The sequence below is a fragment of the Aquila chrysaetos genome, chromosome Z, assembly GCF_900496995.4.
Source record: "Aquila chrysaetos chrysaetos chromosome Z, bAquChr1.4, whole genome shotgun sequence".
Lineage (NCBI taxonomy): Eukaryota > Metazoa > Chordata > Aves > Accipitriformes > Accipitridae > Aquila > Aquila chrysaetos.
Window position 1 is genome coordinate 64,947,928 of NC_044030.1, and position 72,089 is coordinate 65,020,016.

Sequence of the window (72,089 nt, forward strand, 5' to 3'; positions counted from 1 at the left end):
AACATTTAGAAGTGGAAAAAAATATTGGACTGCTACTACTCAAGTCACAGTGTAAGGGAAATGCATATAACCTGCTGTAGGCAAATAGAAGCTTACGGGACATGCATCAAGCTGCTGGAAACCTGTTGGAGTCTGGCTTGTTTGGTGCTGATGTAACCTTTTTCCAAGAAGTAGTGCCTATTAGCCTGGTCTCTGCACCACATCAACAATGTCTTCATGCTTCCAGTCATTTGGTGTCACAAGTAGAGATGTCTTGTGTCTGTCTGCAGTAGAGGTAAATGTACTTTCAGTATATGCACATCCATTAGATCTTATATGGGACGGCATATGAATATCTATTTAGAGCCAGTTAAAAATTAGCTGACTTCCTATGGCAGTAAAGGACTTGCTTGAAAGGCCTACTTCTTGCAAGCCAAACAAAACCCTGTCTCTCAGCATATTAAATGCAAGTACCTATTCAGCTCAGGAAAAGGCAGAGACCTCAGAATGAAAGGTTTGTGCTGGCTGATCAATAGTTCAGACAGACCCCCTTCATGTTTCAGAAGCTGGGTAGAGAAGTTGCTTGGTACAACACTCAGCAGGAAGCCATTTCAGTGAGCAGGAGTGCTGGAACAGTTTCCTGCTTCTGTCTCTTCAAGTCCACAGGAGGACTTGCTGCATCACATTCTGAGTCTCTTGTTTCTATTCATGCAAACGCCTTTTCAAATTAATTTAGTGACTCCAAATCAAATTTATTTAATCTAAAGCAGCTGGTGCCAAATGAAATTTTGATTTAGTGTCAACAGAGGCTGTATAAAGTCCCCTTCTTGAACACAGCATTTGAACAGGCACAGAGAAGGGCAAATTTACTTTTTAGAAAGAATTCTACTGTAAATCCACAGCAGCACAGTGCAGTTCCTATCCTACCATAGCAGGATGTGTGCTTCCTTGAGGGTTTTCACCAAAGATGAAAAAGGGTGTCTGCATATTGCACTATGAACTATAGAACACAAACACTGACTGTTCCATTTTGGAACTGTTTATAATCTTTGACAACCTGATTTCGGCACCTCTTTTACAGACACAGGGCATCTTTAATTTAGTAGTTCTGTCTAGCAGGATTTGATGAAGCCCTACTGTGAATGCAAAGTTCTGCACCTCATGTTTGCAGGTGTCGCCTGCAGGCTACTGAGGCAGCTTTTGGAGCAAAGCTGGTAGGTTCATCTGTGCAGCTCTGCAGGATCAGAACACAGTAGGGATTAACTACTTGTAGCTCTTCTGTGTTAGAAAGAGTTTTCCTCTGCCTCAGAGAAGATAACCTGTTCTCTGACACCCACCCATACCAAGATCAATAGTGGTCCAAACAAAGAAAAGGCATTTGAGCTCAGAATGAGCTATACAAGTAATGATCTAGTACACAAAGTGAAAAATTTGGGGCAATATGTTAATTCAGCCAGCCAGAGTAGTCATTATTGTCTTTAGGGTGTGCACCAAACATGCTGGGGAACAGAGAACACTCTGGCTGTGAATTCAGATTTCACAGGTAAAAACACTAAAATTTCAGGGTGCAGAAATATGTGAGAGTAAGAACCTAGTTGAAGTGCAGATTGGAGAGATAATTCTGTAATCAGCTAATGTGTTTAACAAGCAAGTCTTTTCCTATATTCGTCTTCCCAGGTTGTCTAACTGATTATGAGTAATTTCTTCTAACTTACGGAATTAAAAAAATTAAATGGAAGTAGTTGTTGGAGGTTTTGTATTTTCCTGTAGCAAAGGAGAATGCAGGCACCATTTTTTAATATATCTAAGAAAACAGGCATGCAGTCAATAGCAAGAGGGGTGCCTCAGGACATCTTTTTTATATTGAAAATAATCCTTTATTGTGAAAACTCTCTTGCACCATTTGAATGCTGCTTACCAATGACATGTACCTAGGCATTGCTATTCAGCAGGCAGTGAAGCTGTTACCACTGGTTCCTCAGATGGTGCTTTTGCACCAGCACTTTTCTCTGCAGTAGAAACAATAGCAGAATCTGTGTCATAACATTAGCAATATTGGGAAATTTATGAAACACCTTTGCATATACAACACACAATAGGAAAACCACATGACACTGAGTTTATGGAATATATTCCTAGTGTCCTAGTTTCTTCTCTAATCATGTACATAAGATATTAATAGTCTGGTGATTTTTTTTAAGAATTATTATTTACTGACTGCCGTAAAAATATAATTTTTTTCAAGTGATAATTCATGAAGTAAAAGTCCCTGTCCTAGAAGAGTTTCAACTAGCTGGCAGAGAAAGAGTTATTGGCTCAGGCACAAGAATGATGCAAGACTATGTGATAAGGAAGTAAATGTTACACAAATTTGCAAAAGTAAAGGTTTTAAAAGAATGAGGTGACGAGAGGAAGGACATTTGCTGCACAGACAGTGAAGAACTAACCTCTTTGGCTGGATCAGTAAAGCACAATTTAGACTGATCAAAAGAGATATTTTGCCCCCTCACAACGATGCATTGAAAAAATTGACTTTAACACTGAAGTTAAATACTGAGGAATTTTGAGATAAAGTATATTATTCATGCCAAAACCACTGTGCCCAACTTTTTCAGGTGACAAGGGGATCTCTTTATATTGTTAGTTGATTAAAGTAAGCTCCTCTGAAGGAGATGGAAGGAAAAGACAGAGAAGTTAAGGAAGACCTGAACAGCTGCAGGCTTGGTCTCATGGTACCCTGGCTTCCCTTCAGGTCTATACCGAGGCAGAAGACAGCCTCCTCTTGCTCACACTTACTTCCAGCAGAAGCCTGGTGAAGGTTTCGTAGCACACCAATGTGGCCTGAGGAAGCCTGCAACTGCTGGCTTTTAAGTCAAGCTGCTGGTGTGCTGGAGATCTGCCAGTTTGAGGCTGGTGCTAGTAACCAACCTGAGGCCCAGGAAATGAGCCAGAGGGTGTCACAACCCAGACTGGACAGACCAGGGAGTCGTGTTTAATTCGAAATTTCCTCGGGCTAAATTTAGGTGAAACGACAACAAACGATTGATTAAAGATTTTATTTATGACAGAAGCAAACGGAACTGGGGAGGCGTGGTAGTAGGTGGCAGAGTTTCTCACAACAGGAATTGGCATAAGACTCCTTCTGTAAACCGTGTAACCATGCACATCAATTCAGGGAAGAAGGACATCCCTCCCGTTGAGTCACGAGGTTCAGAGCAGACCCCCTTGCTTTCCAGACTCCTCCTCAGAGAAGGACCCAGGGGCAGCTGGATCCACTCTTAGTCTCAGACTTGGTCAAGGGTTTATGTCTTGAAACAGATGAGGTGTAGGGATTGTGGAAAAGGAAAGAGAGAAGAAGACAGAGAGAGAAAAAGGAAGAGAGAAAGATTTCACCAGTCCTGGGCCCAGCGTTGGTTCAGTCAGCCAAGGGGTCCAGTCCTGGTGGGGTTGCGCACCCGGGGCTTCAGTTTGTGTCCTTTTATCATCCTTGCCCCTCCTTCACGCGGGCACCCAAACTTGTCAGGTTAATGAGCAGTTTGTGAGCCTTTGGGCTTGGGGGTCGTTTGTGGAGTAACTTCTCCTTCCCTGCAGACATGGCCATTGTTTGATCTTTGTATCAGAACAGCTTATCAGAACAGGGAGCTGCGCACCCTCCAGCACACCCTCCCCCTCCTGTTGCTGATGTCTGAGCTGATGGGCTTTTCACCTGGCTTCCTTGCTGTGCAGGGTTTGTCTTTAAGCAGAACTTGCCCCACCACAATGTTTGAGGCATTAACTCTTTCAGTCTCTCACAGAGGGTTGGTCTTGATAACATGTCATGGCAGTGTTCACAGCCCCTGCTTGTCTCACCTGCCTCACTCTCTGCAAACTTGAGAGTGGCAGATGTCTAAACATGATCGCAGAGCGGGAACAGTATGCGTACTGGAAGGTGCAGGCAGACGAGGACTCTACCTTAGGTGGAAGCAAGGCACAGATGAGTTAAACCTAGCAAAAACACTTCAGAAACCTTGACATGTGTGCAGCCCAGGCTAATGGAATGCACACATGGTGGCATTCCAAGTTGCATCTCGGGTAGGTTTTTGGAAACCTCTGAGAAAACATGAATTCACAACAGGCTCTCAAATTAACTTAGGCTTTTTGTGTAGAAAGAAGCATACACAGAGAATTGCAGTTATGGACAACCTGAGAAATGGGATTACAATAGGGTACTTTTAGAGATCAGAAAGGTAAGACAAGTTACAGCTTGTGCCAGAGTCAGCAATGGGAGGGTATGCTTACTACTGAGCTCCTAACTTTGCAGATAAAGAGAAGAGCACACTTTCCAATTCAGCTGTTTCAAAATGTGCATATTTGTTTTAACTTTGGACATCTATTCTAATAGGGTGACATGCCTCCCTTTGCAGAGAGTCAGCATCAAGATTATCCATCAACCAAGTTCCACTGAGCCCTGCCTGCAATCCTTCAGTGTTGTGTAAACCTGACTGGGATGCTCTGTCAGGGTGATCACTACTGTTACACTGTTGATGCAGTGCCACAGTGGACATGCAGGGACACAGACTGGAGAATACGGCAATGAAATTTATCCAGCTGCAGGCAGCAATCAGTAGAGTTGATGGTTTGTCTTAAATGAAAATAAAAGAAGTTTGGAATAAAAGCATGATTCCCTCTCAATTGTTTCTATGGGAACCAGCTTCAAATAAGTTCTGTAACCAGACATTTATTTAGACAAAAATATTTCATAACTGAGGCATGGAATTACACACTATAAATGGTAAGCAGTTCTGAAGTAAAAAGGGAAATTATACTTCAGAGTCACAACCTGAGGTGTGAACTAAATAAAGCTATACTCCTTAGCTGGCTTAAAATGAGAGAGAAAATGTGATCATTTCTATGGAAGTGTGGCCATTTACTCTTGCAGTGCATCAGAATTCAAAAACTTGGTGTTAGATGAATCATTAGATAACTCAGTATTAATAAATTTGTATGAGAATAGTGAGTAGTAATTACTAAATTAAAATCAGGCAGAAGCCACTCAGTATTACAGAGAACAGTGGGGATCACAAGGTATAGTGCACAATTACTTCCTTTTCTATTGTTCTGTAAAAAGAAAAAACCCTAAACAACAAAACCCCCATATTTTTTCAACTGCAAATTCTTTATTAGTAAGACAATTATAGTGTATCTCCCTAACAATTAAACTGCACCCCATAGCCTAGAGAAACTGCAATAATATCTTGGAATTGTTCAGCATCCTGATAGAAATTCTGAAAATAAAAAAATATATTTTTATGTCATTGTATAACAAAATGAATAATCCAGTTTGTATAACATCCTGTGCTCTTTATAGTGTTATTAATTCAATTTATTTCTTGCTGTGCCCAGTTTTAGTTTTCAGTGAACTGCAGTTTTATGACCTATCAACTTACTGGTAAAACATAATTAAGTAAGGCCGGACAGTGACATCTCGCTTCCAGAATACAGATTTAAGTGTAACTCAAGATTTGAAAAGCAAGAAAGGAACAGCTAAGAACATATCTGTTCCCTTAACCTTGACCCTGCCGGAGCTGGGAGTTGCATGCAGGAATGCCTAAATCTGTAAGCAATTCGGCTGTGTTTACTGTGCTAGGTTTACCTTCACAGAACTGACCTTGTCATCTGAGGTGGGTTGGGAAGTCTAAAGCTCTGAGTTTTCTGATTCTTAGAGTTTTGCTGAACCTGATGTTCTGCAAGACCACAAGAAGCACCCAGATAATTAACTCTAATTTAGCAAGGTGGATTAGTTCATGTATTTCCTACTAACTTTTTAAGAAAAAGGAAACATTATTTATAGGCATTTGGATCATTTTAACACCCAGATTACTTACAAACCTGTGTGAGGAGACAAGCACAAACCTAAAGGAAGCTACTCTGCTTTGGGTTTGTTTTTTAAAAACAAAACCAAAAATCTGGTTTAGTTTAACAACACAATTGTAAATCCCCTGCAAATTGTGGAAGTACAGACTTAGGCAGTACAGTAGTCCTGGAGAATAAGGTCATGGGGAAGAATTATAAAAAAGAGAGTCATAGGCACTTGAAATACATCCTACTTCAGCAGGATTTCACCTCTGTACATTGGGAAGAGACCAGTCTTACTTCAACCTCTGAGATGTTCAAACCATTTGCAAAGTTAGGGTTTCCAGGAAACTAAAGTTAAGTCTAGTATTTGTACCTTGGCACATTTTGCCAAGTTCACATCTTCTACAATCTGTTTACTTTTCTTGCAAATTTGTTCTGTGGTCAAAGATTTTTAAAGGACATGGTAAGTGAAGAGCTGATAATCTTAAGCAGTTGTACAGCCTCAGGTAGTAACAGTGCTTGTAAACAAGTGTGCGCACAGGCAAGAATGCGCAGATACTGAATGAGCAAGAGCGAGTCATGCTTTCTCCCTCATCCACTGCATGAATTTCTGACCATCCATTATATATTATGCACATAATTGGGGTTGATGTCTCACCAGTACTAGTTGATATAAACTAATAAATTCTGGTTATGATTGAGCTGTTGAAATGCTTTGCAAGCTCTTACAAACTTTGGGAGATCTTCGGCATACTCAGGGTAAAACAGTCACAGTCATCAGGAAATATCTACAATTTTCATCTGACTGTTCAAGACATTCTACTTAAAAACAAATGCAATTTTGCTGTAGGTCAGGGAAATAGGACAGATAGCAATTGGAAAGAAATGAGGAGGATTGAAATTGGAAGGGTGAAGTCACTAGTCTGAAATATAGTCAAGTTTTATTTAAGGAACTTAAATAGGAAATTTGTGGCTCCAGAGCATGAATTGAATTAGCATTTACTTCCATGTATTCCATGTATTAAGTATTAATTCTTTTCTGTGGCTTAGCCCTAGAGGACAGTCTCACAACGGTATGTTAAAATATCTGACACCAAGCATAAAATCATAATTTTAAAGATGTTTCAACATCCAGTGTTGTGCAACTAGCATTATATGTGTACAAAAATTAATCGTTCTGACCTCTCCCTACACATTTTACAGATGCAGATAAGCAATTCAGTGTTTAATGCTGTCTTTTTGCATTAGTAAAGCTATTTAACTCTGCTCTAAATCTAATAAGCTTTAAAGCAGTGCATCTTGCTTTCAAGTTGCCTCATAGTGCACCTGAAATAAACTCTCAGGTCTAAAGTAATAAACATTGTAACTACTTATGCTGCTTTTACTAAGTAGACATTAATAACAGGTTATGCAGATATTAATAACAAGTTATTCAATCCTCACCAACTCAGGTTCAAAAAATTTGCTACTATTAAACTAAAATATTAGAAATTACTCTGATTAGTAGAATTGTTTCCACTCTATTTAACTGCAACATTGCTGTTCTGTGGCCGATAAAGAAGATACCTTGCTGGGGGGTGTGGAAGGAGTTAAGGAATGGCAGAAGAAGGAGGAATTCCCAACGAGAAAGGATGCTAACCCAGCAGGTAAGCAGGCTTTATTAGCTCTGCTTTTGACTGTACCTGCCATTTGCAAAACTGACCAAGTGTTTCCTCTGCAGCCCAGGCTACAGGAAGGAGTCAGTGCCACCTGCAACAGGCCGGAGTATTTACAGTTCTGAGCTGCTCACTTCTGGGTCAGCATGGGTCAGAGCAGCGAAGCACAGCTGGGAAGCATGCAAAGAGAGGGAGCATACAGGGCAAGGAGAGGGGTCCAGAAGGAAGCAAAATTAGCTGAAGTCCAAGTTCCCTGTTTGCTATCTGCCACTTTCGTGTACCTCAATGTGCTGAATGGGCAGTACTTGAACTTTCACAAATATGAGTTTCCTACCCACTTGTTGCCCCACAGAAGGAAGTGAAAGTAGCGTCACCATCTAAAATGAAAAGAAAAGAACCTGACCCCTTAAATTAACTGAATTGCTCCTGATATAAAGTCCATGGAAGTCAGCAGAGAGAAGTCTACTTGCTGGCTGTGTAAATTTTTCATAGTTTCAAATATTGAAAAAAAGTCAAAATAGCTCAACATGGTTTAAGAAAATGTTTGGTTATAGGCTTGCTAACACCTGTGTTAGAAGTATCTATGTTTCCAAGCATTGGTGGGAAATTTAAACAAATGTTTTCCCATTAATACAAACTGGAGTTCAAGCCTAGCAACATCTGAGTATTTCACCCCCAAAAAGGTCCCAGCTTCCACATACCTTGGCCAGGGCCTAAGGGGATGGCCCCCTGCTGTGGATTTGGCTACCAGGTCCCAGGGCACCTCAGAGCCGGAGCCGCTCAGGGCAGCTCCCATCCCACTGCAGACATTGTCCAGTACCCATCCCAAGGGGACGGCAATGCAGCATGGTGGGCTCTCTCCCACTCCTTTCTGCCAGAATGTTGATGCATTAAGTGCAAGGACAGAAGAGATATTTAATCTTTTAATACTTTATGATTTATATAATAAATATAATATATAATCCTTCTAGTTCTGTGCTAAAAGCTAAAGCAACAGTCAGGATAAACTTATTTATTTGCTTAGAATATCTACAATTTACATGTGATAGTTGATTCTCCAAGATTTTTCTAAACAAAATACTTTTTTTGAAGGGGAATATGGAGCTGACTAAACTTTTTTCAAAATGAAAAAAATAAACCTGTATATATACCCATACAAATGTATATATGCAGAGTAAAAGATGCATTATTTTTAGTTATTTGCTCAATTATTTAGCTGAAAGTCCTCAGCACTTGTATTGTTTAAAAAAGTACGACCCTTTTGTTATTTGCACTTTGTGGTTGACCAGCTGAGTTATGTGAACTCATTATTTTTAAGTGAACATTGAGAAGAGTAATGGTGGCAGCTAACAGATAAAACATTAATGATCAGTAAGCATTTACACAAATGCCTTGTAATCACTCTCTTTTCATCAGGCAGCAAAGAAATGACCTGGTAATGACAACAAGCACTGCCCTGCTTTATGCAAAATTTTAATTTGTTTTAGTTATTGAACCTGTATTTTTGTCCCCTCGGCATCAGGGCTGCTATTATTGTGAGTTGGTATGTGCAGCTGTTGCATGGAGAAGAGAGACCAGAAATTTATGGGGGAAGAAAAAAAAAAGACAAAATTCAGTTTAGGACATAAGTATATCAGTGGAGTTATGATGATGAATTTAATGCTTTTTTATTTCATTCTGAATGCATTTCTGTTAATTAAAGATTAAAAGTACTATAGAAAACACCATTAGTACATGTGCTCTAACGATTCATACTCTTGATAAGTACAAGTATTTCCATAGTTTAAAATTTATCTAATAGACAAATATACAAACACAAACACACACACACACTTACACTGAGTAACTCTTATTATTCCAAAGGCTTCTGAGGGAAGCCACCTGTCATGGTTTAACCCCAGCCGGCAACTAAGCCCCACACAGCCGCTCGGTCAAGCCTCGGCCCCCACTGGGATGGGGAAGAGAATCAGAAGAGTAAAAGTGAGAAAACTCATATGCTGAGATAGACAGTTTAACAGGTAAAGCAAAAGCCATACGTGCAAGCAAAGCAAAACAAGGAATTAATTCACCACTTCCCACCAGCAGGCAGGTGTTCAGCCATCTTCAGGAAAGCAGGCCTCCATCATGTGTAACGGTTACTTGGGAAGACAAAATGCTGTAAATCTGAATGTCCCCAGCCTCCTCGCTGGTGGGGTGGTGTGAGAAGCAGAAAAGGGCTCGGCTCTGTGCAAGCACTGCTCAGCAGCAACTAAAACCTCCCTGAATTATCAACCCTGTTTCCAGCACAAATCCAAAACATAGCCCCATGCTAGCTACTATGAAGAAAATTAACTCTAACCCAGCCAAAACCAACACACCACCACTCACTCTTGAGTGTCAGCTGGGTTTCCTACCTGTCCCCACCACGGCTTGTTTTAGAAACAGCACTAAACAAACAATCCTGGCAGTAAAGAGCAGACTTAGTTTCTCTTTTAAGCCTATAGGAGCAGCCCCACTGAGACCAGGTCTTATTTACAATGGCAAACTTGATATGGTCCAGCCACTGAGATATACTCATTTGCCTGAGATATGCAGTGTAATTTTGTTATGTCCAGTAAAATTTGGTCGGTAAAGTCTGGCAGCTTATGTTACAGTAGGTTATGTTTGTTATGGTATCTTATGTCCGGTAAAGTCTGGCAGCTTGAACGTTTTCACCGAGATGTTCCTTTGCATAGTTTGCTTTCTGTTTCATTATTGAAGCTGCACATGAGACCATGGGAAAGCAACTGCTCTTATAAAGCATCCGTAACCAGTCAAAACATCCTGAACTTACTCATAGGTCAGTTATCATTACACAGACCTTACCTTAACAGATACATAATAATATATATCTGTATCTAGATGAATGTACAGCCAAGATCCATCAGTACTCTGCAGCTTTACATTGCTGCATGGATATAAAAGGCACCACACACCTCACTTAAACAGATCCAAATCTGTAGTTGCTTGGTACCACTGGAGCAACACAAAGTGTCCAGATAACCCACAATATAGGTCATCCAGGTACCATGTTTCCTTAGCAAGTCTGTCCAAGATACCTTGTTAGAAGACTTCTTTAAACTCTATATAATCTGGAAAAAAATAACACAACTTGTGCTGAAATATGATTATCTGCTGTGGGACAATTTTTTTATTCAGGGAAAGCTACACCACAAAGCACTGCTAAAGAGAAGCTGGGATCCCTTTTCTGTTGAAATACCAGTGCCTGGCCAAGGAGAGAGCACTGGCACTGCAACCTGGAGGTGGGGTCCTGGAGATTGCCCATGCTGGGAGCAGACATAGGAAGAATCATAGAATCATAGAACAGAACCATAGAATCGTATAGGTTGGAGAACACCCTTAAGATCATTGAGTCCAACTGTAAATGTAACACTGTCAAGTCCACCACTAAACCATGTCCCTAAACACCAAGCTAAGAGAAGCAGGATGGCTTGCCCCACAGCTATCCCCAAGGGCAGGAAGCGTAGCAGAAGACTGGAAAAGAGGAACAGGGTAAGCAATGCAAGGAGGAGTGAGGCATTGGAAATACCAAAATAAAGCAAAAAGAAACAGGCTGGGGACAAGAGTAGGGAAGGGATAGGACTGAGCAGAGACAGAATTGAAGAGGATGTACAGAAGTAGACAAATGCAGTGGTAAGAGAAACAGAAAGAAAACCAGGCAAGAGTCTGACTGTTACAGATATTTTTTTTTTTTTTTTCAACCAATTGGATACGAAAGGGGACACAAGGCTCAGCAAAGCAATTAGAACAACATGCTGGAGCAGGAAGAAAATGACAGCAGGATGTGGGGAGCAAACTCAGACATTGAAGAGTCCAGGGCCCTCCCATGAAATCTGTGAGGAAAGTGCTCACTTCTCAGCGCTAGAGGATAACCTACCACTGATTTCAGTTATGGTAGCAGCTCAGCTGGCAGGCATCTACAGACAGCAGATGGCTCTCAATATGATCATAAAATTTTCATAAAATTTCTAGCATTTTTTTCAGTTTTCTTTTTAAAAAAGAAACAGGAAGTGACACACAAAACACTGTTAAAGAGAACACAGCATTGCAAAGTCAAATACTTAGAAGCTGGAAAATGGCAGAATTGAGGTTTATGGTGTAACTTCAGTTTGCCTCCTCTATGTAAATGTACTATTTCACCATCCTCATGCACCTGATAACATGACTCTTCGAGATTTATCCCACTAGCATTCAAGATGGAGCAGCTTACAGACAGCTGTTTTGTTCCCTTGATAAAGGTAATTTATGAGCCTTATCTTCCTTGTTAAGGAATCTGAAAGGTCTAGAAATGCAAAGGAAACCTGCAGTTAAAGCAGATGAATACAGAGAACAGAAATATACATCTTTGTAAAAGGTGGTGAGGGAGTATTGACATTGTCTCCTGTCTGGAGTGCCTGTAAGTCTTCAGCCTTCTACTATAAAGAGCAAATGAACAACAAGGGTTTCTCTTTGCCAAGTATAAATGAATTTATATTCCAGATTAAATGCATTATCTGGCTTTAATAAATGCCAAACCTTGTGAGAAATTCTTTGAAGTTTTAATCTTCAAAATAAGGGGAGATACATCCTTTTTTTTTGGTTTCAACATAAATTTGTAGCTTGTCCATATATATTCATGTTAAATTCAGCTCCACATGGGTTTAGTGCAAAGTGTTCATACAAGTTAGGCACAGTAATCCATGGTTTCAGAGACATTAATAATTTCATGATGTTTGTAAACAAATGAGTCACAGAGGATTTGCCTCAAAAAAGTAAAATGAAGTTGAACTAAAACATTTGTCATGTGAGCTCTAGGGGAATACAGGAATTTTCATGTCCTCTGAAACTGCATGTAAAATAGAGCTGCTTTCAGTTAATTGAAAAAAGCAGTATGCGTGCTACACTTAAACTACATTTTTTTCCCAGTATCAGTGGAGGAGCAAATAACTTGGAGTAAAGGTTCACAAAGAGACAGTCAGCTGCAAACCAAATGTTTGATGTTACCAGATTTAGAGGAACAAGAACGCTGACAAAAATAAAAAACAGCAGGCAAATCCACAGTGTGTAGGGATGGTAAGAATCTGAGTTCCCAGGAAATACGTTCCTGAGAAGAAGAGCTGCTAATGTGCTGAACAAACTGCCACTCCATCACAACACCTTACCCATCCTCTAAGCTTTTTTACTTCATCAGCCAGTATCCACCCCCTTACATGCAGAGGTATGAAGAAAGAGAGGGAGTGGAGCACAATCAGACATTTCTGCTGATTCAGTTCTTCTCTTTTTTATTCTACCTTCAAAATATGCTCAAAATTGGTCTACAGATTAGTCTAGTGCCTGTTATCACTGATAGGAAGAACAAACTTGAAAGCAGATCATATTAGAGCAAGCAACTGGAAGTTAATCATATTAGTATGAATTTTAAATTGTGAGAATAATTCGGAGCTAGAAATTAATCTGTACTAGTGTTCATATTGTCTTTTAATACTTTGGTCAAGTTTGCACTATAGCAAAGGTATAAGTTTTTAAAAGCATCACCACTTCTGGATGCTTTCCCACACAGCAGTTCATTACTTCTCACTCTCATAACAGTAAATGAAATTAGTGAATGCTTTTGGAAATGTAAGGAAAAAAAAATTTTTGGTGGTGCTTGATATAGAAAAAGAACTACATAGATAAATATTAATCTCTCAGCAATTAGATCCATAATTAGTTTTTTTATCAAACATCTGTGAATGTGACATTAAATCAACTATTTAGTTAGGTTATACAAATAAGGTCAGAGGTTTGTTACAATTTCTTATTTCAACTTCTGGATAATCACATACACATGTAAAAAAATGAATTTCTGCCAACGTGAGCAGCAGTCATATCTCACCGTAAATAAAGCCAATGCTAAAATATCACTGTAAATAAAACCAGTGCTAAAATATTCCTGTGGTTTCATTGCAGTCTCTCAGCAGAGAGCAATAGGTTAACCAGGTTATAGAAAACTTATGAAACCATATCAACAATGTTAAGTGCGTTGGACATCTTGCTAAATATGTAATACTTAGTAGTGTTGAAAATAAATATTTAGATTTATTACCGTGGCAAAATATATCAGGAAATGCAATACATCTGTATGTGTATATTATATCCACCATTCATTAGTCTTAAATCAGAAAAGCCTAAAGTACATTGTTCTGTTATTAGTCAAATCCACCTAACCATTTCTGAGCTGAACAGTGAATTCTATATTTCTGATGTCCTGATATAAAATTAGGTGACTCATGCCAGGATCCCTTAAACAGCTATAAGATCTCTTTTCATGGAAAGAATCACTCAAAAGGTGGAACCTGTCAGTGGGCTTACCTGATACTGAGATGGACCAAACACAGAAACCCTGTTCTTCCAGGAAAAAGGCAGATCCTATTGAATAAGAACAAATGGTTTTGATTTTCCAAATGGGCTTATTTAATAGCTGTAATATTATATCATGAGATTGTTGTAATTTTCAACTACTAAAAGCTGCAATAAGGCCTTGGTACCATAAAGTCTGTACTGTTATCATCAGAGCCAATTTTCCGGATTTAGACAGTATTGTGATGAGATTTAGCAGTTTGATTTGACTTCTTTCAAGATCTGTGAAAAGTTAAATATCTGTACTAGTCAGGTTTCCATTGAGAGTAAGTTGTATTTGGAAATTCATAGTCTTCTAAAACAGCTGACGTTCAGCATAAAGCTATGCCAAGAGCTACTCATAAAATTAGGAATAAGGATCAATATACAAATATTTTACTCACCCAGTATTGATAATTAGAGGAAAGTTCAGAGTTTTGCATAAGTTACACAGTCTAGTGATTGCATTAAGTATACATCAGTTGACAAACTGGCAACAGGTATGTCATATGAAGGTATTAAAATAAGGTCAACTAAAATGTTATTACTACTGTTATGGTTCAGAGATTTGAGTATCCATATAGAGTTACAATTACTTTTTTTTTTTTTAGTTTGGAATGAGAATTAGAAGTACTATTACTAAAAATTCCACATGAAAATTAATTGATGAGGAAATGATTTTTTGCTATCTCCAAACACAAGGAACCTCACTGAATTTGGAAGTTCTAGCAGACAGGGTAAGTAGCAGCCCATGCTTCAGACAACAAAGAAAAATACAATTAATATGTTGATGGTTTCCACATGCTTCAGTTTGACCTGAAATACCTGCAGTCAATAGTCTGTTGCCAAATAAGAAGTGGCTGCTGCATTCTGTGATTATGTTACTTCCCGCTGGCAGGAGCAGAAGCTCTACACAGATTAGTAGATCTGTACAAAACAAGATAGGTGTTGTTTCAAGAGGTGTTTAGTAAAGTTTGCTATATTTGGTACCCTAGCTTTAAGAGTAAATATTAAAATTTAATTTCATCTCATTTGAGGCTAAAAGTGCTAGCCAGTACAGAATGTCCCACATAAGGAGTCTGATACGTACCATTGGTCCATGAAACAACCACTGATAATAACTATTATATTCCAGTTCTCGCTTCTGTAGAAGAATTAAGTCATTCAACTACCAAACAGACTTTCCAAGAACTTAGAGACACAGCTCTTCTGCAGAGCTCTGATCCAGTAGGCAGTCCTGTGCAAACAGATGATTTGTCTCCAGAGTGGAAGAATCCTAATAGAAAACAGACCTGGACGCTCATAAAGATCTACAAGGAAAAGCTTTTTCCAAAGGAGGATGACTATGTTGACTGTAACTTCTGCAAAGAGACTTTTTTGCATATTTTACTCACCTAAGTGGAGTTACAAGGCAGGATATTGAACTAGACACTTTAATTCAGTGTCACAATTTGTTATTAACAGTAATTTGCAGAGGAGGGAGAAAGGAAGAGCTACAGTATTTATAACAAAGAAGGTGACATCCTATTCTCCACATTTATGAGCAGGCAGGAATACCCTGCTCCAGGAATTGCATCTTAATTTTTCTTAGTCTTGGCTAAGAACACTCTAATACGTGTCACCCAAGACTCTATCATATTCATATATTTTAAAATACCTGAGTAGTATTACTTAATGTAAATTAGTTCATTTGAAAATATGTTCCAGAGAATATAAAAAAGAATAAACCTTAAGGTAGGAGGATATGGAGTGTTTGGCAGTGTTTACTAGCAATAGTTTTGAAATGAAAAAAACCCAGCACCATGACTTACTCTAGGTAAATGGCCCATCACAGAGAGACAAAAAGTGCTGTGTTCCTGATTCACCCCTACTCAGTAAGTATTTTGACTTTTAAGTCCAACTCACTTTTAAATAATGGTTTGAAAGACATTTTTTCAAGAAAAACAGGCGGTAAGTCCAGATGATTGCCAACGTAGCATCAGTTTGTTCACTATGTGTGTGTTTACCAACTTCCAAGTTGCATAGCTATCTGACAATCTACAACTTTGCCAGATTAAAAAAGGAGAACAAATAACTTTTTATACTTTGTATCTTAATGAATATTGTTATAAACAGAGGCAAAGGAAATAATTTTCTTAGCATGTAATAGAAATAGGTTAATATTTGGGGTGACAGGCATTTTATTACAACTCTCTGAACTGTGGGACAATGTAAACTACTAATGTAATTCAGAGTTTGATTTTCATATCATTTAAACTGAATCCTCAAGTTACTCATAAAAGCAGGTTCTGTACTTATCCAGGGCAGTGTGACTTCACTGTAATATGTTTTTGTGGTACATCACTGTGTGGCACCAGTACCTAGGCATCAGCACTGATCAATACATTTTTGTTGGCCATATCCTATAAGTATCTGGGGCTGTCTAATCTAGATTTCCCCAAGAACAGGGGTTTCTAGCATGCATGCAGATTTTAACTCAGCTTTCAGATTTACCTGTTGAGGCCTGGAAAGAAGCATGTTATTGCAATTCTTTTCTTTGTAACAGAAAATGTAAGCTGTGACTGCAGCGAGCTGGAACTCTTGCTAGATGCTGGCCTTTCTCTGAAGCCAGCCTACCTGCAAAAACATTAATTTAAGACTAACTATGAAGAAGATTGAAGATCTAGCACTGCAGCACTGTAGGCTTCCTTTATACTACGGAAAGTCTATAAAAGTCCTCCTTTAATCTTGACCAGTATTTACTGTGCTTTAAGGGTATTCAAGACTCATTTATATTGCAAGTTAAGATAATGATCCCTGATTTTCCTTCTTTACATGTTTAACAAACCCAGGAACTCATCTGGATGAACAGGGAAGATGAGTCTTCCCCAAGTCCACAAATGATGTAACTGTCTTTCTAATAATTAAGACTAGCTGAAATATTCTCATCACTATATAGGTTGTTTCTGAACTTTTTCTCTCTTTGCTGTTGCAATTCTCATATACCCCAAGGTAACAGAAGGTCACCCAGATTTGGTCCCCACTTCACAAAGTTGTCAAATGATTGTTGGAGCAATTAAAAAAAGTTTCTGTAACATTTTAAGTTCTATACTGCCTTGTGGGTAATTAAGAACAAAGGTGCAACTTTACCCTAGCTGAGTTTGCAAATGAGGAAAAACTTTCAGCAATAAGCAGATTCGTGTAGGTTACTTTGTTCGTATCTGCCCCAGATTTTGCTATGCACCTTCTCTTTGAATACCAGGTCTGCAGTGCCGTTTTGGACAGAGAGAAATGACTAGGTAAGGTTTTGAGCTCTGACCTGACTCATGCTTTGGTGGAAGCAGACTCCAGGAATATAGAGTAGTGAATGGAGATTACATTTTACCACCACAGAGGCCAGATGGAAAAAACATAGTACGTGAAAATATTAAATCACTGAAACCAGAGATCATAGAATCCCTCACAGTACTCCAGCAAACCACAAGACCTTTCTTTGGGTCCAAGGCATTCATTTCAGCTTTCCAAAAGTAAACAAGGCATTTAAGACAAGTAGTACCTACTGTTACACATGTACAACTTTATTCACCTCAGTAGTATTAAAATGCTATGGAAGAGCATTTTTGTGTCTTTAAAAAGCCACAGTGGAAACCTGCATATCTAATAATGAATCTCTTATTTAAATATTTCTGAGAAACAAAGCATTTATTGTAGGGATATCTGTGCTCCTACTTTTACACTGCAATATGCAATGCACAGGTATAAATAATACAATGCCTTTATTTCACATAACCTATTTATAATTACTGTAACCATAAGTTACTTGAAGTCCAGCAACATAATATGCTCTTAATATGAACTGCTATGTACTGTAGTGAGCATCACAGTGCTTTGTGGAAAGTCACTCACTGAAATGCAAATGATGTCTTAAGCTGACCTCTTTGGCTCTGATATGTCACCTCATCTCCAGTGTGACTCCATAAAAACACAAATCAAGACAGAAGGAGGATTTGTCTCACTCTTGCAGGAAGAGTACCACAAATGCAATGTGCAGCTTCATAGCTTTCTGCTATGCTGTCCTCTAAATAGCATTCTGAAACAGTTGACAATAAAATATTTTTAAATGTTACTAGTAAGCTGACTTCATTTCATTCATCATTTGAATAAAGTACCTGTCACAGATGACATAACTATTTATAGACCGGTACATTCAATTAACGTTTTAATGACCTGTCCTGGTTTTGGCTGGGATAGAGTTAAATTTCTTCCTAGTAGCTGGTATAGTGTTGTGGTTTGGATTTAGGATGATAATAATGTCGATAACACACTGATGGTTTAGTTTTTGCTGAGCAGTGCTTACACTAAGTCAAGGACTTTTCAGCTTCTCATACTACCCCGCCAGCGAGGAGGCTGAGGGTGCAAGAGAAGTTGGGAGGGGACACAGCCAGGACAGCTGACCCAAACTGGCCAAAGGGATATTCCATACCATATGATGTCATGCTGAACAGTAAAATGGGGGGGATTTGGCCAGGGGGTGGCAGCCCGCTGCTCAAGGACTGGCTGGGCATTGCTCAATGGGTGGCGAGCAATTGAATTGTGCCTTACTTGTTTTGTGTATTCTTTTATCATTATTATTATTTCCCCCTCCTTTTCTGTCCTTTTAAACTGTCTTTATCTCAACCCATGAGTTTTACCTTTTTTCCGATTCTCCGCCCCATCCCGCTGGGGCAGGGGAGCAAGTTAATGGCTGTGTGGTGTTTATCTGCCTGCTGAGTTAAACCACAACATGATCTTTAGTTATGACTGCAGAAAAAGGCATATCTGTGCAGTATTCTGAATATGAAATATTTTGCATTTGGAATGCTCAGGTAGATCAAAATATGTTAGTCTCTGTATCAAAGTCAGATTTTAAGTAACATTTGCAATATAGGAAGTCCTGTTTGTTACTACAAACATAAGGAAGATGCTAAGTCAGACTGTTAGCCTGTACAACTTATTTCCTCCTGGCAACCTCCACTTAGGGTATGTCCTAACTGACTTCAAGGTCCATTTTATTCATGGACTGCATGAGAAGACACAATAGCATTAGGCAGAGGAATAGAAGTCCTTCCTAGTAGGGAAATGTACAATTTCAGTGTAATCTATATATAGGTTTTACAGACTATGTAATCTTTTTGATGATTTTTTTCTTGTTTTTATCTTTTAATACTAGTTAGCTGTTACTGTATTCAAATTACAGCTTCTGAAGAACTGCAATAACAAGTGGAAAAGCTTTCTTGTAGAAATTGCACCTAAGATTGCCATTCTGTATTTTTGGTGAGATATAAAGTCAGAATCAATACTTCACAAAAATGGCAGGTAACAATGAGGAATTTTCAACACATTTTAAATAAACACTTAAAGCAAGATGCTGTGACAGGTAACTGAATTCACTAGAATTTTTTGTCTAGAAAAAAATCTGCTTCAGTTTTCATCTGTACAGCCTTTTAACACACACTTATTTTTGACACAGAAGAAATTAGCATGACTGCACAGAATACACCTCCAGAATAATATGTAAATTACATAGAAAACTGGCATACGGTACTTGCATGATGACAGATAATTAGGTGAAGGCCAATGTTGTGCCAGTCTCAATAAGGAAAAGGATTTTCTGCTGAAAACTGTAGGGCTGTTAAATCTAACACTCATGCCAGAGAATGTTTTAGCACCTTTTACAAAAACATGAACTGCTTAGCTTTTTAAACACACAATGCGGGAGTGTAATAACCAAGAGGAGTTTGAAGGCAGTGCATCTGATTGGACAAATCCTTTCACTGGGTGAATCTAGATTGCAGGCACTTCAGTATATGCCATCTGCACAATTTAGAGGTTATTGTTCCTGAGGAACAGCTTCTTCAAAGGGATGAGGGCACCTCACCCCAGAAAATCTCTGTGTATGCCTCTCAGGGACTGCCATTAGCAGGAATGGCCAAGCTAGGGTTGCCTAGCTTTCAAAGCAGACACTAAAAGTGCACTACACAACTTTGCCTAATGCTGCTTCTGTTTCCCTGATTTAGGCATATAAAAAATATCAGAGCATTGACGTGCTGTGTATTAGAAAATGGAGACAGAAAGGCAAGAGATCTTTCCCAAATGCTGGTGACTTGGTTAGTGACTGAGAAGATATGAACATAACCAGAAGAATCTTTTTGAATACATGCATTAAAGTGGTCTTTACCTCATTCATGATCCTGCAGTAACTTTTATTGCCTTCAATAATCCTGCAGTGAAACAGAAGTACTTTGAACAAGGATAGCTCTGCAATTTTCTTCTGCCCCCAAGACCCTTGCTTCTTCTTTTCGCACCTCCTTTGTTGCCCAGGAGTATTATTCTCTCTATAGAGTGAGCCTGGACCAACAGCTGATTCTTCCCAAGAGGAAAAAAAAATCAGTCCAACAGGGAGAAGCATCAAAAGGTCCAAACTGCAATATGCAATGATTAGGTTCCTGCTCTGCTTGTGTTAGATACAAGTGTAAGTCCATAAACTACCCCACTGAAGTGCTTGCAGAAGCAGGGATTTTGGTTAGGGTCAGACACAGTATGCATGAGGAAAAGAGGATTGCAGAAATTTTCCTTTTAGGCTGTTCTCTATAGACTGTAAAGATGAAGAGGATCTAAAAAGAGGCATCTGCAGTATGGCAGAGTAATAGCTTACACATGAATCTGTCACTATTTCTTTCAGTCTTTCCATCTACAGCATTGCATGGTCTCAAAGAAAATATCCCCAAGGACATTTCAGCTTCAACATAGGATAAAGAGCTCTGAATATGTCTAGCACCCTAAAGGAAACATGTAGTTATTATGTCAGTCCTAGGGTTTGAGAAGTGAAAGTATTGATCTCACATTTAATTTTCTATTTGCAACAGCTAGTAGTTCACCAGAGTGGCAGTTGTCTGGAAGAAGTGTGTTTAGGGAGAAAATGCTTTGGTCATTTCTTCTTAGTCCTCCCTTTTAGTACGTTGAAGATGATGGTGGCATAAAAAGTAGCAATTTCCTTATCATGTTTAAATCCTGTTGTTGTTGTTGTTGTTGTTGTTGTGCTCTTACTCCATGCTTTTTCTCTGGCAATTTTTATGAATAAAGACTGCTCCTGTAAAGGTGGTGTTGAAGAGAAACTGAACAGTTATTAAACACCCACAGTGGCTACATTTCAAGGATGAGGATAGCAACTGTTCTTTCAAAAGAGATCATCAAGGTTCCTTAATATCCTACTGTAGCAGGTGAATCTTTCTGACGACATATGTTAACTTCAAAAGAAAGTGCTGTTCTGCACTTGGAGATGTAAAGCAATCTTCCTGCCATGTTACTCAATACATCAACAGGATTTAACATTTCACTCTTTCAGTTTACTAATTCAGCTACCTTTTTCTAGTTCCTCTGCTGTTAATCATGTTGAATCCACTAAATCACAAACTAACCACTAAATTTAAATCACTCTCTCCACCATTTTCCCATTAGAGTTACAGAGTTACCAGACAGTGAACTGAACCGGAACAGTCTCAAACAAAAGGTAAAATAAACTGGTCAGACCAAACTGAATCAAGTTGCTGGGTACAAACCTTCCAAAACTTACTGGATTTTGGCAAATCCAAGCCCTCAGCAGTCTGTGTAATTTTCTGCATTGCCCTCTCTGCAGCGAGCACATTCAGTCTCTGCTCCATGGTCACATTGATGCTGCCACCTGTAGCAGTTCCACACATTCTTCTCTCGATAGAGTAGCTTTTACTCGTGAGTAGCCCAAGGAAGCATTCAGACAATATGTGGTTTCTTAATACCTTCATTGTGCATTTTAATGGTTTGAAATATGTTTTCACTTCCAATTGTAAACAAGAATACTATTTTTTCTGGAAAAAAATGGAAAAAAAAAAGAAATCTCAGTACCAGTTTCTCCTGCTTTTCTCCACTGCTAAAGGAATTATCATCCAGAATTTCCCACAGGCTGCTGGGTTGGACGGGTTTAATTGATTGTCAAGGAGGGAAGATTAACCACTGAAGAACATGCTGGAAATCTGTGTTAGTGACTGTACTTCATGTATTCATAACACACCTGGCAGTGGGTGATCAGGTCACTGACCAATTCTTGAGCATCATTTCCTTTCCCTCTCAGCTATAACAAAGGGGGACACAGACTTCCATTCTGGGAGAAGTGCAGTCATTTGTTGCAATCTGTTGAATTACAATAAAAGCAGGCAGTTACACTTGTGAGAAAATTTGAAAATAGATTGCCATAAATGACACACTGCAGTGTATTTCTAGTTTCTGCTCAATGTTTTCAGATGTGGGTGTGAAAGACAGAAGCCAATGATCCAAAGCATGTTTTCTAATGTCTGATGTCCTAAGCTGGCCCACTTTGCAAATTACGAAAATTCAGATTTAAATTTCATTATTTAGGACATTCTGCACAGAAGAAAAATACAATCAGAGCTATAAAGGAAAATTAAAAAAAAAACTTCAGTATTTTGTTCAGGGGAAAAAATGTTAAGCAAACTTATTTCTTTGGTGATGGATGTTTGAGAGATGCATTTTAATGAAAACAGCAGTAAAACACAGAACAGCCTATTAAATTTATGAATAATGTAGGTATTCAGTCCCCAGATCTCCACTAGCTGAATATGTGAGGAGGGAAAGACTTCCTGGGTGTTAGGAATATATCCAGAATATGTTGCTGCTAAGTTGCTAAGGCTAGATCAGCTCACAAGTAGGACAGCAAGTTCATAACATCACAGGAAGATCAAATTTTGCAGTGCAGTGAGGTAAGAGAGAAATGGTAGCTAAGAGAAACTAGAGGGCTAGTGCCTGGATAAGTAAGAATGAGATACAGATACTCAAAACATGAGATGCTGTTTTGGTGTGGAGAGATTTTATTATAGTAGTCATTCAGTATCCCTGCCTTCTCACTTTTCCAGTATCATCAAAGAGTACTGATTTTAATGAACTGCATTTCCTTAATGTGATACATAAAGATGTCTCTAATTTCTGTCTATTTAAAGAGGAGAAGACTTAGACTTAATTGCTCAGTGTGCTTCCATACCCTTCTAATTAATAGATTTCTCCTGCCACTGAAAGTTTTTTTTGGCCATTACAATGGTTAAGGGCAGACAAATTCTCTAAGCAGGATGAGCTCTTTTACCTTCTGTCTTTAGTTAACTGACCTATTCTACCCCTTAAGCCCATTAAACCCTGGTTGACTCCTTCCATTAAGAAATAAAATGGAATTTGTTGGCTTTTGCTCAAGTACTTCAAATTTGCTTTTTTTCCCTTTTTAAAAAAAATCTACCTTCATGTATAGGCATGTATTCAGATGGTGAAAATACTTGCTACCATATCAGTACTGTAAAATCATAGCTTCTGATGCTGCTCCAGAATCCAGGCAAATACATGTTCTGAATGTCCAATTAGCCTAAGAAGTAGCTGAACAAAAAGCTGTCCTTCTGTAATGAATAATGACACCATATTTTTCTGCCCATTATAACTGGCATCTAACTTCTGTTGCACCAAGAGTTACAGAAGTAAGCCATTGCTGATTGGATGCTAAAAGCCTTTTTTGCTTTGTATTAAAACATCTGTCAAAAAATAAATTAACTTTGCCAGTTTACTGCCTGAATCCACAGCTACATACTGTGCACAACTTTCTTCTGTGCTTCTCAAAGGCTTCTGGAAGTTCTCTTCCTTTTCAGAAAAATCTCTATTTGGGACAACCTTCATACTCCAAGGCATTCAATCTGCTGATAAAGCACTCAGCTTGATACTCTAAAATAATAAAAAAAACAGTTGAGATTTTAAAGTATAAAAGATCTAAGGGATTGTGTCTGAAATTTTTATGGCACCTTAATGCAAGGATGATTTTTTGTAGTAGAATAATCTCCTTCAGGAATGAGAGACATAGCTTCTGGTGTTTATATTTGACAGTATTTTTAAGTTGCCTACTGTGTTGTCTAAATCCAGAAAACTACTGAACACTTTTCCTTGGCTGGATTTTTTCATCCAACACCAGTCCACTTTCTAAGCTAAGAGGCAAGACTGTGCCTCTGTTTCTCTCTGCCTCTGTTCTAGCAAGAACACATCACTAAAACTGGAGTAACAGAGACCCCACATTTTACATCACTGTCCTCCATGCTTTTGGATTTTCTTGCGTGACAACACCTTAACACTACTGTATCTCTTTTTGTAATGTTGAAGCAGTGAACAGCCATTAAGCTGTGACCCATTCAAACCTCCATGGAGAAAAAGGAGCACCCTAGGATGAAAGGGATGATAAAACCCTCTGAACTCCTTCCAGATTGTCTTAGGCCATGAATACACATTTTGGAAAGGGTGACTCCTCCTTATTTTATATTCCTCTTGCACTCAGATGACTGATTTCACAGGAGTAAACAAGATTAAGCTGGAAATTTGAAAGCAGCTTCAAAGGAGTTTAGCACCTAATTCTATTGATGGCTCTTTTGAAGATGCAGACCTTCACCTGCAAAATAATCTACATCTTTTCAGAACATTCTATTATTGCACAGACACTGAAAGCTCAACATTAAAAAGCTTTTCAATTGAATGGTTTGAATTATCCCTCATTCCCAAGCTTTGGTATTATTCAGAATGCTCTGAAAAGAGCCTCTTTGAGCATACTATTTTATAGTTAGTGCCACAAAACAGTGTTTCAATATGTCAACATAAAGTCTAAGGTTACTAAAGGACAGAAAACAAACACAGAAAGCTGGTTAGTAGGAGTGAAGCTAAAAGACATTAGTAAAAATTAAGATCGTACACCTAATTTAAAGTAGAAAAGCATAGTCTGTTTTGACTCAGTTTCTAAAAATGCACATATATCCCAGCAACAGCTCAAATAAATTAAGTAGCTGAACACAACAAGGAAGGTCTGACAGTGCTCATGGTTTTACTTGCAGGAAGGTGAGTGGAACTTTGCTCACTGCAGAAGTCACTCCTCAGATCTCAGGCCTGCAGGTACATGCGAGGAGGGGAAGAGGAGCAAGAGCTATCAGCTCTGACATCTACAGTGAGAGTGACAGAAGAAGCAGGTCTAAAGCCCTTTCACACACCCCCAGCACAAAACACAATAACAGATTAATCTTATTTTCTTTCATACCAAGGTATTTTGGCCTCCCCCAAGACATCATCTCCTGGAGCTCCCACTGAATGATTGTGCTTTATTTCTGCTCCAAATAAGTGACTGCACATATGGACGATCAAACCAAATATTGAGAAGCGTCAGAAGTGTCTATTGCCACACAAGTTTGTTACTGTCTTTCTATTGCTTTCTCAGTGAAAGTCATTCAAGCCACTTCATAAGCCTACCATGCAGTGCAAATGGGAAACAGAAGGTCAAATAAGAAATTTATCCTCCAGGAAGTCTTTACGTGCATCCTAAGGAAAGAGTCCAAGAAAGCCTAATTGTGCCTGAAAGCATAATGGCCTAACTTTATCCCCAGCTAAAGTCGTACATAAAGTTTCCTTTAAATTTCTCAGATCATAAAGCTAGCTAAGGTGAAAATTGTCCATGGCCAATTTAGAAAATATTTTGACTTTGAATTTAAAGGATACTGGCTTCCTTCACCTGAAAATGCAAAGATATGTATTACATACTACCTATGCAATACTTCAGGTGTACATAAATGATTACCAGACACTTCTTGTGGAACAAATACGTGGTGAAAAGGAAATGCGAACAGTCCAGTAAAAATAATCTTGCTTTTTGGATGTGGTGTGTAAATGGTTTTCCTTCTCAAGTTAGTTTAATGTATCATGCATATAGTTTTATTCTGCAGCTTCAGTCCAATTAACGTTGCATGTACAATGTCAGAAATAACTGCCACCAAGGTACTTATTTGCTCTACTAAAGAAAAGCTTATAAGCATAAAACGTAAATTAGATTCTATTCTTCTTTCTTAATATTTGAAAGGCCTATCACTTGCTGCCAGTCACAGTCAATTCTATTTTGATGTTTATTATTGTCTTTAATAGTAAACCTAAAGAAGCAGTAAGCAAAGCTCCATAAATCAATAGGATATAGAAATGGAAATACAGACTTAAGATAAAAATCCGTGTTCTTGTCACTTTATACACCTGAGATTGACAATACATGAAGAATATAGTTCTCTATGAAAGTCATTTTGGATTAACTGTATGAAAATATTTTTAATTGCATACTGTTAAAACTGAAATTAAAACATAAACCCCCATTAGTACATGTGAAAAAAGTCAAACACTGCAATTTCAGAATATGAAATTACCTATTTTTCACAGTTTAGTGCACTAATAGTTAATGTTCCTCCAATAAACTAATGTTAATTAAGAAGGGGATGTTTTAATTACCATATGGCTGCCTGATAGAGTTGTAATCTACTATAATAGAATTCTGTAAGTATATAAATTTAAGCACGTTTATGCCCACTGATAAAATTATCATGTACTCAAAATTTGTTGATGCAGCTTGTGGTCTCACAATGACAGACTTTTGTTAGAGATGGGCTGAAAGAGTTCTCTTAAGGCAATGCAAGAACAGATTCTGTGCTTTCTTAGTCCTTTATATGGTACATCCTTACTAGGTGAAGAGATATAACCCAGTCGATATTGCACTGTAAATCTCCATCACTTAAGCAAACGTGACTCCATTTGGCACGTCCAGAAGTAACAGCATAGCGCTAGACAAAATCTGCAAAATTATTTAGGTATACAGGCTTCAGTTCTGCCATAGTTGGAAGGACTTAAGTAGTGTTTTATCAGATAGGCAGGATTTTTTGCTTTGGAAGGATGTTTTCAAGAATGTCAAAGGTCATAAAATTACTATGGTAACTTTCATTTTCTGAATAAAAGAAAACTTTCTATAGACTGTCTTTTGATTTATTATCTGAGAAGATCATTCTTTTATCTGCTCAAAGTATGTCTGCAGGCTTTTGATTATCATTTATTAGTATTTATTCAAATAATGCAAGTATACCTGTCTGATCATGGCTCAGCCCCAAATCTTTAGATTTTATAAATAAGGGCACAACACAGAAGCTAATGCCATGTAGAGCATACATAGGATGACAGGGTGATGAGAAATAAGTAGTTATGTTCTTTACTGTACAGACCTACAACCAATCCACATCTCACCCTATTATATGCCCTGGATTTATGCACAGATCACAAGAATGATGTGTTTAGCCATTTCAAGTAATCTATTGATCTTCCTGCTGTGGTCAAAAGGTAGCTATAAGATGACACCAGACCCTTAAGCATACTAATAAGCATGCAAATTTAGTTCCTGTTTCATCACCAACTCCTCTTTAAGAAACAGTTATCAGAGAAAAGGAGAGGATTTGCTTTTCTAACGTCTTTGCTAGCAGAGAGGAGATTCCTGGTTGTAAATTGCAGAATATTTGGCACCAGGATGGAGATCCTAGAAGGAATGGCTTTATTGTAAGGGAATTTCAGAGTTTTTCCAGGCACCCGACTCTGATGTAAAGGCCTTTCTGAACATGAATGTTTAAGGCGAGTCCTACCTGGGATTTGTCACTTGGCTTGACAGAATGCATAGCATGAAAAACAAACCAAAAAGACCCAACTGGTAAATGCAAAAGGGGTGGAATCAAACCATATTCTTGGTGCCACTTAGATTCAAAATAATTTGCACTAAAGAATTCCCATGGGATTGGTGACATGTGATCCTAGGCAGGTTTTTAGGGCTGCCTATAAACCCTAAATAGTTCCTTCTTCTGGACTGGGTTCTGTTTCCTGTACTCATTTCCAGACTAGCAACAGTGTTTCCAAATTCTTTTCAATACTTTTATTTAACAGATCCGCAAATATTTCACATTTACCTAATGTCTCAGGTTGCCAATAATTTCCCTCCTCCTTCCCATGTTCTTTCTTCATACTAAATATCTGATTTTTCCTTATTGTCAGTATTGTTAAGCTGGTTTACATTTCAGATGAAAGCCCATATGACCTGTAACAAAAGTGCTGTGCTTCACTTATTTTTCATATGTTCCTAAGGATAACAAACATATTTGAGAGTTAGGTCATATTGATTCATTGTAGCTGTGACTGAAATAATTTGCAAACTGCTCTCATCTTCTGTTTGCCTATCATCTTTTCCTAGTCTGCCTATCAACCTTACACTAATTTTTTTCTTGTTGAACATTTTATCATTTTTTTATTAATTCTTCTTTTTTTCCTTGCCCATTAGTATTTCCCTTCAGCTATGTTGTTCTCAGTGACTTGTTTTTCTTTCCCAGTCTTGGAAACCCAAACCTGTTGTAACCATATCAACATACTGAGTTTTGATGGTCTGAGTCACTACATGTGCTTTTCTGATAATCCAAGTCATACCTATATCAAAATCTTGTTTAGGAGCTGAAGGAGTGCCTGAAATACAAGCAGTCCAGATTCCTTTGTTCCTTTTCAGGTGCTCTCCTCAAATCAATGGATGGTATGAATTCCTGTACTACTTACAAGGAACACTGGGAAACATATAGTACTTTCACAGTCTTTGGACATAAACTGTCAGGAAGGGTCCCTCTGATAGACTCTGCAGTACTGGACCATGAGGGTATGGCTGTGATGTGGGTCTCAGGACTTTCAGAAACCCTGAAAGATACTTATGATTTGACAATTATCCCTGCACATAGTTTTTCTGTGACACTAGATCTGGTGGATTTGGTCACTAAAGCCTCTGCTGCACCTAATTTCATGTTCTCTTGGTGTGAAAACTCAGGACATTTGGTGAATCTGTCTGTGTCACCAGCAAATTGCTAGTCTCTGTCTCTCAGAAATGGCCAAGCATCTCCTGTGCAGCAGCTACCCATGAACTTTTGCTGCAAAGTGTCTTTCCCTCTCTTAGTTGCCTTTCTGCAGAATGTGAAGATCACATTTCCTTCAACAATGTGCTGTATCCCACCTGCATTTCTTCTTCCTTAGCTAAGATTTTTATGAGCTTCAAATGCTCCATAGTTTTGGCATCTTAACAACCATGATACTTATTTTTCTGTGCATCTGATACCACCAACCTCCTTCCAATCAGACTTCCACTCTCCCCCTTCATATCCTTACTAGCTTTATTTTATATATGTTTCTGTTAAACTCAAATTAGTCCAGCACTGGGTAATGATTTTTCCATGATAGATTAGGAGGGGCATAATATTTTGGCAAGACTCTCTCTGCCTATTGAGGTTTCATTCCCACACCAGTGTGACTTAACCTTCCTCCCACCTGTCTGGCAGCCTCCAGGGCCATTCCTGCAGCTTCTCTCACTGCGCCAATGGGGAAACAGGGAACATTTGCACCACTGCAAATTATGTAAAAAGAAGAAACAGTCTTCTCTTCCCATAAAGTAATCCGGTAATCCTGACCTTGATCCTAACAGGATTTCTGGCAGTTACCCTTTTTGTCAAGCAGTAGGTGATCCTTCCTCAGACATTAGCCTGAACAGCTATTAATGCCAGGGTTATTTCAGTAAGCTACAAAATATGGCAGATATTCTTCCTATGCTAAGTGCAGAGAAGACAACACGGCCACATTCGTGGAGGTGCAAATTGATGTTGTTCCATTAAAACCAGTAGACCTACACCCCTGTACTTTGGTTCCTCAACTGGGGGATTTGCAGTGTAAAGTTTAGACGTGTAATAACATACCAAAAGCTATTTCAGACACTATTCAGGTTGCATGGAAAAGCACTTCAAAACTCAGAAAAAAAGGCTTTCTTTTTCAGTTCCTTCATTCTCTTCTTCCTCAAAAATAAAAATTGTTCACCCAAAGTCTGCATAACAAAGTCATAATGCTCCAGTTTTTGTAGCCACAGAATTGAATAAATTTAGCACAAGGTAACTCATAAGCTGGTGTTTACAACAGATTACTTCCATGAAGCTTTCCAGTGTCAAGTTGGTTTTAGTGTTATCAGTAGTCACTTTGACTTGTTTCAGTAACCACTTTGACATGTTTAATGGTTTCACTGGCAGATCTGATTACGATTGTTGATGACAAACATGGAAAAAGACTTTGAAATATAGCCAAGACTGAAATTAGATTCCTTTTTCTCATCTATTTTAGTGAATCTAAAAAATATTAAAAAGCTCACTTCTCTCAAAGTTAGCTTTTCGTGAAACCTCTTCTGCTTCCTATAAATTGTCATTTCCTCATAAATTATCTGTACTAACTGCTGACACAAGTTACAGACACCCTTGCAAAATTAAACTGACACTTTTAACTGGGTTAAATAATTATGAAAGATTTTTGGAAACTTAGAAAACTTAGAATCACTTAGAAAACACAAATCTACAAATTTACAATAAACCAAAATACTGTGTGGATTTACTCATTGCTCCGCATTAATATGAACAGTAATCTCATTACTGAACTAAGAATTTGATTATCAGGCCACAGTACACCTACTCTGTCTTTGAAATACCAATCAACTACTGCAGTTTAGTATCTACAAATATTGTAAGCTTACTGCCTTAATATAAAATTTTATTATGTTTTAAAAGTCATTTAAATACCTCAAATTATAATCTCTCCCAGGATGGCATTTTTAAGTTCAGTTACAAAAGGGAGTATTTACAGTCTGTTCAATCCATTAAAGCATTATATGATTTCCTGAGATGGAAATAATAGGGAAATTCTTGTTCACACATGTGCTTCTCTCTACTAATAAAGTTATCTGAAACTGAAACAGGTTTAGGTCACTTTGCACTGTGATCTGTTAACAGGGATACACGGACCACCACAAAGTTCTCCAGGAGCAAGAATTCACAGCAATAGGTTGCACTGAAAGACATGAGTCTTGCTTTGTCATTCGCAATATACAAGTCTTATGTAAAAACTGCAGAATATAAAATCTGACAGCTAACTAATTTATAGGCTGGACTGGGGACCATTTTATCTGTTCTGTAAAATTGCTGTTAGCCTCCCTTTCTCTCTTACCCTTTCCACCCATTCCGCCAACATAAGAAATGCGAGTCCTGAAAATGTTATAAACTGAAAAAAAGTTTGCACAAGGTCAATGAAGGTATTTTTCTCTTCCTTCTTCCCTCCTTTTTATTTTTGCAGCACTAAGCTCAGACTTGAATGATTTTTCTACAAGAAAAATATAGGAGTTACATTCATATATTGTCAAAATGTGAAGTCTCAGCTGTGTCTGAACTTCTTCACACTGGGAAATTAGCTAAAACCAACTGTCTTGCATGCCATTAATTTTAAAATATCAGCATTATCTAAGAAGATAACTCTGACAAGACATTTCTGCAGGTCAGCTACACACATATCTGAGGAAGAAGCTTTCCCCTAATTCCACCCAGATGAGAAAGCACAATGCAGCAATTGGTTATGTGCCAAGACATTCAAGCTCGGGTGTGGGTGCGGGGACAGAGCCTGGGGAACTGGGAGCTGTGCAACTGGGAGTGCTAAAGAGGAAAGGTGAGGATGAGCTCTAGGAGTTGAGTCCTCACTGGGAAAAGTGGTGAGAGATGTCAGGCAAGTGCTTGAGATTGCATCCCATGAAAACACCACAATTTGATTTTCTGGAATAAATTAGGATCTCGTCTCCAAATTATCTCTAATGCCTTACAATATGATTTCATCCTCACACACTAATTTCATGTTAATGCAACTTTTGTTCCTTTCGGCTCAGTTATACTGGTGCAAACATGGAGTAAAACGTTACCTGATGAGTTGCCTGTCCCAGTGTCCATCTTCTGGGCTACAGTAACTAACAAGGGCTGAGGAAGCTGGCAGAGGGTTTCACTCTCCTATTGGTAAACCAACATTATTATTAAAAGAAAAGAGATGGGGGGAGGAAGGGGGCAAGGCGAGATAAATATATGGGATAAAACAAAATTTTAAAAGAGCTACTCTGACTGCCTTCTCCCCTCTTGCAGCATAAAAATAATCTTACTTTTATCCTATTTTAAATATTAGTTTTATCAATGCTGGGCAAAGGTGAATTCTAGCTGGCAAAAAATATTGTATGCATACTTTTGGTTTTGATCAGACATTCCTGACTTCAGTTAAGATGTTAAATAACACAGTACTGAATTTCACAGGATGATGTACTGAAATAACAGACCCTGGAGAACAAGAGCTAAAGAGACTTCTAAGAACCAATATGGAATGGTTTTAACAGGAGGTTTGTGGTGACACATACTACAAAAAATTGCTTAATAAATCAGAAGACAATATAGCTTTTAAAAAAATAACATTGCTATCTATTCCAGAAAATCCTCTCCTTAGGCAAGGAAGTTTCAATCAGATATTAACTTGAAATCTCCTTTGAATGGAGATTTTCTCTTTGATTTTTATTTCTAAATAGTCTGGTTGTCTTCAGAGAAGTTTGTATATATCAGAGCTAAGATATCTGTGCTCTGGAAAAAGGTGACTGGTGGTGTTTCTCCCTTTTTCCTCAGAACCCAAGGCTTCTTTTGGGGTTAAAGAGAGAGACCAAGAAAACTTGTTTATAAACCATTTTCCATCTGATTACAACCTTCATCCATTTTAGTCATGGCATACATATCTCTCTCCCCTTCCAGGCAATGTTTTAACTTGTTGCCTTAGCTATAGTGTGAGCTCCTTTTCAAACCACCCAGATGGTCCGTTCACTTTCATATCTCGGATGGTGTGACTGAACTCAAAGTGTTAGCTGTCTTTCTCAAGGTTAGAAGTGGACTTGCCTTGACAACTAACTTTCTGAAATTTGTGCTGGCTAGTTAGCAAGCCAAGTGCCAAGAGTAGAGCACAGCAACTCCCTGATCCAGAAAGATGTGATCATTTCAGACTCCCTATGAGATTATCCACCTGCATATGCCGAAATGACAGAGCAGAAGTAAACAACCAGCTCAAGCAGAGTGACAGGTAAGACAGCTCCTCTCTGCACCACTTGGCTATATCAAACAGGGAAGGCGCACATAGAAAACCCGCTAGTACTCCACATTTACCTTGGTGGAGGGGAGAAATGGGGATGGGACTCTGCTGCCAACCCCACCACTGTGGGAGAGGGAAGGGAGCCTGAGAAGGCAGAACTGTTGCAAAGGAGAGGTAGAGGTTATTGTGGTGACAAGCAGGTTTGGGAGTGCAGCAGTACCAAAATCACTATGCTTTCTTTACTTGAGATGATTAACACTACAGGTTGTTTTCCATATTCACCAGGTATAAGGGTTTATGAAGATATTTAAAAATTTAGATAGAGATCAATAACATGGTATGTACAGTCCTTAATCCTGATGAGAGCCTTTGAGACATTCTTTCTGACGTACTGAAGTTAGCTATACTCAGTACATTCAGCTGGCCTCAGGAATAATGGGCCCTGTTAAAGTTCTCTCTCTAGATAGATAGATTAGATGCACCCAGAGGTAACTAGGCTGGACCAAAACTAGGACATCTGTTAAACTAAATTTTCATGCAGTTTGAGCATTCTCTCTAAGAGAGTCAAAACAGAGGTGGGAAAAAAGAGACAAATATACTAGCAGTGACCAGCAAGAAACTCTGCAGCTGTATTTTATAAGCCTCACTAATTACATAAACAGTAATTCATACATAGGTCTTTGTATGATGAAGGTCATACTTAAAAAAAAAAAAATCGATATAGGTGCTACCAGACCTCAGTACCTACCAAGCAAGAGTAAATACCGGAAAGAAATTAAAAAAAAAAAAAAAAAAAAAAAATCAAAAGACTAAGAAAATAATAAATTCAGTAATCTTTCAATTTACTTTTCTGTTTAAGAACAGAGTTCCTACTTTCAATCTTTTCTTTATAAATATGAAGGCTAGAAACTTACTTTCTTTACTGAAAGCTACGATTCTTGTTCAACTGCATGACTAAAGGAGCTGAGGCTTAAAGGGAGAGAATTCAGCCTTCTCAAGGCACATGATAACATCAGAAACCTGAGATAGTTCAAGAGGATTATTCAGACTCTATGATACCGATGTGTAACAGGCATAACATTTTACTAGCATGTCTGTCTGTTGCTTTTCAACTTTAGGACAAAATGAAGGAGTTGGGTTTTTTCTTTCTATGTGAAAGATTAAGATATTTTCATCTTTTCCAACATATATTTTGTCCTATTACAGTAACAATATAACTCGAGTTGTGGGTCAGCCAATATCCTGTCATATTCAGCTAGCAATTCTAAAATAACACTACCTGTCTTTAACCTGAGCTTTCTTTTTTAATGTTTCTTGACCAAACAGACTAATGGCAAGAACAGGTCTTGAAATCTGTCCTGCAGCAAAACTGGAATAGCTAACAAAAGATTAAGTTTAGGCCATACACATATCCATTTAAAAATTGGGAATGTGCCATCTTTCTCAGCATCTATACAGTATAAATCACCATGATATTCAAATACATATTACAATGTCTGGCAGGATTTTGCATGAATTCCCATGAGACCTGGCGAAGGGCTAGCATATTTAGAATTCCTTGAAATGTTGAATGAGGAGGTATTAATTATGGTCAATTTATCTTGATGATGTTCTATCAGCATATTGTTTCTTCAAATAATACATTAAATCAGAGAAAATTTTACTAGTCCTTCTATAGTTAGTCACACTAAAAAGCCACAACTGAAATAATATCTTTCTGTATTTCTGGGCAAAAATCTCATTTAGAATAATGTGTTTTCTGAGAAGTTAGTATTCTGGTTGAATTAGTTGTGAATAGTTTCTCACCTCTGAATGCACAAGGAAAGAAGTAGGTAGAGAGGCACTGTTGCTCCTCATTTTGACTGCCAAATGATCTCTGATTGTCTATTATCAATCATATGTAAGGAAAGCTGAAAATGGACTTCACTAGTTCAAAACTTCTATTGCTTATTAAACTGCTATTCATAAAGTTTCCTAAGAGCTTCTCCCTATCCTCTCCAACCTAGATTTTTTTTAATGTAAAAAAAGAAAGGAAAAAAAAAAAAAAAAAGAAGAAAGATTGTAAGGTGGAAACTATTTAGCAAAATTAGGAAAACCTGAAAGGACCTGACTGAAGGAATTTAATCCTTTTCTGTAAAGTGAATTTTGCAGGTGTCCCACCTCTACTGCAATGAAACTTGGATGTTAATGAATGCAAATAGCTTAGCAGGTGTTTGAGTTTCTCTGTTTTGAACTCCATCACTGATGAGGATTTATTTTGTTCCTAATGACATATTTGTATGTTTTCCGAGGCTAAAAGTATTTGAAAATACACCTGCTGATGCTAGTTTGATTGGGCTGATTTGATTGCTGTGGAGCTGGGTTAGTTTTGGTAGACTTTCATAGACTTAATAGGACTCTCAATCTTTTTGTTGGAGTCCATGAAATGCGACAGTAGTCCACAGTTGCTGAAACAGAATCTTTCCATCAGTTTCAATAGGCTTTGAATTAGGTTCAAAAGCTGGTATTTGCTATCTAGAAGCAGCAGTAGTATTTTACATACTAGGAAGGAGTTGCCATACCAGCTGCAGAAGGTCAATTCTGCAAGTGAAGAAGCAACAGCTCTAATGAGGACTCTTCAGTGTCCCTACACAACTGGGACAGTGCTACAAGGCACAAAGGTTTAATTTTGATTGAACTGTTACTCTTTAACTGAAATTTGCAGAAATGGAAAGTGTCTCAAGATAATTCCCTACCTTATCGTTACGAGCTATTTGAAGACAAATCACTATTTTCTGACATTAGGTCTCCCTGTTGGATCACTAGTGGTAAATGGCTAGAAATGTGGAACTCTCTAAAGGGATTTTTAACTATGCAAGGTGCATACAGAAGGGCAGCACAGACACTGATCAACTGCACTAGTAATTCTACAAACAGGCAGAAACTAAATGTACTGCAGGAAACCAAGGATGGAGGGGGGAAAAGCCATGACAGGGGAGTTACATAGAGCAAAGGACTCTTTGAAGTCAGTGTTCCCTAAGGAAAGGAAAACATAGGTGAAAAGAACCTCTTTAATTTTTATGTTAGGAATCCCTGAAGCTTGCAAGCCACATCCATCACCTGTTCTAACAGGAATACCAAAAGAGTCTCTCAGTGTCAGAACATACCCAGAAGAGTGGTTTTGTCCCTATGGACAAAAAATTATATGCAACCTACTTATACCAAGAACCTTAATAACAATATGACACTTACAGCAAATGTTCTTCATGAGTTTAGTTTCTTCTTGGGGCAGAAATTCCCTAGAGAACTGATCAGGAATTTTCTTTGAGTGTGGTTGTAAAAAATTATTAGAGTTTATCTATAAATTATTGTTTTATTTCCCTTTACTGTTTGTTTGTTTGTCCTGTATGCTAAATAATGAAGCCTGTCTTCTGACAATGGGCAGCAACAACTCAAAAGTAGATAGTGCAATAAAAGCAGCCATAATTGGAAAAGTCTGGCCAAAATAACAATTCATCCTAATCCAGATGATGGGAAGCATGAAATTTCTAGAAGTTTTTGTCTGCATCAAGCATTCTGCTTATCTATTGTTTATACTGCTGCATTGGATGACTGTTTTCCTAAAGGATGTAATGAATATGAAATAACACTTTCTGTTTAGTTTTCCTATTTACAGAAAATATTTCTGGTAAAATTGTACCTTTTGGGATTCATTAATATTTTTAAAAGAGCAGAGCCCTTCCCTGAATTCTCTCAAGTAACTGCAATGCCTCTGCAACAGCAAACACAGTAATTGGATACTTTTATTAGCAGAAGAATACAGACCAAATATTTTTGTTATACAACCTAGCTAGTTGCAGCGGAGACAGTGATGACAACACTGAGACTGTGATTATCGGGTTACAGCTCAGAGATGAATCCTCACAAAAACATTTGGAGATGTAAAAAGAACACCCTGAGCTGCAGAAAAGAGAAGGACTGAGAAGAAGGTTGCTGGAGATAAAATACCTGGTTCTTCTGGTCAGCAGAGAGTCTTCAGGTTGTGTGGAATAAAAAGCTGTTTTCCCAACCATTGTGGAATTGCTTTGCCTCTCTACACAGTCTCTTGGAGCTTTCTCTGCAGAAGCTGGTGCTGCTCATGTGCTCTCAGGAGGCAACATGCTCTGTTAGTTGAGACAGCACAGCAGCTCTCTTCTCGGGTCAGAAGTATTTCAAGTCTGGCTTCCTGCTAAATGTATTTCTAGTCTACCATACTTGGGTAATGGATTTCATTTGAAATAAAGTTCATTCAATTTCTTTCCAGTTTATCCTTTTATATGTGCTGATTTTTACAAAAGAAAGTTGCTGGACAATAGCTATTGATCTGTGGTGGTCTTCTTGGTAGCTGGAATGAGGCAGCTGGTTACTCACAGCTGCTACAGCCCACTGTGATGACAGGCTCCTTTTTTCCCCAGAGTGTGTGAATGTGAACTATTCTTTAACTGGTAGATTAATTTTACATTAAATTACAGCCTCAGTCCCCATAATGACTGTGATCTTAATAATTTAGCGAGACACTCAGAATCCATCTGATGAAAATGTGCCCCAAAGGAAAGATGGGTTTAACCCCATATCCTTCTAATCTGAGATAGTAAAGATTAAAATACCTAGCAGGTCAGCACCAATGCGGAATCCTGCCATGCCTTCTTGGCAACTTGAGCCTACCCTTCTCACTTTGTTACTATATAGCTTACCCAATCAGACATGTATATACATCTTCAGTAAGAAACTCTTAAACTGCCTAGAATAGATTTGTATATTTATACAAATATCTTCATAAAACTTTAAAAGTTTTGGAACTCTGTTATTCAAACTGTCAAACTACTAGAGTGTCCCTGACACACACTTGATCTGAACCTAGTAGCATTTTCCCAAACAATTCCCTAGCCACAATTTAGGAATTAGGAGGAGCTACAGACAGTTTGCTAAGAACTGTTCTTCTCTGGCAGGCAAGAGGACTTAATAATGTGGACATGGGCTCTCTGAGGCACATGGCCAGGGCTGGAGATTGGTTTCAGACATACTTTAATTTACAGATATGGTTACAGCCAAAAAGAATAAGAAATGTTATTCTGAATACGGATACTGTGGAATGGCTGTTTCTATGGCAAGCTCACACTCCAGATGATGAGTCTCCGAGGTCTACCAAACTGTTTCTCTCTTTCGTACTTCTCTTACCTTGTTGTTCAGCATTGACCTGTCTCCCAGGTGATCTATCCTCTTTCTTCCTCTTACTTCTACTGTCTTACTCAAATTTCCTCATAGGTTTTTCAAACTCTCATTTCCAGGTTCTACGTTCCTCAAAAATCAGCCCTGATTTTTCTTGCCCATTTCTATCATTTTGCCATTTCTCTCCTTCCTGTTCATTCTAGAATCCTTAATTATACTACAAAATACAACAATTTTCTCCCTTTCATCTGTTTTGGGTGCCTTCCAATCTGGCCTTCTGTGTTTCCACAGTGATACCATTCTCACTAGTGTTGCTAATGACAAATCCATTTCCAAAAACCTGCCACTTCTTTGTCCTCAAGGTCTCCACATAACAATCCTTATAATCTCCATCCTTACGGCCAAACATCGCATTCAGGCCCTTACGCATGCTGCCTTGATTAGTAAAGGATTCTCCAAAATGCAGTCATTACCTTTGTCAGCCCACATAAATCACTGGTTTTGATTTCATCTCCATTGTCTGCATGTTTGAATGTTAACTCCCCTCATCAGCTCTGTCCACTGGCTTCCTGTCCAAAACTTTTTTGACCTTGAGAACACCCTCAAACTCAAGGACACTCTGTGTCCTCTTCAGGCAGCCACCCTTTGTCATTAGCCTCCCCTGCTCCACTGTCTTGTCAGCCTGCTTCCTCCTTCTGCAGCTTCTCTCTACTTCTTGTCTCATTGGCCTCCTCTACAAGTTATGAGTGTTTTGATTTTATTGGCAAACTCAGCATCTCACCCACACATACCGCATTTTAAAGGCTTGCCTGTGGCCTGTAGTAAATTAAGATGAATTTTCTTTCTTTTTTTTCCCCTACCTTCAGTCTTTGTTTCTGCTTTGTCCTTTAACAAAAGGTAATTACAGATTTTTGTGCATAAATTCACTGAGTGCAATGCTGAGTGGCTCAGCATTGATCACCACACCACTACCTGGCAAAATGCCACTATTTGGTATCCAAATTAAAGTAGTCATAATTTTTTTTAAAGTAGTCAAAGAGTTGCTGACATATCTTTTAATTTAAGTGGCAATAATGTATCTTTTTTCATTATACTACTTGGAAACTTCCAAGTAAGAACATCATGGTGTGACAACTTTGGAAATGACTATGCACAAAGCAGGACGTCTATCTAATACTACACGAATAAGCAAACTATACTTAGTAAATGAATAAGTGAACTATGAAGTGAATAAGGAAACTACGCTCTGATACTACACCGAATAAGCAAATTCTGTCATCATTATAGGGCCTATTTTTACGTTCTTGATTTTATCTCTGTCTTTAATTCTGACAGTTGTCACAGAGTCAATAGTAGAAGGACATTGAATTTTTAGCGCTCTCCATTTCAAAGGAGCAATCTTGGAAAATGTGAGATGGGTGCTTCTCAGGGAGAGCCAGCTTTTCAGGTCTCTATACTATGTATGTGCTCATAAGCTAGGAAGAGTCCTCTTGAAAAAGCAGAAGCAGTCTGCCATGACTCTAAAGAGAGAGAAAACTGAAAGTCTGTGAAAGGGGATGTGGTGATTTAGCTGGTGACCATTTTCACAGCTCAAGAACTTCAGTTTCAAGAATCTGATCACATAGGGGAGCCATGCCTACCTGGCTACAGCAGACATGTCCATTTTTATTTCTAATGACTGTCTGCCTTTAGGCTTTATGTGCGAAGAACAATGGAGTCTTCATTAACCCCTGTGAAAACACCAGAAGTATTCACCCTCAGCATCAAAGCTCGGATTGTATCAGGCTGGGATACATACTCAGACTGCACATATACACCATAATGATCAGTGAGAGGTAGGATCAGTGTTACCATCAAGGCTAGGCTTTGGGAAGGGAGGTTTGGCAGGATCTGCTTCTTGAAATGTCTGTGAGTGCTAAAATAGGAGTGATGTCTAGAGCCTGCTTAGATGCAGCTGCTTTGTGTATGTCAGATCTAACACAGATCTTTGGAGTTTATCCAGGCAGGGGAAACCCTGCTAGAACTGTGATGCAAAGGTTTTGTTTAGAAAAAAAACAATGTAGCCTATGATCAGAGATGAAGCCATAGCTGTTTCTATGCTTAAATGATATATCAAAGCAAAATATTTGTAATATGCAGATTGACATAAAACATTGAAAAGAAGTCTGAACTAATAACTCTGCATCCATTTGTAAAGACAAAAAAATGGCAAAGCAGCATGAAAGAATTAAAATCTGACTACTGTAAGAGAAGACAGCAAGCAGTTGGAAAGAACTTAGGCAGGAAACAGTCTCATCCCTGATGACAGAATTGGTTAAATATTTAATGATCACTGGATTTACGTGACATGAGTAATTCTGAACATGGGGTTCACAGCCTAGGTCATTGCGTATACCCAGGTGCCTTACATTAGGACGTTACAAAGCTGAATTTCACAATACTGAGGTCCTTTCTTTTTTTTGTACCAAACACAAGCTGAGGAGTCATTTATGTGATGTGGCCCTGCATACCTGGAATTTTGGAATACAGATATAATCAAAAGAAGGTATTTAACAGGATGCACAAAACTCATTATTGGTTTAATACCATTGTTATCAGTGGAGAAACATTATAAACATAACACCTGAGGAAAATGCTTTTAGTGTACAGTAATTCCATCTACCTACATGCCTTTTTGTACTGCATCATACATTCTGCTATATGGCTCTTGTATCTCCATTGTAAAGCAAATAAATTCCTAAATTGTGCCCTCTCAGACTTCCCTGACTCCATGCCAGTGGTAAAAAATAACTGCTTTGCATAGAAGCTGAAGTAATATTGGAAATGACATGGAAAAAACAGGAATGTTTCTAGCTGGTAAGTTGTCTGAAGAGTGAACTGGTGGCACTGTTTTTGTAGCGTGAATACATGTCAGCAATCTTTAATTCTAATAAATCTCAGAAAGATTTATGTGGCACAGAGTACACATGGTTGTATGGAATGGCTCTTTACTATTGTTGTGGCATAAAGACCTTTTCTTCTTAGGCAACAATGAGGACTTACAAAGCATGCAGACTTTTAAAAAGTGAGTCCAAATACCATTATGCTTATGACCCAGACATAATTGCAGTCTGAAGTTATCTATAAGGTAAGAGATGAATATCCATGACTTCTTTTCCTCAGTTCTCCTTTTGCTTTTCTGTGTCTGCTCTCTCTTACCAAATGCTGAGAAGACATCCTACATCCTGTCATCTTTAAAGAAGCCAAGATCCCTGTGGTTAAACAGCACTAGGTTTTTTCTTCTATCCACAAATTGTTTTCACAAGTTGATAATTAAGGGCATGAATAGACAAAATGAGTTAGTATTTACAGCAGGTTTATATACAGGTTTAGTGGCCAAACCAAGTTTGACATTACCAGAGCAATTTATCTTTGGCTGCAATCACACTTAACAGGCAGATTTTCTGTGAAACTAGGCTAAAAATACTCATTGGCTATTTCACAAGACCATGAGACATTCTTCTTCCCCACTCCCCAAGCAGCCTCATAAATTCTATAATTTTCTGGACAGCAAGGAAGGCTATGACAATGGTCCTGAATTCAAATACTGTAGTAGGAGCTTTATAAGACAGTTTGCTTTCTTTCAGTGTTACACATGATGGGGTAGGCCTCCCACTGAGGACACTCATGGTGGGTCAAACAGCCTTACCAAACTAGAAAACAGATTACATAGCCTACTTCAAGCCCCTGTGCAGATCAACTTTACCTAAAACGTTTCTTTTGTCTGAACAATACTTAACTATTCTAGGTAAGCCATTTCTGAGCTTGACCATCCTTGTAGTTAGAAAGGTTGGGGTGGGATTTCCCTTGCAGTTCACTTTTCCTGCCATTTAAGCTCCATTATTTCTTGTCTTAAATACTGTCCCTTTGTTTTATGGAGTGATCCTGATATGTGGTGTCTCCTATGCTGCCCCATGCTTCTAGCAGTATTAAGGAGTTGTCCTCTTTCGAAAAACTATCAGTAAGTGTATCGGTTTAAGGTACTCAGTCTAATTCCATGCACCGTTCCACAGTCTGGCCAGTGACTGTGGGCCTGTCATGTCCCTCGTGGGCTGGCAGTGTTTTCCTTGGCACCTAGTGCCAAAGCACTTGCAATTTTCATGCTGCCATGTGCCTGCAATTCCCAGTGCTGCAAAGTCAGCATACTTTCCTTCATCCTGGGGCCACAGGGCCATGTCACAGGCTGAAATCCTACTGTAGGGCAAGACAAGGAGGGAGACAGGTAGCAGAGTGCAGTACTATTGACCATGCACGTTCTCGGGGCTCTACTGCTGCATGGAGCAAAACTATCTAAACACAAAGAAAATATCTTCCCTTCCCCAGGGAGAGCGCATGTGTCTCAAGCAGTGCAGAAACTGACCCTGAGGTCCTGACACCATCCAGAGCAACTCCCCCTTCCCTGCATGGATTCTGCTCAGGATCATGCCTCGCTGGGGCACGGTCTGCTATGAAAATTGTGTCTCTGTTTCTTAGATTTACACATGTCAGAGAGAGATTTCTCAGTTCCTCCCCTAACAGCTGCAGTGCAAATATTCAATCCTGTCTGCACTGATTAAGAAAGCTATGTTGATATTTAATAAGCAGAAAAGCAAATATCTATGTCATTTTGGCCTATAGTTTGGGCAATTGCAATGGACAAGAGTTAAGCTAGGTAATGCATAAAGCTGTCAGGAGGAGGAGAACACTTTGCTTCTCTGTGAGAGGTCTGCGGAGTTACGAGGGGACTGTTTGGTTTAGCTTTGCAGTGGACAGAAAAGGGGATAGACAGAGATTCAAATTTCCAAGGCACAGGCAGATGATACATGTACACTAGACAAGCAGCTAAAGATGCATTATGAGGAAAGCTATATGCTCATTTTTCTAAGCAGGTCTCATAACTGTGAGTGCCAGACCATGATTTAATGTGCACATACTCTCTTCTGCATATGCCTAACTATTTTGTATTCTTAAAGGTCCATTTGCATGCACAAATATGGGATTTGTATGCAGAACTTGAACATCCTTTTTTTTGCAGGGTTTCACAGTCAAACTATCACATTCTTGTTATGTATTTAATCTGTGCTTGCGTATCTGGTTATAAAAGGATACAATATCTCAAAATATCTGTAGCCAATACATTTTACATCAGAATAAACTAAGGGTGGCAAATAAGGCTTCTTTGTTGATCCTCCTTCAGTTATAGAAATTCCAGCATAAATACTGTTCCAAGAGAAAAGAAGTTTCCATCAATGATTTGAATACACCACATCCAAGTAATCAGAAAGTTATGAGAGCACATGAAAAACTGCAATTGAGACATTCTCCATTTGGGGGGAGATTCTACATTATAGTTTTTGCCATGCAAAAGAGCATAGAGTTTTGTCATTCATCATTCACAGTTCTAAACCTGCACAGTGCCAAACTTTTTCTCGCAACTTTCTGAGTTAGTGTCTTGAAACACAATGAAGCTGAGTGGTGCAATCCAGATATGGTGACAGCCAGGATATAAATCCATGGGTTTGAGCTAAGCATTCATCTTCTTGTCTCAAAGGAGATCCTTAAAGGTAGAATCACAGAAATTGTCATACCCGAGCAGCACAACACTATGTAATCCAATATAATTATGTCCATAAAGTACAACCTAAATTTCAGGGGAAGGGTTTGCAGCCTTTAAGAAATAACTACACACTCTTTGTTTGTAATATGGTAGGTGAACCTTCACCAGTAGATGGCTTAGGGCCTGCCCCAAATCTTATTCTCTTCTCCTTAGCGTAAATATGCTTGGGTTTAATTTCCATATTAATGTTTAATATTGGCCTAAATCTTTCCAAACTAGTGGTCTCCCTGATATTCACAGATCTTCTTCCCATAGGCAAATTGCTACTTGGAAGAAGTTATCTTTGAAGGATACTATCCTATTATTTTCTTTCTCTGTTAATCTGCTGGTTTGAGGTTAGCTAAATTTCCACTTTCAAAGACAGTTTATGTGTCTTGAATAATTTAATACTTAGTCATTTAAGCCACAATACCTTTTCTGTTTCCACCTTTGCTTAGAGAAAGGGTGCTTTCTTTGACACCATTAAGGTAAAGTAAATAGTTAATGGGAAGATAGTCTAGTCTTCATTTTTTAACTTTATATTTTGTTAACTAGTTTTCCATTATAAAGTTATTGATAAAATGTTAGTTTTGGCACACTATATCCACTGTGGAGGTTGTTTTAGGAACTGTGCTTTATAGGTTTTACTACTTGTTCAGCTGTGGTTACTTATTAATACAACTGCTACGTGTAGCCAGCTAGTCTTTATTGTTAATAATATTTTTTAGAGTTGGTTTTGATTTAATCTGTTCCACACAGAGTATTTAATACACTTTTATTGACAGTAAACTTGCAGCTTAATAATTCTATTCTGTTTGCATCTAAAGATTGGGAATATTTAAAATTTTTTTACAAATACTGCCAGATGGATGAATCTAATTAGCAGCTATGAACCAGGTTTACAACAGTGTTGAGTATCAAAGGTAGATGCCCCATAGCATTTACAAAATTTTATGACACTTCCCAATTTTCAAATAGAAAAGATGGTATCCAGCTTACTTAGGAGTCTGCAACTTACCTTATATGTCTCAATACATTTTGAAAATTTATTCACATACCCCACAAGATCCTATTTCTGTCCTTGCATAATATACTAGTGCATCAGTTGGTCCTGAACATGGCAGAACACCCTGACAAATGTGCATTTGGATATTTTTTACAGGATTGATTCTATCAATGTTTCTTCCATTGCTAAACACCCCAGTTCACCTTATTTCACTTTGCAGCTTCTCATATTGGCATTTAAATTTAGGTGCAAGTACAGGAAGATCACACTTTTTTCATCCCTTCAACATGAATTTTGTGATTAATAAATACAGTAAATTACTCCCAGGATGAGATTGATCTCTCATAACTTTGGGGTACCTACACCTCATTAGGTGTTTATGGTCCCTTTACTGTCAATAGAGTCCAGAAGGTGATGCATTTGACCATATATAGATGTTTGCTAGAGGGTGAGAAGAATGATATGTTATACTGCACTGACTGTTTAGACTAAATCCCCGCAAAAAATAATGGGATCTTAATACTTGTCTCATATGAAGACACCTAATGGTAGGAGAAATGAATCCCACCAAAAGTAAAAAAGACTTTTTCTTGGTAGAGATCTTGAAAAAAAGAGCTTCAAGCCAATTTTGGCTGGCACCTGTTAGACAATTTATTGGTGTCTTTGCTGTTCTTGGGCCTATTCAACAGATCTTGCAAGAATTTTCCCCCGTGAAAGATGATCTTATATTGATAAGATGTCACAAAAATGAAGCACAACAGGATTGCTTTTCTTATGGGTAAATGTTGTATTGCAAGGTCACAACCATAGCTTACAAAATACTTTTTTTTCTTTTTTTTAAGAACAAAGAGAAAAAGATAAATGTTACCTTCCTTAAAAGTATAAATAAGAACATCCCCCTACTACAACATGCATGAAAATTAGATCAGGTGTATTAGCAGTTTCTGAAGCACTGAAGGCTGTTGCTTTTTAGGCTAGAAAACTGATTTATCTAGAAGGAAGGTCAGCTGCCCAGGATAAAGGAACTTGTGCAACAGGGATTTGCGAAGCAGTTTGGAACAGAAGAACCCACTATTTCCCCTGTTCTTTTCTGAGCCCTATTGTCTACAGACAGATCAGGCCACACACACAGAAGTTGTGTGCTGAGGTGTTAGATACTTATCCCGTCTAACATAGGAGCCATGACAAAAAAAGTTCATGCATATCATATAGAACAAACAAAATATACAAGAAGGCAAATTAAAACTAGTCTCAAATGAAGACCATTTCTACTAAGCTGAGGGCAATAGTTTTTCTATCATTTCCTGGAGTGACAGAGTTTAAGTGTTAGACTGTATTATTTGCTTATTTCTGTGCAAAGGAAAACGGCTGTACTGTAAATACCTCATACACCATGGTTAAATTCTCTCTTTCATAGCTTTCATTCAGACAGGCAAGGAAGAAGCTATGTTTACAGTGGAGCAGCAGAAATGCCACCCTGCTTTCCTTTATCCAGTGACCACACATCCTTGGTTTCATCTCTGCAAAACATTAACCTGTTCATCATTACTACTGCTTTTGCAGCTAATGGTGAAGGCAGACCTTTTTTTCCCCAATAATCACAATCAGACATCAGTGAAAAAGCAGGCACTGTAGAAAATCCAAAGGAAATACCTTCATTTCTGTGCTACAGAAAAAATGTTTCAGAGTTCTTTGTATACTACACTGTTTACAGTTTTGAAAACTTTCATCTAGTTCAAAGATTACAGACACTGTGCCTAGAAGCACTAAACTTGCTTTCTGCCAGCACAGGATCTTATGAGTTTCCACTATTAGTCTTTCACTTTCTGTCTTGCCATTCAGTTACTATTCAATGAGACAGCTTTCTTATTGTCCCTTTATGGCTAATTTCTTTTTGAACATTTAATCAGATTCCCATTCAAAACTGTTCTGGAGACTGGAATACACCACGTCAACCATACCAACATTATCAGCATATCCAACAGCACCTTTAAAGAACTTCAGTAGTTTTGCTGATTCTTCACATTACATTGGATTTAGCCCTGAGTCTGCTAATTCTATGTATTACAGAGTCTAGCACTTGACCAGGCAAGTAGTTTTCTACAATTTTAAGTCTTCCCTAAAGCCATTTTAAAAAATTCCTTTCAGATTTGCCACTTTCCATTCCTGTAGTGTAAAACAGTTTAGCCATCAGTTAACAGCTTAGTGCCATCACATTAAAACGCCTTTGAGTAACTAAATGGATGCTAAGTGGTTCTTTGGTCCTGATAGTGATAACTACACATTTTGTGATTAGGTAATCATAAATGATTTTAAAAATGGTTTAAATGATATGTCTCAGAGATTCCCTCATAAACAGTGGTTCAGACTCAGAGCTCACCCAGGGCTCTTCCATAGTGACACTAACATAAATAATTTATTTCCTTTGTCTGCTACTGCTTTTTCTTTTCACAGATTTAACTCCTGGCCACTGTAACTGAGTGCCTTTTTTATAATTACATCCTGGACCAGATCTTGTCACTGATCAGGGCTTAAGCAAATTTATGTCCTTTACATTTCTGGCTAGATGGGTTTCCAAGAAGTCATCATTTCTACTGTCTAAACATGATATTTTTCTTGCTATAAAAGCAACTCATTCATGAAGACTGAAGCTTCCCATCCTATTATGTTTTCTGCTCTCTTTCAGCATGTTAGTCACTATGCTGGCCAATATTTCCAGTATACCATTACTACTCAGTAGACCATTACTACTCTTCCATTTAAAAATGATGGTGTTTTTCTTTATATATTCTGTGGTTCTTGTTGATGCTTTTAGCTATTTGTCTTATTTGGATCTAAACTTTTCTTAGCCAGAATATGTCAGGAATTGAGACAAGAAGTGTCATTCCTTGGCTAATGTACTCTCTCAATCCCATTTAGTCTGATTTTTTTTCTTTCATCTTCCCTAAATGTTTATTGCATCAGTAGCCCATTTAAAACCAAATATTATTGTTTACCAGTCTTCCTAGATTCCTAATATTGTCACAGAACTTTTATATTTAGTCTTGGGTTTGTTCTGTATTTTTTGGTGTGTGGTAGAATAGGACTTGACTTGTAGAAACTGCACTTGACCACTTTCCAACTAATTTTTTTTTTTTTTTTTAAGATCTGCCCTATATTTTTTGAACTATTCAGAACTTTTATATCTTCATCCCTACAGAATATGTCATCCCAAACTGAATGCTCTTCTTTTGTTTTTTATCTTCCCACAGTCCTCAATTCAAATAACTCCACTATCAATTTTTCAGTGTCACAAGCCTGCTTCCATTTTGGTTTAGATGGAGCTCGGAAGAAATGCTATTCCTTCTCTAATGTGTCCAGCTATACCTGCAATTCATAATCAGCATAAGCCCCTCTTCCATGCACTGTTTCCTCAACTAATTGTCAATGCCTCTCTGGTTGTTGGTGTTATATTGCAAGCATTTCAAACTATCCTCCAATTAAGTTCAATAGTCTATTACAGCTTAAACTAGAGAGTGTCTCCTCTTACCCCTATTTCATTAGCACTCATATAGGCCACAGCACAGGTTCCTACACAACTCTATTCTTGACGTGTTGTGCAGGCTGCTATCTCTGCTCCAGCAGTCATGTAACCAGACTGTCCACACAGCATATAACTATACTGCATGCATCCCTGACATAACAGTACCAGGGGTGTATATGTCTGGTAAGAGAAATCTCCCCTCTCCTCACAACACCAACCACTATAGACAACATCCTTGTATTGGAATCCCTGGCAATGAAGCGGTATTTTGGGGCCAGGAAAATGCAAGGCCATTGCTTGGTGTGGAAGTCTCACTGGCTTGAACAGTATAATCATAAAATCCCTGAGTCTTATCCATAAAAGCTGCTTGCCAATGGTAGTCATTTTATAAAACCAAAAAGGACAAAAAGTACAAGCTTCTTTAAATTTCTGTTGGGAAGTAGATAAATGTAACACCAAAATAAGAAGACAGAGTTGACAAGTATAATACTTTTCAGAAGCTTTTACAAAAAACTAAGATGACATTTTGACATAATAGCTAGGAGTACTTGCAGATTTTCTATAGTCCCCTTACTGTCCATCTTTGCTGTGCAGAATTTAACCTCACTCCATGACTTATTTTCAGTGGCTTATGTATAGTTTATATTTTTAAGAACTTTATTCACAAAATAAATGCTGACAAAATATGCTTCCACCCACAAAAATGTCATGCCTATAGACTTTGGGCTCAAACATACTGAAATAAATCATTTGTGGCATTTGGTGGGGGCTTTTTTTTTTAGGTTGTCCTTTGTCTCTCATTCCTTTCATGAAGGAAACTATTAAGTTTTGTTATCTAGTCATCTGTTTCTCTAAGATGGAATGCAAAAATGAGATATCAGGAATCCTAAGTCTGTAAGTCTTTAAAATTTTCTTAGTAGGAATCTACCATACTATCTGGGGAAAAAAACACCTTGATTTATAATTCAGCTAAAGACGTATGTGACTTTGCTTTAAAGCAGATATAATTTGCAGTTAAATAGAAAAAAAATTGTATTCTTCTTTTCATGATGTGTAGCTATTCATTTTATTGTCAACTGTTTATATACCATTCTACACAATAAGTTTAGTGATGAAATAAACTACTGACTAGATCAAGAGGTTCCATACCCAGATGCAGACAGGAAAACAGGGATAAAAGCCTGTGAAAATACAACTTTTTGAATTGTAGTAAGATGAAAAATTCAAGTACTGTGGGAAAATGAAGTCTACCTATAGAGGGATTTATTTTCCTAAAGAATCTAATCATTGTACATAGGCACACATACATATGCAGTTTGTGCAGCAGTTTGCGCAGCAGTTTGCGCGGAAGGGCGTGCAGGAAGGGCGCCTCTTTGAAGAAGGGATGTGCCACTGGCCAAGTGGAGAGGCTTGAAGTACACTTAAGACAACAAATGGGCACCATTCTGTGACCATCTGCACAGGTCAAGGGCATTCATCCTGCCTGACCCTCAAGACAGAATGGTGGGCACTCTTCTGGGAGCAAAAGCAGCAGTTCCAGCTGGGGAGTCTGCACTATCTCCCCCAGTGGTGGCCAATGCCTCCACCCAGACAGAGCTGCTGAAGGGAGAGGCTGCAGTGCAGACCTCAGACTGTAGGAAGTGCCTAGACATTTCTCCTGGGGCAGGGGCAAGTGGCAGACCTGTCTGAAAGCTTAGCCCAGGTAGAGGACCTCCTGCAGCAGGTGGCTGAGCTGCAGGAGGCAGTGAGAAGGCTGTGTAAGATCAGGGAGGCTGAGAAAGAGTTAGATAGCTGATTCCAAGCGCAGTCTGCAATGGACCCACAGCCAAACAGCCAAAAACTCCCCCACTGGCACACACAGAGGGGAGGGGGCCAATAATGCAGAAGAATGGGTGCTTGCAATGGCAAGGACCTGCAGGAGGAAGGGATTTCCCCCGAAGCCTGAGGTGCCCTTGCAAAACCGCTTCACCACTCTGCAGACTGAAGAGGAAAGACCTGTCACATCAGCAGAGACGCTGGAGCTGAGTAAGGCAGCCCGATCTGCTCCCCGTGTAACAACCAGTGCAACTAAGAAAAGGCAATGGGTGACAGTAGTAGGCAACTCTTCTGAGAGGTACGGAGGCACCCATCTGCCAACCTGACGCGCTGTCTAGAGAGATGTGCTGCTTACCAGGGGTTTGTGTCAGGCATGTCACCAAGAGACTACCAAGCCTTGTACAGCCCACTGACTATTATCCGCTGCTGTCATTTCACCTGGGCACCAGTGATACAGCCAGAAGCAGTCTGAGGAGTATCAAGAAGGATTACAGAGCCCTGGGAGCAGCCATAAGGGACTCTGGAGTGCAGGTAATTTTCTCCTCAATCCTCCTTCTCAAAGGGAAGGGGTTTGAAAGGGCCAGATGAATCCGGCAAATCAACAAATAGTTACGGGACTGGTGCCACAGCCAGGGGTTTGGCTACTTAGACCATGGGACTCACTTCGAGAAACCTGGTCCACTGGGGGCTGACGGGGTCCATCTGTCAGAGAAGGGGAACAGCATCTTCGGCCATAGGCTTGCCAAGCTGGTGAAGAGGGCTTCAAACTAAAGTTGTCAGGGAAGGGGAACCTCAATCCATCCCACTCCTACCAGTTTGATGCCAGCGCCAGCAAGAGATGCCCAGAGCCTGGAGAGGCATCACAGGTCGGCAGGAGAGCACCTGAAGAGCAGCACAAAGGAATTCCAGCCAGTAAGTCAGCTTCATTGGGGGCCCAACTTAAAAGCCTCTGTGCAAATGCACATAGCATGGGGAATAAACAAGAGGAGTTAGACATGTGCACACCTGTAGGGCTATGATCTTATCGGCATCACAGAGATGTGGTAGGATGGCTCCTATGACTGGAGTGTTGGAATGGAAGGATACAGGCTCTTTAGGAAGGACAGGCAGGGAAGGCAAGGAAGGGGTGTCGCCCTCTGTGTCAATGACCAGCTGGAGTGCGTGGAGTCTGCCTGGGGATGGATGAGGAGCTGAGCCTATGGGTCAGGATTAAAGGGAGGGCAGGGACAGGTGACATTATAGTGGGGGTCCGCTACAGGCCACCCGACCAGGAAGACCGAGCAGATGAGGCCCACTATAGACAGATAGGAGCATCCTCAAGTTCACAAGCCCTGGTCCTCATGAGGGACTTCAACCACCCCAGTATATATTGGAGGGACAACACAGTGGGGCATAAGCAATCCAGGAGGTTCCTTCTCCAAGTGATAGAGGAGCCAACGAGGAGAGGTGCTATGCTGGACCTTATTCTCACCAACTAGGAGGGGCTGGTGGGGAATGTGAAGCCGAAGGGCAGCCTTGGCTCCAGTGACCATGAAATGGTGGACTTCAAGATCCTTAGGGCAGCAAGGAGGGCTCACAGCAAGCTCACCACCCTGGATTTCAGGAGAGCAGACTTTGGCCTCTTCAGGGATCTGCTTTGTGGAGTACCATGGGATAAATCCCTGGAGGAAAGAGGGGTCAAAGAAAGTTGGTTAATATTCAAGGGTCACCTCCTTCAAGCTCAGCAGTGATGCATCCCAACAAAGAGGAAGTCAGGCAAAAATGCCAGGAGGCCTGCATGGATGAACAAGGAGCTCCTGGACAAACTCAAACACGAAAAGGAAGCCTACAGAGGGTGGAAGCAAGGACAGGTAGCCTGGGAGGAATACAGGGAAATTGTCCGAGCAGCCAGGGATCAGGTTAGGAAAGCTAAAGTCCTGACAAAATTAAATCTGGCCAGGGAGACCAAGGGCAACAAGAAATGCTTCTATAGGTACATCGGTGATTAAAGGAAGACTAGCGAAAATGCAGGCCCTCTCCTGAAGGAAATGGGAGACCTGGTTACTTGGGATATGGAGAAGGCTGAAGTGCTCAATGATTTTTTGCCTTAGTCTTCACCGGCAAGTGCTCCAGCCACACCACCCAAGTCACAGAAGGTGAAGGCAGGGACTGGGAGAATGAAGAACCGTCCACCATGGGAGAAGTTCAGGTTCAAGACCTTCTAAGGAACCTAAAGGTGTACACGTCCATGGGACTTGATGAGAGGTGGGTCCTGAGGGAACTGGTGGCTGAAGTGGCTAAGCCATTATCTGTTACATTTGAGAAGTCATGGCAGTCTGGGGTAGTTCCTACTGACTTGGAAAGGGGAAACATAACCCCCATTTTTAAAAAGGGAAAAAAGAAAGACCTGGGAACTACAGGCCGGTGTGCCTGGCAAGGTCATGGAGCAGATCCTCCTGGAAGCTATGCTAGGGCACATGGAAAATAAGGAGGTGGCTGGTGATGGCCAACATGGCTTCATGAAGGCCAAATTGTGCCTGACAAATTTGGTAGCCTTCTATGATGAGGTTACACCATTGTAAGATAAGATAAGAGATAGAGATAGGATAAGAGAAGAGAAATGGACATCATCTACGTGGACTTGTGCAAAGCATTTGACACTGCCCTGTACAACATCCTTGTCTCTAAATTGAAGAGACATGGATTTGACAGGTGGACCACTTGTTGGATAAGGAACTGGTTGGATGGTTGCACTCAAATAGTTGCAGTCAACGGCTCAATGTCCAAGTTGAGAGCAGTGATGAGTGGCGTTCCTCAGGGGCTGGTATTGAGACCAGCACTTTTTAACATCTTTGTTTGAGACATGGACAGTGGGATTGAGTTCACCCTCAGCAAGTTTGCCAATGACACCAAGCTGTGTGATGCAGTTGACACGCTGGAGGGAAGGGTTGCCATCCAGAGGGACCTTGACAGGCTTGAGCGGTGGGCCCGTGTGAACCTCCTGAAGTTCAACAAGGCCAAGTGTAAAGTCCTGCAGGTAGGTTGTTGCAATCCCAAGCACAAATGCAGGCTGGTTGATGAATGGATTGAGAGCAGCCCTGTGGAGAAAGGCTCGGGGGTTTTGGTGGATGAAAAACTGTATATGAGCCAGCAAAGTGCGCTCACAGCCCAGAAAGCCAATTGCATCCTGGGCTGCATCAAAAGAAGTGTGGCTAGCAGATCAAGGGACATGATTCTCCCCCTCTACTCTGGTCTGGTGAGACCCCACCTGGAATACTCAGCTCTGGGGCCCCCAGTGTAAGAAAGATGGACCTGCTCAAGCAGGTCCAGAGACAGGCCACGAAGATGATCAGGGGGCTGGAGCACCTCTCCTATGAGGATACACTGAGACAGTTGAGGTTGTTTAGCCTGGAGAAAAGAAGGCTTCGGGGAGACCTTATTGCAGACTTCCAGTACTTAAAGGGGGTCTACAAGAAAGATGGGGAGAGACTCTTTATCAGGCAGTGTAGTGACAGGATGAGGGGTAATAGTTTTAAACTGAAAGAGGGCAGATTTAGATTAGATATTAGAAAGAAATTCTTTACTGTGACCGTGGTGAGACACTGTAACAGGTTGCCCACAGAGGCTGTGGATGCCCCATCCCTGGAAGTGTTCAAGGCCAGGTTGGATGGGGCTTTGAGCAGCCTGGTCTAGTGGAAGGTGTCCCTGCCCATGGCAGGGGCGTTGGAACTAGATGATCTTTAAGGTCCCTTCCAACCCAAACCATTCTATGATTCTACAATATAGCAGCAATAGTCTGAAAATAAATTACTCTTGAATATCTCTGGAACAGTCTTGTTCTAATGACACATTTACTGTTTAATATTCTAGCCAGAAAGGAGCTGACTGGAAGTCTTGGCTACTCATTTTCCAGGACTAATTTTGTTTATTTTTTATAGATATGGTCAGAGAAGAACTGCACATCTTGTACAGTGTGTCAGAGAGGTTAGTCACAGACTGCAGCAAGTGTGTCACAGCACAGACCGAGTTTCTGTGAGACTGTGATGAACAGCTCATCACAGTCTGAGTGCTAAGGGGAGTTGCTCACTTCACTGACTGTCAGATGAAGGGAAGGAGGAAAAGCCATTCCTTCCAGAAAAATGTGGCTCAGATCCAATGGCATTGTACTATTTTAGCTGTATGCAATCTTAAGAAACAAGTTTACTGTCTGAGAAACTACACAGCTATTTTTAAGCTTTATTCCTGTATTTTTAGGAAACCATTATGTGTTCTTATATCTTTGTATGTATGTGTATATGTATAAAATACATACATATAATATACATATGAAATGTCAGTGTCTAGAGGTTATTGGATAAAATCCTCTTAGAGGTAACAGAGGCTGAAGATTTAAATATCATTAACACAATATTAAAGTTGCTTATTATAGTACAAATCTAATAGCTCCATACAAATGTAAGAACTACATACCATTTGGGAGCAGACATACCTTTAATGTTTCTGGCTGGTCTCTGTACTGCACTATTGTACCAGGAAGGCAGATCCTATCCAGGAAGATCTGTGCAAATCAGGTATACCTGGGGACTCCGGAGACAAATGTCTACTACATATACAGAAATTTATGTTGTTTCGTATATAATATGTGTCACTAACAGTTAGTGATGGTGGTGTTACTTCAGTCCTAACCTCCGGTATTGTGTGTCAGACTAAGCAACCACTTTGCTGTTAGTTTTAGAAAGCTTTTGGGCAGCACTTTTTCGAAGAGCACTAAGCTCCTTGCTTGAAAGTGTACAAGCACAGAAGTTTTATGGGAGCAAAGAGAGTTGTTGTGCTATATGTAGGTATCTAACATAATACACTTAAATATATGACAGCACTTTCTGGGACAGAAAAGTCTTACTACCCTTATCCTCAATGGGCATCCTCTATCAAGTTTATCATCATTCTTTACCTAGAAATTTCCATATGCTGAGAAAAATTCTTCAGCTGGACAGTGAAACCCTGTGTCCTCACCTTACAGAACCAGGTGATACAAAACAAGGCGGCAGGGGAAAATGTTCTAAGTTTGTTAATGAGAAAAGTTATATTAGTATTACCTAAGTTAGGAACATATTTTACTGATTTCCTTTTTAGCAAATCAATGTGTGAAGCTCAGAGGTGGAACAGTTTTCTGCTTGACATGGATGACTATGACGTGTGGTGCACAAACTGTCACATGTTCATGTTTGTAGGTCTGAGGCAAGGAGGAGAATAAATCATTTCCATCCCTTTCCAGCTAATGAGTACAGACTCTAAGAACATTTGACTTTGTATAGAAACTAGCATACACAATGAGTCACATTCAGCAAAACAAACAGTTTTGTGCTTTCATTTTGCAATGCCTGAATTGTTGTGTTTGAGGAGCACTACCTGCAGCCATCCTACTGAGACCTACAAGTCATTCACTACACCTGAGCAGCTCCGTCTCTTGCTTCTCACATTGGGTGAAAGAAGAAAACTTGAGTTAGGAGACATGGCTCCCTTCAACAGGAGAAAGGTGTAATTTTGTTACCCAGAAAAGAGCAACGGGAGATCTCCCGTGGACCTTGATCGCATTTATACTAACACCTCCTCCATGTATAGAAAAGGCAACACTCCTTGGTTAACAGGCCCTCAGAAACTGTAATGTTCAGAGCTCCTGCTTGCCAAGGAGGCACATTCAACCAGAACTTGGCTGAAGTATGTGTTTGTATTTTCCTCTAGGAAATGAAATAATGCTGTGTAAAACAGTAGTGTCCAAGTTATTGTTGACAAAATAATGTGCATTTAACAGTCTGTAAGGTAAAAATGTCTTCACTCTAAAATCTTCATCTATCATCCCCCCCTACCATGCCTTCCTTTTATAGGGAGGTGTAACTACACAATATGAACTGGTGAGATAAAACGTAAGTCTGTCTATGTGGCTTGTTAGGCCCAGTTTAGGCCTCTAGCCTCTGACCACTTCTACTATAAACTATCACAAGCTATTCCCCTTGGCAGTTCAGAGCAGCTGTACCCTTTTGGGTCTTCAGTCATCTCCTGACACTTCCTACTTGCCTGCCATTTCCTTTAATGCACCTGGACAACACCCACACAAGTTCTTGACCATAGAAAATCCAGCAGCAGACCTGCAGTTCCCTGTTCCTAACTTTAGTGCCTTTTACACTAGTTTTCCACTCCACTACCTCCTGTGAAGACAGGCCCAGCTAGAGAAATGCCTACTGTGGAACTAATTCCTTGTAAAGCTGTGCAGAGAAGACCAGGGTGAATCTTAATACTGTGTCCATGGAATGGCTTTGGAGTGGTCTGTGAAGTGTGATTTCAATGAAGAAAAGATCTTAAATACCCATATGGAGAGACCCTTAGTGCTTCAGCTTGCACTGATTGTGGTCCAGAAATCATCAGACACCGCCATGTCACTGGCTTTGGTGGGGATCTAGCTGTTTTAGAAAAAGCATCAGGAACGAGGCATTCAGACTGTCTATAGGAAAGGTGAGCCCAGACTGATGGGTAGCTCTGTTCTAACTAATTTTTAGCATTGGAACAGCAGGATCACTCCCAATGGGGTGACAATGGAGTGACCATCATGCAGTCAGTGGCTATCAGAAGGACAACTTAATAAAAACAACCAGTCACAGAGAGGACCTTTCCTGGTTTATTCTGCTTTCCTTCAGCTCATAATGGGTACCTAATCAGCTCTCCTATCTAGTAACAAGTGTAAAAAGTATAACAGCATTTTAGGGCAAGATCCTATTGTTTGCTTAGCATGATCCAGCCCACAGAATGGTGAAAACCTGAATGGCAGGTTCTGAATGCAAATGCAAGGGGTATCACCAAGCTTAAGGAACACTGGAAATGTGAGCTAGGACATATGCCAGGAATTGGTCAGCTACTGGGATAGTGCAAGGATGGGAGTGGGAAGCAAAAAATGTAGTCCAGAATCTGTATTGTATGCTTAGGACAAAGAGAGGGAAAAGATCTCATTAAATCATACACTAAAGTATAAATTCTTAGATTCCATTGAGATTAAACGGTGCCAGATTAAAACTTTTTTCCATGTTAGAGTCATATCTCATTTTCACACTTAGTTACTACAGAAGGTTGTAGGTTTTGCCATGCAGTAATCAAGGGGAAGAGCTCACCTTTTTTACTAGGAAAGCCAAAATAATTTGTTTACTTCAATAGGTCACAGCAAAACGGGATTGTATGGATTACCAGGGAATATTTCGAACAACCCTCCCCTTCAGGACAAGATACAAGAGGCATGTTTATCTACTTTTTATTAATTTTTTTAGTAATTCTTAGCCTCTGCAGTTAATGCACCATAGTAAAATTTTACTGACTACACAAGTTACCTCAAAAATATCCCTAAAGAATAAAGTCTATTATAAAGAGAGCGGAAAAAATTGCTGTGCTTATGGAGAAACATGGTGTCTTTACAAAGAGCCTGTATGTCTTCTGCAAAGGCAGTCCTGTCTCAATAATGTCCTAGAGTACTAAGAAGGTATGAATAAGCACATGCATGGGATGCTCATGGTGATAATGTGTTTCTGCACCAAAAATTACTAAGAAACTATGTTGCTATGGAGATGGAGGGAGTTGCACTGAAAGCTAGATAGAGGATAAGAAGCAAAGGAGAGAAAGCAAAGCTTAACAGTCACTTTTTAGGCTAGACATGAGTCAGCAGTGTTGTCCCCCAGGGATCAGTGCTGGCACTGGTGTTATTCCTGGAAATGGGAGTGAGTAGTAATGTCTTTTTGCAAGGACTTGATGAACACTTGCTGGAGAATGTTCTGAGTCATCAAGATGTAGCATGCCTACATGCTAGGGCTGCCCAAGCTCCTTAAAATGGTACCTAGACCCTCGCTCCTGCCTTCCCCTCTAGAGGCAAAGGAACAGCTGAGCACCTCTGCCTGTTAGAGCAGGTGCCTCCACATCAGAGGAGATGTGGGAATGGAGACAGTTTTTCCCTTTGTGCCTCTGTGAAGCCCAGCACAGGACTGGGCAGTGCTGTATGACACAGTTTCTGTCTTAGTAATGTCTGAGACCTTCATTCCAGGATGCTGTGTCTCCTCAGAGAGCCTGGGCTCTGGAGGGCTCAAGGATGGCTGCAGTGCCTCTCGCTTCTCAAGTGCAATGGGGCAAGTTCAAGCCCAGCTGCCCCAGCAGTCCTCAGTTTGTTCGCAGTTTAGTAATCATTTGAATTCTTACCTAAGATCTGTTCCCTGTCCAGACATATTTAAAGGAAATCTTACTTTTGCAAGCTTGTGAAGAGCATAATTTTTTCACTGAGATCTGCAACAAGGCATCTTTGCTGCCTGTATGAGGCTACTAGTCAGTCAGAGCTCCATACAAAGTACATTTCCTTCCTCTAGAGTTAAGGAACTGGTAACAACTAAGAAACTTTAATCTCCAAAATATTTTAACAAGATCATTGTGTCCCACAGCAACTGTCAAGGACATAAGCCACTGTTCACCAGTCTCTTTACTCACCATACTACCAATATCCCTTAAACTCAAGCAGAAGAAATAAGCCCCAGCATAATTAATATTTTACTAATCATTACAAAGTTTTCAATGTTGAAGAACCCTATGTGAGAAATACTGATTTCCTACTTCTGACCCAAGTCCGATGCTTTCCCAACCCACTTTATTAACTGCTTCATTACCTGAGACATAAAAAGACAACATCATTTTAGCCAATTGCAAAGACATTTTTTAAAAAGTTCACCAAGTAAGTACAATGAACACTGCAGATAGTTATGCAAGTCAGTAACACATGGTATGGTTCCAGATCCCCATTTTCTCCACTGTGCTATTCTTAAAAAACAAAAATAGTTGAGTAGACTCTGTGACCTGGCCTTAAAGCTAAAATCTGGCATTGAGAAGTTACAAGGCACATCCAGACACTGAAGAGCATGGAAAGTGTGAAAGCAAAAACCTCCCTGTTGGGTTTGTGTGGTGGGATTTTGGTAGTAGGGGAGAGACTGCAGGGGTGGCTCCTGTGAGAAGCTGCTAGAAGCTTCCCCGGCTCCAAGTCGGACCCACCACTGGCCAAGGCCGAGCCCATCAGCAACAGTGGTAGCGCCTCTGGGAGAACAGATTTAAGAAGGGGAACCTGCAGTGGAGAGGGGAGTGGGATGTGAGAGAAACCCCTCTGCAGACAGCGAGGTCAGTGAAGAAGGAGGGGGATGAGGAACGGGGGAGGAGGGGATGCCCCTGCAGCCCGTGGTGAGGTGGCAGGCTGTCCCCCCCAGCCCATGGAGGGGAGCGGGGGAGCAGATGCCCACCTGCAGCCTGGGGAGGACCCCACCCCAGAGCAGGGGGATGTCCCCAAAGATGGCTGTGACTCCATGGGAAAGCCCGCACTGGAGCAGTCTGTGCCTGAAGGACTGCAGTCTGTGGAAAGGACCCACGCTGGAGCAGTTTGTGAAGAACTGCAGCCCATGGGAAGGACTCATGCTGGAGCAGGGGAAGAGTGTGAGGAGTGCTGTCCCTGAGGAGGAAGGAGCGGCAGAGACAACGTGTGATGAACTGACCACAACCCCCATTCCCCATCCCCCTCCACCAGTGGCGGGGAGGAGGCAGAGAAAATCAGGAGTGGAATTGAGTCTGGGAAAGAGGGAGGGGTGGGGGGAAGGTGTTTTAAGATTTGGGTTTACTTCTCATTATCCTGTTTTGATTTGATTGCTAACAAATTAAATTGATTTTGTTTTTTTCCCCAAGTCATGTCTGGTTTTTGCCTGTGGCCATAATGGCGAGTGATCCCTCCCTGTCCTTTTGTCAACCCACAAGCTTTTAATTATATTTTCTCCTCCCCATCCCACCGGTGGGGAGGAGTGAGCAAGCGGCCTCATGGTGCTTTGTTGCCAGCTGGGCTGGCTGGGCTTAAACCACGACACTGCCACTGCTCTGCCAGGTATGAGCTCATGGCCACTGCAGAGCGCTTTTGGCAGCTTTGGGGGCAGTGAGAAATGGCAGCAGCTGGAAGCAACAGATGCCATGTTACAGCTTTCCTTCTCCTCTTCCCTGCTTCTGTCACCTAAACTGCAGAGTACACTAGAGTAAGATGCTTAGTTTGGCCCATTGGTTTTCAGTTAGGCACAGACCACGGGCACTGGGAGCAGCTCTGCAGCACCCATTACAGATATTCTTAGGGGCTCATGCTGAATAAGTTTCTTTTTGAGTGATTATCAGTACATGCACAGATACTTAGGCAATGTGTCTCAAGATGGAGACAGTCTCAGAAGCTACCCAGTGATGCTCTAATACACCCTGGGCCATCACAAGTCACTCATAGGGACAGATAGGATGCTGCACGCTGTGTGCACCAGCCTTTATCCTGAGCCAGAGCTCAGCTTTGTCCTGATAAAGCCAGAGCTTTATCCATTTGTGACTGTCACCTTAGCAAGCAGGTATCAGACTTTAGAAAGCATTTGTATTTGGTTTCTGTTTTTTAAAGTCTTCATTTTCCCATTCCTTACTCCATTTTGCTACTTGCACTTACTCTTTCAAACAAAGACTGAAACTTTGTACCTTTTGTCAGAATTTCTTCCTTTTCCTTGAGCTTTACCTGCCTCATTTCCTTATGAGAGATGCTTTTTCTTAGCATGAAAAAGCACTTCAATAATGATGTCCATTATTGGGAAGCTTTCCTCTTCAATCAACCAGCAGGTAGATACCTTTACCAGACAGATATATTGTTTCTGTTGTCTAGAAGATCCTACTCTGGCAAATATAAATAATTTCAGTCACAGATGTTTTAACATTAAAAAGATGCATTAACAGATGACAAAAAAGTACTTTCAAACTTGGGGACCATGCACCATTCTGAACTGTATCCCCTTTTCAGGACCCTTCAACATCGTGACCCTACACTGGAGGGGGAGAAAGTAAACCTTCTGCACATCTGACCTCTATACCATGACCAGTCTCCACCAAACCTCTGAGAAAAACTTCTAGCTGATGAACTCATGCCCAAAATCTCCCAGACCACAAATGCTTGTCAATACATAGACGTGCTCTGAAGAATTTTGCCCACTATATAATTTGTACAAAGCTATGGAGCAGAAATAGAAAAAAAAAAAAAAAAAAAAGAAAAAGAAAAAGCAGTATTTTTCCTGAAGTTGAAGCACAAGTTCTCCAGTCTTCTGCCTGGAAATGGCAGTCTTCTTTGAGGCTTACCTCAAAATCTGCTTCTGGATCTAAATATCTGTTTACTTACCTCAGATTTTAGTTGAAATCACACATTTCTTTTCCTAGATCACACACTTTGCGCCTGATCTGTCACTGCAAACCTAGGATGCCAGGAACATGTATTTTGCACCTATACAAACCAAAATCCTTTAGAATGGTCTCTGGGCTCTTCCTCAACCTGGCAGGCCCCAGAGGCACAGCCGTCTTGAGGCGGGGACCTGAGCACAGCCCAGCACCCTGTGGCACTGAAGAGAGCTCCTGGGAGGTTTCCCATGTTCCCATGAAGGCTGAGGAGACCTTGGCGGTACATCTGGGGAAGGGTCCGTCCCAGAGGCTGGCAGCAACGCTGTGGGGAGCTTGTACAGGAACAGCATGACTTCCAGGAGAGTGGCAGAAAGCATTTTTTTTTCCATAAAAATGACAAAACTCTCCTCCAAGTTGCAGAATATGTGGTTCTGGGAGAGGAAGAGCTTGTACATTGGGGTGCCATGGTGTGAATGTAGCATACAGTCAGTCAGCTAAGAACAAAAACCAGTCACTTGCTGGTAACTAGTTCTTCAGTGTGTGTTGTCTAATACATATGCCTGGAATGTATGATTGCAATCCTCCCTCACCTCCACAGCCGAGCCTCCTGGACAGGTTAGGACTTGCAGGCTATGAGGACTGGAAAGCACAGACTGTGTGCCATGTGTATGTGTGTGAATTCAGAATAAGAGACAGGGGAAAGGAAAAAAGGCTTCTCTGAGAAGAACTCGTGATCTAGACTAACCATTTAAAATCATTTTGGGGAAAAAAAAAAAAAAAAAAATTCAGCAGAAATTCTAATATTCACAAAACAAGAAGTCCAGAGCAGGACACTGGGCTCGCGGACACCACAAATGTGAAGCAAAGGGGTGAATGGGCCATGCCTTCTCCCTTCTTGCCCATGTGTTTACAATGCAGTGTCAAAAACCTTTCCCCTTTTCTTGGAAGCACCAGGAAACAAATCAATCAAGTAGGAGTCAAGATAAACTAGGTTATGGATGCCATTAAATACATAATTTGCTGATGGCCTTTGTGTGCTTCAAAATGGTCAGGGACTGGAAGGACTGGGTTGGATTCACAGCTAGGTAGCAACTCGCCATTTTTCAGGAGGGAGACATGGGAACAAAGACCTGGTCAGGGATCCAGGTTCTTCCCCTTCCTCGGAGACCCTTGGGTCCTTCCCAGAGAGATGTTCAAGCAGGCTCCCCATAACAGACTGCCTTACCTTGGCACCCCGTGTGCATCCTCTGAATGGCTGCATCGAGCGCATCCTCTCGACTGTGAGCTCCAGCCTCTGCCACCTCCTTGCAGGGGCTCCTCGCTGACAGGGAACGTGCGCCTGTCTCAGCCATGACTTTTGTGCCTCCCTTTGGGGTGCGATTGCCTCTTTTCATTAGTCTCACTGGCTATTTTGGGAGTATCTGGTTTTCCTGATCACGGTACTTTGTGCCACCTCCTGGGTACAGAGCTTACACCACTGCAAGAATGCCAGACTCTCCCTGCTCTCCTCCACCTCTCTGCCCGCCATTGCTTCCCCCACCAGCCATACCCTCTCCCTGGCACCCGTATCCCACATCGTCCCACTGCATCGCACTGGCACAGCCCTGGCAGCTCCCTCTCAGCCCTGCTGCAGGTGGGTGACCTGGTGTTGGGGAAGTGGCTGCTTCAGAGGGTAAGAAAGGGGGCTCTGAAATCTGTGGCAGGAATGAGAATAGCTTTTATCCCCTCAGCAGACTGCAGTGGGGCTTTCAAACCATACATCTGCTAATGCAGTACTGCTGTGTGCTGTTGGCTCCTCGCACCAGAGTAAACAATGCTAGTCAGGGTCCTGCAAGGATGTGGGGAAGATTTAACTGGCCTTCTGTGATAAGAGAAGTGAGATATGACTCCTTGGGGTGGACCTTATTGCTATTAGGGCTTTCCAGGAGCTGGATGGCTGCCCTGGCCTCAGCTGTCCTGAGGGCAGGAAGGGCAGGCTCTGGCCCTGGCAGTTTTGGGAAGGGGTGTTTTAGGCCCTCCTCTCTCCTGCATCTCCTCTCCCACAGGAGTGGGAAGGGGCATCCAGGCCCCATGTTTCTAGGGCTTTTTAACCACCTGCCCTGCCACTCCCTCTGTGCACAGCCCTGAAGGCTGTGTCCCGTGGCATCAAGAGAAGGGTGAGGGATAGGGGAGGAGCAGGGAGGTAAGCCCACACCAGGAGGGATGAGCAGGGCAGGGAAGGAGGAAGGGAAAAGCCAGTCCCCTGGGGTGGCTCAGGAGCCTCCTCAGGGTGCAAGAAATATCACTGTGTATCCCAAAAGGACTGAGGAGGGAGTTTAGGCATTCATAGCTTCCTCTCTCTGAGGATGCAGAGGTGCAGGTCTCCTCCAGGAAGGGAACAGGGAGGACAGAGGTTTGTTCCTTAGATGAAGCAGACACAAGCGCCACATAAGAGCCATGGAAGTGAGGCTTAATTGGTTTTGCACTATTGCTGAGAGGTGTGTTAACTGAAAAAGTTGTATTTGCTCTTCATTCTGGGAAAGACTTTTCACCTCTGACATGAAGTATGTTGACTCCTACAAGCTCTTTCTACTCCTCTGCATTTTTAAGTTTTAAGCTAATATATCCCAAAATAAGTTGTTCCCTTTACAATGCATGTACTCTTCCTTAAAGTCTATGCTGAAGAATCACCCCAGCAGACTTTCTGTTCTGGAGCTTGCTGTTAGAACACTGCATTTTCCCTAAGCTCTCTGGCTCAGCAACTTTATGCCATATGCAGAAATTGCAAGTATTAATAAGGAGTAGGCAGAGTGCTTCGTCTCCCTTGGAAACTTTTTCAACACCAAGCCAATATCAGCAGATGCATAACTAGCCACTGTAAAAAAGAAACATTTTTTTTTTAATGCTTCTCCTGATATGTGAAATGAGAAACACACTGCAGTGTTTAGGAAGGAGCCAGGGTACTCACTTTATGGCTACAAGCTCCCTTTCTGAGAGGAGTCAGTGCCAGCACCTTGAGGGTGTGAATGCCCTGCTCCAGGGCTGGCAGCGGCGGGAAGGCAGCAGGCAGGGGCCAGGGACCGACCACATGGCAAGGCACAGCAGGAGGGTTCCCTTCATCTAGACACACAAGACTTGCAGCCTGGCTCTTGATCTCAAAACACAGTTCTCAGGGCACCAACCTTTGGCTTTCCACCTTCACATGCCCTTCTGGGTTAAAAGCACAGAGATACCAGGTGGGTCAGGAGACAGTTTCTCCCTGCCTGAGCAAACCAAAGTGCATAACTACTGATTAAGGTACCCACGAAGGTAGAAATGGAAACTCTGACTGAATCCATCAGTGTTCTGCTATTCCAGTATTATCTAGCTTCAATGACTTCAGTCTTTACTCAGGAAAGCTCCCCTACTGACTTGTGCCAAATACGTACTGCTGGTCTCCATCTCTTTAGATAAACACACTTAAAACACATATTTAAATATTGGAACAAGATCTGGGTTTTTTTCTTTTCTTTTTTTTTTTTTTTTGTAAAATATTGATGTGGATCACAAACAAGGATTTATTTCAACATCTCTCTGTATGTGTCAGAATTTCCACATCCTTATGCCATGACTTTATTGTTCCAAAAATAAGCTGTACTTAAATTCACAGTGAATTGCTATGACTATGACAAAAACCTTTCAGGAAAAATTTGCTTAAGTATAATCAATAGTAATGATTCATTCTTCATTTTAAGATGTTAAAAGGTTCCTTTCTTATTACAAAAATGTATGTATACTGAAAAAACGTGTTTTCATCTGAAGCTAATAATAGGGAGATCTCACTTCCCCACTATCTAAAACCACATTCCACCTTCTGTATATTAATGTTCTATAATTTTAGAAAGGATTAACTTTACACAACCTGTTTCTCTAACATCCATGTATTCACTTCCAGCCTGCTGTAGCATGAAACATCCTGTATAATAAACCTTGAGATATTTGGGCTGTAAATGGTGGAGCCAAGTCAACCAAAACTACAGCTGTGCTGCTGGAACCACAGCATTAAACACAGACTGTGCCTCCCTTCAGTTTTTTTTCCCTTGAAACCATTACAGGAAATTTGCCGATCTAATAATTTAATTTACCTGAGTCATGTTTTTTCAAAATTTTGCCCATTTAGGTGTGATATCTTTGTGCTACTGTGTTTGGGTCCTACTCTAATGAATAGCTCCAACCAGATTTCCATGGGCAAGTGCTCCTGAAATGCATCTGCCTATGGTTGATATTGTTCATTCAGTGTAGAAAAATCAAGCCTTAACAGCCTCTGCCTTTTCCCCATTCACATTCTCAAAGTATAGGTAATCTATTACCTTACTAACACATTATATCTTGCTATTTTTTACATCATTTAATGTCCCAGTGCAGTAAGTGTGCCCTTCATTGGGGAGGACATCAACATTTAGCATAAATATTTTACCGTGTATATTTTCCTTTTCAATTTTATGCATTGTAAAAAACTCTTCCTCTCCCAAAGTAAATAATTAATGTTTGCTTGATTCCTGCTTTCCTAATAGATTTTAAGAAGGAACTGATTTCCTTCTAACCATCCTCATTTTGTTAAACACGGTTCTGCTTTCTGCATGTATATATCTAAGTATTAATCATTTCACACAGGAGCTGGTTGAGTTAACAATACAAGTTCACAACTTGTATTCAAAATAACCTTATGACAGCTGTTCTAAAACAGTTCCAGATTCATGTTACTCACTGGGATTTTTTTGCTAATCAGAAATATGATTTGCATCCTATCAGATATATACTGGTATAAGGGAAATCTATTATCTAGGTCTTAGTCTCTAGTTTTGTGGGTTTAATTTTTCTCTCCAGTATATCAAACAGAAAAAATCCTATGTGCATAAAATGAGTAAAAAAAAAAAAAAAAGCTTTCAAAACTAAGACTTCAGACCATTGACATTTATACAAGGGTCCTATAGTGCTTCAATGGGAAATCTCTCCTCCCTTTTGTGGGACTTTATGAGCCCAACCAAGAAATGCAACTTGACTCACCAGATTCCCAAGAGTAAGGGGTGGGAGAGAGCTGCCCATAGGCAGCCTGTCAGGGTGTGCCCAGCTGTTACCTGAGTAATGCTGATGGGATACAAACCACCTCCAAGTGATGTGCAATGGCAGCTTTGGACAGTAGATAGAAATGCTGTGCTGAGAGTGAGAGGCACAGAATGATTTCTGTGAATGTAACACTTGTTTTAAAATAATAAATTGCTTCAGTAAGGTAAGAATTACTGGATGTAGGTAAAGCTAACAGAGGAATAGGGAATTTTAACTGTAGCTGTAATTCTCAGATGTTTGATAAGCAACATGCTAAACGTCAAGAAGCCAAGAAAGCTGTACATTTTGTAACACGAAAAAGAGCCCATTACCAACTGCCTGCAATTAAAGAGCAATTCCCTGACTCTCCAAAAGCAAATATTCTCCTTATTGAGTGCCAGTGATGCCCATATGAAAGAGATTTGACCCATGTATTAAAGGAACTGAACTGACCACAGTTAATTACAGAACTTCCTCTCCCACTGTGTTACCATGGGGGTGTGAACTGAGATCAGGCACTGGAGTGAGACAGCTCTGGGCTGAGCTGTGAGAGCAGCAGTGGAACAAGAGCTGAGACATTCAGGCTTACAGCAAGTCCTGCTGAACCATGTCTGGGGTGTCAATAGACTAAACATACTGTCTGGCCTGGTCTGGCCACAGCTGTGTATCACCCCATCAACCTTTGCAGCAGTATGACTTTGTATAGCCTGGGCCGTACATATCCTGCAGGAGGAATATAAACCTGTATGTGGGAATGCATTGAGCTCCTAAGGGCTGTGCAAACATAACCTCTTACTTCTTTCTTAATGTAGGTTCTCTTCAAAACAAAGCACAACCTCAAAAAAGTATCTTTATCATACACTTAAAAAATGTGTGTTATCCTGAAACTATGGTAATATTTACTAGAGAAGTGCCCAAGACAAACCCACAGATCTCTGCTCTGTTGCTTTGTTCATTCCTCAGCTGACTTGGGTTAATGGACTTTTGGAGTGACTTTGTAACATAACACTCTGCACCACATGGCCTGCAAAAAACCTAAGTAACCTTTACACTATTGCAATTATTCCAGACTGAAAAAGACATATATAAAAGAGAAAGAAATTTTGTAAAACAATGCTGCAATTCAGCAACATCTAGTGCTATAATTCCATCACTTGCATACCAATTTTCCACCAAACTGGAACTAATCAGCAGACATTGCATACTTTTTTTTTTTTACTGTCATGTATGGCGTGTTTTGAGTCTGAGAGGAGAGAATGGAATTGAATATTTGTAGTATAGGAATTCTGCATTAACATTTTTGTTCTTGTCACTATTGTTCCAATACTGCAGACACACTTGTGCACCAAGAAATACTTCAAAATATTCACCTGATAACTTAAAAATGGGGTTTGGGTATGTGATGGAATCACAGGCTTTTTCACTGCCGAAAATGCTATTAGTGAAACTGCAGCACCATCTCTGAGTTATTCCTATCAGCTATTTTGTGATTTGTCTTAGGGAAGATTTTGTGCAGACAGTAATCATAACCAGTCTGTGCTGCATCATCCTTCTACTCCCAATTGTTATACGAACAAAACAAACACAACCCAAACACCAGCACAACCTTCAAAAGACAGAAAAGGCACAAATGCTTTCACTTAAACCCATTTACTTGCACCCAAACTGAGATGAGAACACCCAAGTTAAAGTGATAAAATAATAAACGAAGCCAGCCGGCCTTAGAAATATCATTGCTGATAAATAATGCCAAGCCTTGCAGCTATTCACCCTTAGTGTAACGGGATAGATCCTGAGGTCCTCATTTAATGAGACAAAACTACCATGGAAGAAAAGGGGATTTATTTATTTTTCATGCAGTATTTTGAGGAGAAGAGAGAAGCCATAAGGCTTAACCTTAGGATGTATAAACTGGAGAAAAGATTGATCCTTGTGTGAACTAAACCATCCAAGAAAGCATGACTATAGAGCATTGATTTTATACGTGGTACCACACTTTACTGACAATGCCTACAAGCACCTATATCTTATTTCCTTATGTTAATTAATTTCTGTGCTTCACCCTCTGACTGTTACAGTAAAAGCAGCCTAATAAGGGGAGCAAGCGGATGCTTGGGATTTGTTGGGCTACTCTTCCAGGAGCAGCTGGGAGGCCAGGGCTGTCTCATCTGGACACTCGTGGCTCCTGGCAGTTACCCAGGGTGGTTTATGAAAAAAATACCTGGCTAACCCACAGAAAACTTCTCATGTAAATACCTGGGATTTGACAGTAATGTTGTCAGTTGCTCTCAGTGGGATCCCTGGTCACAACTAGGGATAAAGTAAGGGAAAGATTTCTTGCTTGCTTCTTGACTGGGGCTTGGATGTGGTTTTGCAGATCCCACTGGAGTAAGGGGTCTCCCATCAGGACCACCCCACTGTTGTGTAGGGAATTTACTGTAGGGAATTCACTACAGCAGAGAGACAGAAGAAATTAACTCTGTGTGCTAGATTTGGCTGGGGCAGAGTTAATTTTCTTCACAGTAGCTAGTATGGGGCTATGTTTTGGATTTGTGCTGGAAACGGTGTTGATAATTCAGGGATGTTTTAGTTACTGCTGAGCAGTGCTTACACAGAGCCGAGCCCTTTTCTGCTTCTCACACCACCCCACCAGCAAGGAGGCTGGGGGTGCACAAGAGGTTGGGAGGGGACACAGCTGGGACAGCTGACCCCAACTGACCAAAGGGATATTCCAGACCATATGACATCAGGCTCAGCATATAAAGCTGGGGGAAGAAGAAGGAAGGGGGAGACATTCAGAGTGATGGTGTTTGTCTTCCCAAGTAAGTGCTATGCATGATGGAGCCCTGCTTTCCTGGAGATGGCTGAACACCTGCCTGCTGGTGGGAAGTGGTGAATGAATTCCTTGTTTTCTTTGCTTGCGAGCGCGGCTTTTGCTTTACCTATTAAACTGTCTTTATCTCAACCCACAAGATAGTAAGCAAGCGGCTGTGTGGTGCTTAGTTGCTGGCTGGGGTTAAACCACAACACTCTGTAACTGTGCGGTTAGGACAGTACCTCAGCAGATACAGAGGTAGAACTCCCTGCAGTGGCTTAGGCAGAGGAGGGGCATTGAACATGTCTCTCTTGCACAACATTGCTTTCTCAAGTAAGTGCCTCAGGCTGCTGACAGCTTTCATTTTTTCCCATATATTTTCACAACAATATTCAGGACATCTTGTTTTCAGGGTCATGTAGACTGTCCCCAAAGGAAAAAAGTCTTGACTATTTTTTAAATCCTGAATTTCTCTTTTGCAGCAGCAGGTCTCATTCTTCTTCCCTTCACTTATTCCTAAACACAAGTCAGAAGTTGTGCCAACTGATGGATCCACATGAAGAAACAAACCTCTAGAAAGTTCCGGATATTTACCAGAGACCTTAGTTTTCCTTGTCTAGCCAGAAGCTCAGCCCTCATTACAATATCACACTGTAAAAGCACAGTATTAGAGAACTGTATGATGAGAAATCAGCAGAATTACTAAAATCTACCTCCCTGAAAGAAGTTTTTAACATTTTACATAATTCTTCAACTAAAACTTGTATTTCACTGTTGGTAAATCTGTAGTTATTATGCATTACATTATCTGGAAATTAATTTAATCAAAATATATCAGCCTTTGGAACAAAGGCTGTGTACTCCTTTCTCTGAGGTGCTGCTTCTGAAAGCACGATGACAGACTACCCTTTTTCGTCCCATTTAATTTATTCAGGTACTCTGCGAATACCTGATCATATCCTTTCTTACTTAGTGACAGATCCTGTCATCTATTCTTATTCTTCATAAAGACCAAAATCACTGGTGGCTTTAAAGGTGATTTGCCTGCCAAAAAAAAAAAAAAAAAAAAAAAACCAAAAACAAAAACCCCAAAGAAACCAAAAACCTGCAAATGATTAAAAATATATATCTTCATTCAGATTAACTAGCAAGTGAAATACATGAGCAGATCATCAAGAGTGTACAGTACAAAACTATATTGATTCCCAGTAATAATTTAGCCCATTGTTTTAGTGCCTTGTATGTTATTTCTACTTTAAAAATCAGATCTCAGTTTTTCTGAATAACAATAACTTTTTCAAATCCTATCTTAGTCTTATCTTGCTCTGAAGTATATATACCTCTACATACATTGTTACTCTAAGCTTAGATTGTGAGGTACAAGCATAACAGAGCTCTTTTGTTGCCTTTATCTCTATCTCCCTAGCTCTAATACATGTTATCATCTCCTTACTAGATATAATTGCTTTCCTTATTTCAGCAGAGCTGCAGTTTACAGTGTACCATTCCTACCATCAATTTCCTTTTCATGAGCTGAAAATATTGTTGAAAATATTTTTTGAAAGGGAAACTTGCCAGATGATAGCTTGATAGAAATTTCTAGTGAAAAAGGAATCTCTTGCAGATATTTGGAGATTAAAACTAACTGCAACTTCTTTATTTCCCACTCTGAAGTTTAGGAAGCTTCAGCTGAATTATTTTATAACATAGCTTACAGGTACACTCATGTAATCAGAAGAGGGTATGATTTGTTTCACCTTCAAAAGGAGCTAGCTCTGGTGTTGCCTGGTACACATTCTGACAGGCATTTCATGTATTTGAATAGTGTGTTACCCATATGTAAGTGCCAGCTGCTATGTTTTAACCTCAGTTTGGAAAACCCAGGAGGATGTCTGATCTCCTGGTGTTGAGAAGACATGTGTTGGGGTGGGAGTAGGTTAGTGAGTATGAGCAGCTGTACTCAGTAGTGACATGAAGGAACTGTTACAGATGCTGACTTTGCTTACAGAGAAAAAGCATTTGCTCTCACACATAGTTTTCAGCTCCTCCCACAACCAGCCAGCTGCAGTCCCCTCTGCCCCTGAAGCATCCATTTTGGTCGTCCGCACACATAAGCTTTAAGTTTTTTCTTTTCCATGAGTAGCACTGGTGGAGCAGTATCAAGTGTTTTGACTTTCTGCTGATAGCTTTAGTGCTCAGGTTTTTGTGAAAGCTTCAGCTGAAGAAGACAGATCCTTGGGCTCCTTGAAGCCTGTCAAAATCAGTGGGAGTCCTCTCATGAACTTTACTCAGTATAAAGGATGGTCTGCCAAGGAAGCTGTTGTAAGTTTTATTTTCTTTTTTTGCCCCTCAGTTGGTCAGGCCAGGCCTCCTGGACACTCCTACTGTTAAAGGATGAGGGGGTTTTGTGATCTCCTCAAGTGGAAGGTGCGCACAACAACCGGAGTGTGACAATTCACTGAACTCACTTGCAAACACTGCAAACTTAATGGTAAATACATACATCAGTTTTGGTAATAAACAACAATAAATCAAAGATAGCAACACTAAAATGCTAAATGTATTTTAATGTAAAGAATTAAGTGACTTCTGATATATTTTCATGGCAAGACAAAACGTAAATCAATTCTCAGGTGTTTACCTAGTTAAGAACTTAGGGTAAACTTATGATCAAACTGAAATGCCTTTCATTACAAGAAAAGTCTAAGAAATTAGAACCCTTTCAAAAGCTTTTTTTAATTCAAAAATTAAGTAATAGCCTATTTTGCTAACATATAGTGTTAACCATTACTAAATACTTAATTCTGTAGATTTACAGATCTTAAAGTAAAAAGCTATCATGACCATCAGGTCAGAACCTCAGTATTGCATGGCCTGGAAAATGGCCTGGTCTTGATGTAAAGAGGCTCGCAGACAGGCAGTCCATCACATCCCTCAATGAATTTTTTCAATATTTAGTTATGCATTCCTTTACAAATATTAGCTTTATTTTCAGTGCAAATTTCTTTGCATTCAGCCTCCAGCTATTGGATTTGGCTGTGCTATTTTCTGTTTAATTAAAGAACTGTTAAAGACCCATGTACTATTGTGTGAACCCAAAGGGAGCCTGGCTACCAGAA